General features: G+C 41.9%; 8 protein-coding genes across 15 annotated transcripts in view; 6 read left to right on the top strand and 2 right to left on the bottom strand.

Moving 5' to 3' along the window:
- The window catches only part of LOC143121139 (transmembrane 4 L6 family member 1), a 3668-nt gene extending 412 nt beyond the window's left edge, over positions 1-3256 (top strand). Inside the window, exons 2-6 of one of the 2 annotated variants that reach the window (XM_076281529.1) lie at positions 17-178; positions 694-762; positions 1022-1176; positions 2277-2481; positions 2731-3256. In XM_076281529.1, coding sequence (XP_076137644.1) covers positions 65-178; positions 694-762; positions 1022-1176; positions 2277-2481; positions 2731-2745 — 558 coding nt within the window. In that variant the 5' untranslated portion in view covers positions 17-64 and the 3' untranslated portion in view covers positions 2746-3256. Of the gene's footprint in view, positions 179-693; positions 763-1021; positions 1177-2276; positions 2482-2730 lie in introns of both variants that reach the window. The other variant, XM_076281528.1, reaches the window with a different exon arrangement.
- A 3618-nt stretch (positions 3257-6874) lies between these two features.
- LOC143121325 (P2Y purinoceptor 14) lies at positions 6875-9377 on the top strand. The gene is made up of 2 exons (XM_076281682.1): positions 6875-7147; positions 8308-9377. Exon 2 carries the CDS (start codon positions 8310-8312, stop codon positions 9375-9377), a length of 1068 nt encoding a protein of 355 aa, XP_076137797.1. The 5' UTR covers positions 6875-7147; positions 8308-8309.
- Positions 9378-15488: 6111 nt separating this feature from the next.
- LOC143121713 (P2Y purinoceptor 14-like) lies at positions 15489-24170 on the top strand. Of its 2 annotated transcripts, none has more exons than XM_076282267.1 (3): positions 15489-15621; positions 17068-17474; positions 23450-24170. In XM_076282267.1, the coding sequence occupies exons 2-3, from the start codon at positions 17068-17070 to the stop codon at positions 24150-24152; spliced, it is 1110 nt and encodes a 369-aa protein (XP_076138382.1). In that variant the 5' UTR covers positions 15489-15621; the 3' UTR covers positions 24153-24170. The 2 variants fall into 2 exon arrangements, with proteins under 2 accessions (XP_076138382.1, XP_076138381.1); XM_076282266.1 differs by having other exon boundaries at positions 15489-15630.
- Positions 24171-24193: 23 nt separating this feature from the next.
- gpr171 (G protein-coupled receptor 171) lies at positions 24194-28428 on the top strand. 3 transcript variants are annotated; one of them, XM_076282263.1, is made up of 3 exons: positions 24194-25265; positions 25772-25908; positions 26262-28428. In XM_076282263.1, the coding sequence occupies exons 2-3, from the start codon at positions 25800-25802 to the stop codon at positions 27284-27286; spliced, it is 1134 nt and encodes a 377-aa protein (XP_076138378.1). In that variant the 5' UTR covers positions 24194-25265; positions 25772-25799; the 3' UTR covers positions 27287-28428. The 3 variants fall into 3 exon arrangements, with proteins under 3 accessions (XP_076138378.1, XP_076138377.1, XP_076138379.1); XM_076282262.1 differs by having other exon boundaries at positions 25767-25908; XM_076282264.1 differs by lacking the exon at positions 24194-25265 and having other exon boundaries at positions 25770-25904.
- An 802-nt stretch (positions 28429-29230) lies between these two features.
- clrn1 (clarin 1) lies at positions 29231-35943 on the top strand. Its single transcript, XM_076282261.1, has 3 exons — positions 29231-29753; positions 33571-33750; positions 35012-35943. The coding sequence occupies exons 1-3, from the start codon at positions 29501-29503 to the stop codon at positions 35275-35277; spliced, it is 699 nt and encodes a 232-aa protein (XP_076138376.1). The 5' UTR covers positions 29231-29500; the 3' UTR covers positions 35278-35943.
- Positions 35944-40251: 4308 nt separating this feature from the next.
- On the bottom strand, positions 40252-51356 carry pak4 (p21 protein (Cdc42/Rac)-activated kinase 4). 4 transcript variants are annotated; one of them, XM_076282256.1, is made up of 10 exons: positions 51119-51356; positions 48907-49133; positions 47909-48129; positions 46733-47162; positions 45949-46413; positions 43675-43808; positions 43318-43444; positions 42914-43039; positions 42061-42195; positions 40252-41873 (listed from the first exon to the last, which is right to left on the bottom strand). In XM_076282256.1, the coding sequence occupies exons 2-10, from the start codon at positions 49105-49107 to the stop codon at positions 41718-41720; spliced, it is 1995 nt and encodes a 664-aa protein (XP_076138371.1). In that variant the 5' UTR covers positions 49108-49133; positions 51119-51356; the 3' UTR covers positions 40252-41717. The 4 variants fall into 4 exon arrangements, with proteins under 4 accessions (XP_076138371.1, XP_076138374.1, XP_076138372.1 ...); XM_076282259.1 differs by having other exon boundaries at positions 46745-47162; XM_076282257.1 differs by having other exon boundaries at positions 48907-49128.
- Positions 51357-53331: 1975 nt separating this feature from the next.
- Positions 53332-60850, bottom strand: sae1 (SUMO1 activating enzyme subunit 1). The gene is made up of 9 exons (XM_076281527.1): positions 60607-60850; positions 59330-59441; positions 58884-59057; positions 58474-58619; positions 58108-58207; positions 57890-57995; positions 55260-55404; positions 54969-55038; positions 53332-53802 (listed from the first exon to the last, which is right to left on the bottom strand). The coding sequence occupies exons 1-9, from the start codon at positions 60705-60707 to the stop codon at positions 53710-53712; spliced, it is 1047 nt and encodes a 348-aa protein (XP_076137642.1). The 5' UTR covers positions 60708-60850; the 3' UTR covers positions 53332-53709.
- Positions 60851-63098: 2248 nt separating this feature from the next.
- On the top strand, positions 63099-65993 carry socs9 (suppressor of cytokine signaling 9). Its single transcript, XM_076281526.1, has 2 exons — positions 63099-63357; positions 63786-65993. Exon 2 carries the CDS (start codon positions 64073-64075, stop codon positions 65933-65935), a length of 1863 nt encoding a protein of 620 aa, XP_076137641.1. The 5' UTR covers positions 63099-63357; positions 63786-64072; the 3' UTR covers positions 65936-65993.
- Positions 65994-69743: the final 3750 nt, after the last annotated feature.

Below are 69743 nucleotides of genomic sequence, written 5' to 3'. Positions count from 1 at the left end.
AATGTGTGTTTCACAGTGCTCACGGTGTGTGGGCTTTACTCTGGTCCCCTTGGCAATCATCTGCATGCTGGCCAACGCACTGCTGCTCTTCCCTGACCTCCAGACAAAATACCTGCTAGAGGGTCATGTAACCTCAGAGGCCCGGTGGTCAACGGGGATATGGGCTTCAGGAGTCCTGGTGAGGATGCTTTTTGTTTTATGGGAGAGAGAGAGAGAGAGGATGAGAATGAGAATGAGAGTGGGTATTTCTGTATGTATATGTGTGTGAGTGTGCATGTTTGGGATGGGGCAAAAACTACTGGACATTACTTCAAATATCAACATCAATATCAAGGTGTGACTACGACTCCACCCAAAGTGCGCATCTGTGACGGACTTTATCCTCTTTCGGCAATCCCCTTTGTGTCTCATCGCATTTCCCCTCAGTCCCACAGTGACCATACATGGGGAACTGTGCGCTGATTGGCTGTGTACAGGACCACTTGATGTGTTTTTGCAGAAAACTGAGGAGGAGTAAGAGCATCATGATGTTTGATGTGGTCTTGAAGTTAGGATTGGATCTCTGTCTGGCACGTTGTAAAGGCAGTGTATTCCTCAAGCTACTTGGCTATTTGTTTATAAATGTCATGATGCCTGTGTGGAGACTGCGCTGTGTGTGGCGGACAGTACTGAATTCTCTCCTCTTCTCTGCAGGTGCTTGTGGCTGCTCGAGTGTTTGTTTCCAGTGCAAGCAAGAAGGGCTTTTGTGGGTTCAGAACAGCGGTGAGACATCATTTGCTGTTGCTCAGTTTTGGCATTGCTCATGCTTTGGCATTTGCTTATGACAAAAACATTTATTTATTTATTTATTTATTTATTTATTTATTTATTTATTTATTATAGCGCATACTATACTATCCACAAACAGTATAGTTTTTTTCAATATCCCCAATCCTCTTACTTTAATTCCTCAGGTTTTATTGAGGTTTTATTAATAATGACAGGCCTGTCACTCATCTTCCTCCACTCACCTCTCTTGCAGATGGTATGTCAGGTGGGTTACACCTGTGTGGCCCTCGCTGCTGCTGGTTTCTGTTTCCTGACCAGTGGGAAGGGCCTGTACAAAGGGCCCCAATGCCTGTACAACAGCACCCAGGGGCCTGTGTGGGGAACGCCCCACTGGCAGATGAGCAGCAGGTGAGATGGCAAAACCCCCACACTGTCCGTAGATCTTAAAAGAAAGTCCAGTAATTTTCTACCGGGTCCCTGTCTCAATTCTCATCACTGTGGTCACTACTGAAAGTATATATCTAAAAACATCTAAAATAAAATAGGGCCCAGGTTGACAATTCCCTGATTTTCTCTTTAATAGTCCAACTGTAAGGGACCCATTGGGCTGTATGCTGTGGGGTGCTTTCATTCTTTAATGTGCCAACTTGAGCTGTGATAAGCTAATGAGATGCTGTATCGAGTGTCCTTACCTTAATTAAGAAGGAATCAGAGCATTAAATTCTAGCTTGACATGCTGTTTGTTATGCTGCTCGGTTGCATCCATGTGTAGTTGTTTATTTCAGATATACAAGAGAGGTGTTATGTTCCTTGTACTGTAGGTAGGGGATCTCCCATAGTGGCCAATCAACAACCCAGCCTATTTGTCATTACACAACATGATGCAGGATACAACGTCAATGCACAGTTTGCTGACGGCAGACACAAACATGCCACATGTTGTACCCAGGATCCGTAAAGGTCCACCTTCACAGTGTGCTGCCTGGAAAACAAAATCTCCAACAGTGCAGCCTTCGTGAGCATTTCACGGGCAACAATGAATACCAGCAAATTCTTAGTCCTCTTAGTTTTTGTGGCTTTTTATCAACCAATCAGCAACCACACATAATGCAAGTCCCCTCTGCGTGCAGCAGCTAATCCTTTAGTCATTCCTCTTTATTGCTGTACCATTTACAGTATGATCTGATCAGCAACTAGTCAAAAACACAAGCCCTTGATGCAGGTACAGTACCAACAACTACCACTCCAGAAACAACAAGATCTCAGAGTCAGTTCAGGTTATAAGTAGTCTAGAATCCAACAGCAGTGCTGTGGCTGACTGTTTAGCAGATGGGCAGCTACATCTGGCTTTATTTCAGTCGTGTGACTGTTACATCACCCCTTTGGAATGGCCAGTTCCTTTTTACAGTGGTTTGAAGTCCATGTGAGTGTCTGTCTCTGACAGTGTCTATGTTTGTGTGTGTGCGCGTGTGTGTGTGTGTGTGTGTGTGTGTGTGTGTGTGTCACAGTGCCCCACGCAGTGAAAGACTGTACATCTACGAGCCGGAACACTGGGCCTCCACCTGCATAGAGCCGCGCAGAGTGGTGCTGTGGAATGTGTCCCTCTTCACCATTCTCATGGTGGCCAGCGGAATCCAGGCGGTCCTGTGCGCCGTCAACATCATCAACTCTCTACTGGGCGTGCTCTGTGGGCCCAGCTTCGGCATAAACAAGGTAGCGTAAGCAAACACATTTTTGTGGCATTGTTTGTTTTGTCTGGGGGTGGGGGGGGGGGGGGGGGGGGGCAGAGATTGTGCAGCTGGTGTGCGAATTTGTAAACATAAGAATGCATAAGTATACCAATAATAGAATGTGATAATCATTTCAAACCACATTTTTACAATTATTCTGTTATTCTGTGTTTCATGGACTGGCAAATAATAATTGAATGGTGAATAAACATCCATGTTCCTTTCTTGTTAGGTTACACCAGCCTGAAGAGATCACGTGAGCTTTGAGAGGATCCATTCCCATAGAGTGATGTCATCCTCCCACTCAAGAGAATATTGGGTATCATCTCATGACTGTGATTCACTTTATTCGGAACTCCAGACTCCAGACTCAGTATAACACAATTGTGTCTTGACATCTGGAATCTTCCTTAGATAAGCTTTTGGAGTGTATGAAATAGTATGAGGAGAGAATGGGTTAGTGTTTGCTAAAACATCAACTTTTTATTAATATTTAATCAGCAGTGTTTTTGGTGGTCACTGCCATGAATGTATTCTAAAGTTGTATATATGCCATTTCTTACTGTAGTACTGTAATATGTGAAAATGTGATATCTTAATCAGGTTGGTCTTTTGCACTTTGCACTTTATTTATGTTTTCATATTGTATTTAATGTATTTTTGTCGTATTTACAATTTGTATATTTGTGCCTGTAGAAAGCATGAGTGAACTTGTACTTGTGAGCTATCTATGAAATAATAAATGCATCTTCAATTCATCACTGATATGTAATCTTTATGTAATTCTAGTATTTTAACTATACAGAAGATTGTGCTTTTTAAGTGAAAAAACAAACAAACAAACCATAGTGGGTGGGCAGAGCTCAGTATCGCCCCCTCCTGGTGAGCACTTAGTGCACTCAGTAAGTCAGGCCCCTAGTTTGACTTACTGTTTCAATACAACGCCTTTATTTTGTCTATAGAAATATAGAACTAAGAGCCATGCATTCCAAACGGCCTGTATTCCCACTCCATCCAATTGCCTCAAAATACACTGAAATGAATTAGCAACAGATATACAAAAAAACTTTTAAATAATTAAGTATGGCTGCAACCATGATGGCTGTGATGGTGATGGAGCTCGAATGGCAAAATGCAGCTTAAAAATGTGCTTATACCATTATCCAGACTCCTTTGGGCTCAATATAATTTGCACTCCCATTATCAGAGTGGCTCTAATAAACGCAAAACTTCCGTCACTGACCCTACAGTATAAGCTACCCCTTGCTGTTTTCAGAATATACCTATTGTGTTCATTTCGGGTTTATTAGTTTTGTGTTCCCGGTCAAAAGTTGAGGTTTTGAACTTCCATTTGTTATTTATGGTCTGCCGGCCTCATTCACCTTAGCTCATAGGAGAGATTCTATTGGGGAGAGGTTCCCGTGGGGGCTGGCGTAGAAGCAAAAAGAGGTGCGTGTGTGTGTGCGTGTGTGCACAAGCACACATGCAGTCCATCTGATCAATAGGTATGTGCCTCGACTCAATTATGGTCACTGTCCATGGTCTCACCCATTCATTTAAAAAAAAAAAAAAACACCCATGATCAAAATCTGTTTTGTGTGTTCAGATGCCTTATGTGAAAGATAGTCAAGGAGCCTCATGATAGAATAAATTAACAATATTTTTGAGAATTTTGAGGGTTAATGATGAAATGGTAGGGCTGGCAGCTATTGTTATGTATCATGTATTATTTATGATACTTTATATTTGTACATTATTGATTCTGACTCTAAGTGGTGCAACACTAAAGTCCTTGGCTGAATAAAAATTGCACCCCACATAAGCTCTCATTGCACTTAAAAGAAAACCACTGTAGGCTTCCTTCCATCCTTCCTGGACTTTATACTGTTTTATTATGAATGCAAAGCTTCTGTGAAATGATCTGGTTGTTAAAAGGTATGGCTGATATAGAAGTATGGTTAATTGTTTGCTGGTGACAAGTTTGCCATTTCTCCACACGCATGATTTTCCATCCTCTTTTGGGCCCTTGTTTTGTCTTGTTTCTTTCCCCTTCACTCAGTCTCTTCCCTACCCCCCTCATATCTCCTTCCTGTCACTCTTCAGATTCTTCTTCCCTCCTGTCCTCATCTCTCCCCCCGCATCTCTGTTCCCTCGCTCCAGATCTGATTGGGGTTTCAACCAAACAAGGCCTTGAGCATTGTCTGCATTGAATGCTATTTTTGGGTCCTCTGTACTGTCCCTTTTGGGTTTCGTGTCCTAGTCTCAGACTGTCCTGTTGTATGTGTCCTTTTGTTGTATCCTCTCCACTCATCAAATTAAACCTGTCATTGCTGAATTTGGAGAAATTGTGCTCTTTAACAAGTGCACATTTCTAGACTGTATACCTCAGGAGCTTTCAGATCCTCCAGTGTTGCTGTAAGCTGTGGTATTTTATTACATACAAAAATATACAATTATATATTTTTTTGTAGTTTAATTCTGTTCAATCATGTCAATATTTAATCTCCAACCCTGTCATAACAAGTGAACAATGGAAGATAAACAATAAACAATATTAACCTGTTGCCTTCGCAGACATTTTGGTTCCCTCCCCATTAAAAACTGTCTGACAATGGTGGTTTTACAAGCCTTCTGTAGTGAAGAGACTAGGTTTTGCCAATTGTTCACAAAGCTCACAATGATTATGGCATGGACATTGCATCATCACAGTTTTCTGATGCTGTTGTTAATCAGATACCACAAAACTGAATAAATCGAGGATCATTTTAAGATATTCTTCATCATTCTGTATTTGGCCAGTCACAACTACCAAACATTACTGAGGTCACCTAAAAATAATTGCTCAAATTCAACATGCTGAATATAGCCAAACTTAAAATTCTACACACTGTTGTTTTTGTTGGGTTTTTTTGTGTGTTAATCATTGTTTATTGTGTAATGTTTAATGTTAATTATGAACAAATAGCAGCATTGCTTGAGCTCTGTCCTATTCCATTCGTCATGTCTGGTTTCAGATCCTCCTTACAGGGAAAGAGTGCACCTGTGAAATCCTCTCTGGTTTTTGCTATCGGACGGTAAACCATGTATGGCCACACCACCAAGCATGAATGAGCTTCCTCCGGTCTCATTCAGACAGATTTGAGACATTTGTATTCTTTTCCACGTGACTTCCTCACTGTTATCAGATACACAAGTATAATGTTTCTTTAAATTGTTTTAATTTTGTTATATTGTAGATTGATTCATTTCCGAAAAGCTCAAAAGGGTAGTGTTACCAGTTGTGTTGGTTGTGAGGTCGCGTGTGTACATCCAGTACGTGTCTACTTGAAAGGAGTTGATGAAATGTATTCAAAGCTGGAAGATGTAGATTTTCTTAATCTGAAATTGTCAGAGAGGGTCAAACTCAGCAAACCAAAAAAGAAGACTATTTTCACAATAAATTGGAAATCAGTCAAATGTGTAGTGTATTTACAAGTCTAAAGTCTATTTCTATTTGATAAACAGTTCTGTTTAGTCTGCAGTGTGTGCGGTTTGTGGTGCATGAGAATTTGTGTGACTCTCATGCGCTAGTCACACTCCACTGCAGTCTGTGGAGCCAGGGCTTCCAATCAGCTGTACTGTAACTCTTTTTTGTGAAATGATAGTGAGCAGCTCCTCCTGTGATGGTAAAGATGACAGGGCAATATGAAAGGATCATGGAAAAGCAGAAAGGGGAAGTGAGAAGTTAAGAAGTCAAAGCTAGAAAGTGAAAGGCAGAGAAGAAAGACAGTAAATGAAAAAGGGAGGGAGGAAAGGTGTGAAGAAATATTTGTGTGTGTGCGTGCGTGCGTCCATGCGTGTGTGTGTGTCTGTGTGTCTGTGTGTCAGTGTGTGGGTGTCTGTGTGTGTGTGTGTGGGTGGGTGGGTGTGTGTGTGTGGGTGGGTGGGTGTGTGGCACCCCCTATCAGTTGCCACTTTAGGTTTTAATGGGAGAAGACCCATATTGTATCGCCTAGCCAGGGCCTTTTTTTAACATCAATGGAGAGAAGTGCATAGCACATAGCAGAAGTACAATGATGCATTTCCTACACTTACTATACCTTCACCATTACACAGGAGATGAGTGTGGTGGGGAGAGTTAAACACCTCAGGGAGTTAAAAAAAAATGTGTTAAACGTGAAACGGAAGAGTGGGAGGAAAGAGCATACATTTCACTTCCTGTCCGAGAGAGAGAGAGAGAGAGAGAGAGAGAGAGAGAGAGAGAGAGAGAGAGAGAGAGAGAGAGAGAGAGAGAGAGAGAGAGAGAGAGAGAGAGAGCGAGAGAGAGAGAGAGACCAGATATAAATCAGCAGGGCAGAAGATCAGGGCTCTTGTAGAGCAGCTGGACTGAACAGAGAGAGGAAGTACGAGTTTGCAGTGCTGGTAGAGTCTGCAAAGAGCTGTGGAGATATTATGAAATTAAAGGTTAGTGGTAAATCTGTGATGTTAGTGAATTTTGACATATTGGTCAAATCGTTGGCTTTTGAGTGATCATCTACTAAACGTTTCTGCTGGGACATTGATCGGAAGACCGCACAGAGCTTTGGGTACTCAGGGGAGAGTCGGAGAGATATTCGACATTCTGGGCCAACCAAACATCCCTGCTCATCATTCACCAGTCTGCTCATAAGGTCTGTACTAACACCTTACAGGCTTTTCCATGTCTCAATTCTCACAGCATGTTTTTTTAGGAAAATATCAGTTCACCATAACACATAGCAGTTAAATATGTTCTTAGGGTAAGGGTTTTGTTTAGATTGAGGTTATGATTGTTAATGTAAGTATATGAGATGCACATAGAAATATATTTATTTTCTGCTTATTGTAGATGGGAAGTTAGAGTCCTTGGCTCCTCCGTCAAAAACAAAAATGTGAAACAAACCACTACCACAACAACAACACTACAACAATAAAAATTAATTCCCACCTCTAAAAAGACACTTCTCACCATGGTCCTTTGGGGGCTCTATAATCTATTGTTGTTTTTGGTATTCTATTTTTGAAAATCTCTTTGGACAGAACCATTATGCAACAATCTTAACAATCTTAAATGACCGTCTTATCAAGAGAGATTAAGAAACAGGAAAGCAATATTTGATGGTGAGAAAATATGGTCACAATCTTCACACACATCTCAATCTTTATAGCCAAAGCCAGCTATAGAGGCTCTAACATAACACCAAGATAGTAGCCTACACAAGTCTCTCCAGACATTTTTCTTGTAGCATCCAAAAAACATTTGCATGAAAATGATGTACATAATTGAAATGGGTGTACTATATAAATAAGATTCTCCATTGAACCACTTCAGTTTTTACAATGTTGTAACTATTTTTGGTAACACTTGACAGTATTGACATAAGAGTGACATGACACTGTAATGACATGAACCCTAACCCTAACCTCTAACCCTAATCTTAACCCTAACCCTAAACTTAACCCTAATCCTAACCCTAAACCGAATGTCACTTAATAACAGCGTTATGTCATAAACATTTATGACTTGTTTATGACACGTTCATGACAGTGCCATGTCACTCTTATGTCGATACTGTCAAGTGTAACCCAATTTTTAAAGTGTAACCCAATTTCTATATATAAAATGATTTAATAGAGAATATTTTGATATGGATTTATACTGTTGTTATTGTTCTGTTGTTTAATAACCTCTCAGAAGTTTTAATTCATTTGAACTTCAGCATAACTGAAAGTTCTTTTTGGGGAGACTAACACTGGTGTCCATGCATCCGACTAACTAACTGCTCCTTCTTGACATTTCCATGGTCTTTAGGCATGGACATCACCAACAACACCAGTCTCCATGGTAACCAGACGGATCTCAGCAGTGTGTTCACACGTCAGGTGCTGCCCGTGCTCTACCTGGTGATCTGTGTGGTGGGCCTGGTTCTCAACGGCCTGGCCGCCTGGATCTTCTTCCGCATGTCCAGCTCGTCGGCGCTCATCGTGTACCTGAAGAACATGGTGGTGGCCGACCTGCTCATGCTGCTCACCTTCCCTTGGCGCATCGCTGGCGAGGCGGGCCTGGGCGGGCGGCTCCTTAAAGAGCTGACGTGCCGCTACACGGCGGTCATCTTCTACCTGAGCATGTACGCCGGCATCGTCTTCATGGGCCTCATCAGCCTGGAGCGCTACGTCAAGATCGTCCACTCCTCTTCATCCACCTCCTGCTCCTCGTCCTCCTCCCTGCCCTCCGCTGGCTCCCTCTGCTCCTCGTCGATGTCCTGCTCGTCGTTGCTGCGGCACGTGCGATGCGCCCGAGCGCTCTCCTTTCTGGCCTGGCTGCTGCTGCTGCTCTGCATGCTGCCCAACTCGTTCCTCAGCAACCAGCAGCTGCCGGCCAGCAGCCAGTGGAGCTGCATGAAGCTCAAGAGCGAGCTGGGCAAGGAGTGGCACCGCGTGTCCATCATGCTGAGCATGGGCATTTTCTGGGCGATGCTGCTGCTTCTGGCCTTCTGCTACGCGTCCATCGCGCTGCGCGTCTACCGCTCCTACCGGCGCCTGGGCCGCGGTGGCAACCAGCAGGTGCGACGCAAGTCCAACCGCAGCATCCTCAGCATCCTGGCCGTGTTCTTCATCTGCTTCGTGCCGTACCACGTGTGCCGCGTGCCCTACACGCTGAGCCAGAACCGCGACGCCAGCCCATACGTCCTCTTCCAGGCCAAGGAGGCCATGCTGTTCCTGGCGTCGTTCAACGTGTGCCTGGACCCAGTCATCTACTTCCTCATGTGCCGCACCTTCCGCGAGTCGCTGCTGCAGAGGCTGCCCTCCTGCACGCGCCCCACTCACGAGCCCGCGAGGCGGGGCTCCTTCTCCAACGGCATCAGCATCAGCAACCTGTGAATGGGGTGGTGGGGGGGGGGAGGGAGGGGGGTTGGGGCGCAGACAATGAGAATCACCAATGGAGAAAACAAGACATATAGTAAAGGGGATGTGTAACTTGTCAGAGGGTTTTCTAAAACAGACAAGAAAATGGAGAGAACAAGAGGCGTAAGAGGAAGAAGAGAGGAAGAAAGATGGAGTGATACAGAGAGGAAGGAAATGAAATGCTGGCAGTGTGACATGTTCTGGCCTAGAAAGGGCACTGAGAGAGATGGGGGCATGACTCCAGTGCTGCGTCTGCCAGTTTCAGTTGCTAGTCAGCTGAAAGGTAAAGCAGTCAGTCAGTGATACTCCTCTTCTTGTATGTCCAGACAGACAGAAAACTGACAGAAAAAGCACTACTGTTTTTTAAGGTGCTTTTAAGACACTTTAAAGCCTGTTGGATGTATCAGCTGAAAGGAAATTCTGGGTTAATATATTATAATTTGGTGGATCATTTTTAGAGCATTTGAGTGACTTACTCTGTGCTATCACTCTCAAAAGGAAGTGGTAAAAGTTTTTTTTTAGGATCCACCTCAATAAAATCCTTGAAAGAGTACAATGTTAATTCAAGCCTTACTAATCAATTTGTGATTGTTGTTTGTTTATCATAAGACACATTTCAGTCCTGTAAAAGAAATCCTACCTCTCAAAAAAACCAAGTATAAACAAGATGACATTTAACCTACAGTAAAACAGTCTTTAATAGAGTCGAACATCTGCCGGTCAGATCGTTGCTCTACAGTATATCGCATCTGTTAGCATTGCTGCATAGCAGTGTCAGTGTTTGGTGCAGATGGGTGTTATGTAAGAAGCAGCAGCACCAGCAGCTCTAGGCTGAAGGTTAAGGAGGAAGAGGAGGAGGAGATAAACACAAGTCTGTGGCGGGGTGCGTTTCCCTCAGAAAACATGCCACAGGAGGATTCTCTGCAGGGTCCGCACGGACACTGCCGGACTCGCACGCACATGTTTACACATACACACGTGTACACCTATGCACACACGCGCACACACACACACACACACACACACACACACACACACACACACACACACACACACACACACACAGGATGCACTGGTCACTGATTTATTTAGAGAGCTTACAAATTTCCAGATTTTACACACACACACACACACACACACACGCACACACACACACACACACACACACACATACAGACACTGTATGAAGAACCTTCAGAGATAGTGCTCTGGAACACCGGAAATGTGAAAAAAAAAACTGTTGGCTGGAAATATGTGTACTGCCATAGAGCACTGGAGGATCTTAAGCCATGTTAAATAGTGAAAGCCAATTTGTCCAATTTTTATGTGATTATTGTTTGTAAATAATTGTAAATTAAACATGCTCTGTTCAATATTAACTGTTACTGTATGTGTGTGTTATTGTGTATCTGAGTACTTGTGGGCTGCCATCACAGAACTGAGCATTTCAGACACTAAGACGGTCAGTTCCTGGTTTCTGGTGGCCTTCAAAACATGAACCAAGGGACTACAGGAAGTAGGGGGCCCCAAGTGACACATGATATCATGAGGCCAAAGCGGAGCTGGTAATGCAATAATCCTCCAGTCCTGTCTACACTTTTTTTTTTTTAAATGTGCACCAAGATGATTGAAAAAAAAAGGATTGAATAATGTCCTTCCAAGTGGGACACCAGAGGTATGTTTGTTTGTTCCATTGTGTTCCTAAGCACTGAACCCTGAGATGCTAAGGAGTGTCCCAGTGGTTAGTTTATTATGAGTTGCACTGGACTTGTGCAAAATTCCGAATTTAAGAATGGGTCTCCATTCAATTCATGAGTTGGAATTGTAATTGAATTGACTCCGCCCCACAGGAATTTGAATTGGAATTGGAATGACAAGAAGTGGAATTAAATTAATGGCAATTCAGAGCAATTCCACAGTCACACAACAGAAAGAATGTGTTGAATCTCACATACATTCAGTTTTAAGAAGGTTACTTTGGAAATGTAATTTGTTACTTTTTTAAGTTATAAGTTGTGTGTTTGATCTAATCATATCTGTCATAAACTGTGAGTTTAGTAAACAGAGTTTACTAAAAAGAAAGGTTTTGAACAAACCTTTCTTTTTAGTAAACTCTGTGAACACAAACAATGTTCTCAATTCTCGAGTTCATGTGTAAAGAACCTGGTGATACTTCGATCAACGTTTTATGTTGTGTTGAGCCTAAAAATAGCGATTTTGATGCGATCATGCATCAAAATAGTAGTGCCCCTAGCACTCCCATTCAAAAGGCCATTTGACCAGAAAACGACAATAAGGTCAGTCTTAAAAGTGCTTTTAAACGTATGCTAATTATGCTTTTAAACGAATGTTTGACTCTGGTATTCACAAAAAGACTCTAGGTTGCATTTTGGCGAGAGTAACGCTTTAAGCACTACAAAATCAGACTGACCCATTAAAAAATTACAGTTTATTTTTAAATCTACAGATGCTCAAAAAATAACACCAGCTTTAAAACAGCATTTCCTCTGAAAGCCAATGCCTCATGCAGCTTATCTTTGCTGTCTCATGGTTCTTATAATACAGTGTTGCAGCTTCCTTTCTGGCCAGCCCCTGTAACATTGCCTTAATCTTTACCTCATCTCTCACCTGTAATTTACCTGTGTGGATTTGACAGGCCAACCCATTTCATTTTTGTCAGGTCACAGTTAGGCCTGTTGGGCAGTAGGGGGCAGCAGTCTCTTTACTTACTGAACTTCACTGAACGTCTTTCTTCAATACACTATCCTAAATTGTTACAGCATGTTTTGTGATGGCATTGTAGTGCTTTGTAGTCAACTTACCACATAAACCAAGTGTTTGGTTGGTTCATCAGCATTAGCTTTTGATTTCGATTTTGCCCAATGTTGATGTGTTGGCTTGTTCATTTAATCTGCTATTGGGTTTATCTAAAATGGGCTTGTTTGTATGGGGGCTGTGTGTTGTGCTGGATGCTTTGTGTTGTGAGGGAGCCAGTCATTTGCATTTGATTCCCTCCTCTGACATTGTTTAATTATGTTTGTCATGTATACAACACATAAAGTAAGATAGCTTACATACAACAGTCACAGGAAAAAACATACTGATAAAAACAAGGGGCATGTGTCTATTCCACATAGCAAGCCTTTAAAAAACATTCCAAATGGACTTAACCCAACAACTAAACTATACTGGGATCTATATGAGTTGTTTTTGATGCTTAATGCCATTGATGTGTCCTACCGGATCCCCTGGTTAGCTACTGTAGTACCAGAATCATGTTTAGAGTTTAGAGGCTGTTTCAGTCTGGCAGGACAGTCGGCATCTCTAGCACCACCAGCTGAATTGTTATGGTGTGGTTTAGGCCTGGAATAGATCAATAGCTCCATCTACAGACAGGTTCTATTATTCCATTTACATAATAGCTGATGATATAGCTTACCTGGCTGCACTGAAGGACTGTCAATACTAGTTCAGTCCTCACTATGGGGATCCCCACCATTTAGGTCACTTTTCAGTCTGTTAATCCATACTATTATGATCTATGCTTTGACCTGAAATGTGTAACTGTATATTCATACCTGGTTGAATATTCTGTCACGTTTCTGTCAAGTATAAAAATCATCTGATAGAGGTGTTTAGAGGCTTAAATCGTTCTGTGCATACTGTTTTTATGATCAGAAACAATTACAAAGTGTGCATGAATGGCTTGTCAGGTGCCAGACAAGTGGTACAAGTTAAAATATAGTTGCAAGCGGCAATGGCAGGCCCGAGCACCTGTGGTCCGTGACCCATGACATTTCGGAATCCAACAATGCACTCACATGTGGTGCATGTGTCAAATGCACATATCTGATGTGTGTGCTTTTTGTTTTTGCAAGTTTTATTCATTGGAATCACTTACTCTCTTCCTGTTGGATGTGATGTTTTAGACCGATGATATTCACCCCTCCCCTTATATTCATCTTAGGGAGGTCCATATCCCTACCAACTCTTGTGTGTGGGTGAAACTATTTACTGACCACAAGAATAAGATTCCATAACCTGGGCCACACTTGGGGCCAAATCTCTGTCCCAGAGTAGGGGAGATATGAGGGCTGATATGGTTGCTAGGTTTCTGATTGGTTTCTAATTTTGTTATGGTTCTGATAAACCACCTAGGAGAAGCAATTAATAACCTGTGAGGTTTGAGCCATGTCAAATTTATCACACATTTTCTGTTCATGTGAGGTATGCAAATTCATCATATCGCTAGTTCAGCACATTACTGCATATAAAGAAAAACTTCTCAATCACCAACATATCAACATGTATACCAACTTTGACATGAATCGGATCAATAGAGAAGTATTTCAAAATTGATCATGTGTCACAAAATCCTTCCTGTTGGCCGTGGCTAATGCAGTGTACATATGAAAGTTGTTCGTCTTGAGGAGTTACACACACATTACCGTTCAAAAGTTCAAAGTTCAAGAGTCACTTAGAAATGTTCTTGTTTTCATCATTAATGTTGTAAATGACTGTTGTAGAAAGAAATGGCTGATCTTTAATGCAATATCTACATTGCTCATTATCAGAAACCATTCATTCAATGTTCCAAAGGCACATTCTGTTTAGTAATCTGATATCATTTTAAAAGGCAAACTAAGAAAACATTGGAGAACCTCAATTATGTAAGCACATAATGTAATCTGAAAACTGCTGCCTGATTTAAAAAAAAAACAATGCAACTGATCTCAGCTACCAAGTTTTGTGCATGTTGGTGAAACTATATGGCAACCACAGTACGTCAAAATGGTTCATGCGCACAACACACAAAATCCCAAATATCTCATTTACTGTTGGGTGTGGCTAAGGCAATGTTCATATGAAAGTTCTTCGTCTTGGGGAGTTTAAAGTATATGCCAACCACAAGACTAAGTGACATAAGGGGTCGCTATGGAGTCCATAGGCCACACTCGGTCCATGACAGCTTTATCAGACACCTGTTGAGCTTTCACCCATGGAAACCACTTCAATAAAGGCAAAGCGCAGCGGGGATATTACCAACTTTAATGCTAATCCTTACAGAAACAGGGCTTTCACACCATCCGGTGCTCGGGCCCTAAAAACAAAAGGTCTGCACACTGACAGGGCAATGTTTCCATCCCCCAGGATTTTTTTCAGGCCTTAAGAAGACCCTAAGAAAATTAAATGTTGCCCTTTTATGAAACTAAAAAGACATATTTTGTGGAGTCACAATGTGTAGATATAATTTTCTTTCTTTTTTTAGGCTATGATATAAGAAAAAAAAAAAATTTGAATGAAGAAACTTTGGATCCTTTTCTAAAACATAAATATGCACGTCACCATGTAAATCAGGTCTACTCTGACTGATTTGATCTCAACTATGTTTGTTTGTGTTTGTGTTTGTGTTTCCCCTTCCCCTTCGGGTGTTCGGATATGAACAAACATATGCAGTACCGTCATAAAACCAGCAGAAGGAAGTGTATAGTAGCACTTTCACCACAGTCTAAACAATGGGGTTATTCAGAAGCCTAGAAGCCTACAGTTAGTTCTGCTATAGATTGTACGATGATATTTTTGCATAGACAAAAATGCACCGTGCAGGGGGAATTTCCTTACTCAGCATATCAGGAACTATAGCAAAATCACCTGGCCAGTTCAGCTACATTCCACTGCAGACTGTTCAGTCTCACTGTGCACTGCATTTCCATGCCATTTAAAAAGCCAAATAAACATAGCAATTGAATAAGTAAATAAGCTAATCAAAAACATAGACAGCATGTTTTGCACATCAGGTAAGGAGATTCTTGGAGGAAATGCATCAGAGAATCCTTTGGACTCTGTCTCATAATCATATTGCTTAATGTGCTCACGTTGCATGTCAGAACAGGGGCACAAAACCACTTGTAACTGAACTAAGCTTCTCAGACATTCTTTTTTTTATATTAACCGCTAAACCACTTTTCTGTCACAGCAGCTTTGCTCGCTCTCCCTCCGCCCCCCTTTCTCTTTCTTCCTCTGAGTCTGTGTGTCTCTCTCTCTTTTCCTCTCTCTCACTCTGTCTCTCTCCTCCCCACCCTGCACGTCTGTCACCTCCACAACTTACACCAAGACACCATAACTTGCTTATACCCACATGAGCTCCTCCTTGTACATCATATCTCTTGGTGGAAGTTCAGACAGTGGAATACTTTGAGGATTCTTTGGTTACTTTCAGGTAAGAAGGGTGAGTAATGAGCATACGTTTTCATTTAGTCCCTCAAGCAGACAATTGTGAAAAGAAATGTGTGTTCTAGAGTTTCTGTAGCCTTCAGCATAAAGTGTGATTGAAGGTGAATGGCAAGCATAATATTCTTCTTTTTTAGCAGTATATGTGCATGGCTACAAATACTATCATTGAAATACTGCATGCAAGAGAAACCTAATTGATTTGTTTGTACTGCTAAATACAAACACACTGTTATATAATTGGGTTGCAGTTTGGTTAAACTGAATTGCAGTCTACAGTTGCCATGAGTAAAAAAAAAAAAACCTTATCTGAGATCTGATCTGAGATCTGATATCTGAGAGAAATCTGAATTATATCTGAGCATTTCAGACATTATGATTGCAATTGCAAACTAAAACAAAAATATTTAGAAAGCATACTAAATATGCAATATTTTGGTCAGGGTAACATATAATTATATTTAAATGCCATGAATTCCATAAACGCGTCAGTAAATATTTGTTTTTATAAAACGTCGGGTCTGTCTAAAGCACATACTACTACTCATATTCACATATTCAAATCAGATGGTTTAGTTGTTTCCTGCTCTGTTATTCTGCTATTAATGTTTGGGGTAAGTTCATCAACTTTTTAAATAACAGCAATGGCCTAGGATACATCCCTGCGGAACGCCCGCACAGAATCTAAAATGTATTATTTCAGATTTGCTTTATTCATCATTTTGATTGGCTTCTGCAAATGGTTTATTGACCCACACAACGCAAAACAACATGACAACTGTTTACTGGGCAAAATTGCTTGGGAAAGGATGTGGTGAACTCAAAGAGAGGAAATCATTTCACTAGGGAGTGCTATTAAAGGTCCTCATTGTTACACCACTGGGGAAAAGGACCTTTTTACATATGACCCGTGGACATGGGTGACATGAAACTGTGGTTACATAATTGTGTTGACTTTCTGTTCCAAGAACTTGTCAGGTTGGATTTTGCATGTCACTTTTTTACTTACAAATGTTGAAGCATGCAATATATTCCCCAAAGAGCATCTTTATGTTTAGCCTATGTTTATATTCATAGAATTTAACAGATGCTTTTGTCAAAGCGACTTACCAAAAATAACAATACATATTAAAATGAACAGTAAACAGGTTTTAAAAGTTGGTAAATATCAACGATCAATAATGAAAATAAACAAATAGTATAAAATTACAAATCATAACTCATAAAAACTATAAGAATTAATTAATTAAAAATAAGCTGAACAGATAAGTCTTTAGACCCTCTTGAAAGACCCAAAACTATCGTAGTTGAACATTCCAGACACCAAACAAAAAATAATGTTACATTAGAATGCATGTTTTCAAAGAGGGTGGTGGATGATGTTACTACTGTTAAATGTTTTCCTCATGCTTGCATCACTTCTGACCCTCTGCAGATGACCAGCTCAGAACTTACAGCAATGACTACTCCTGCGTTTTACTTCAACTCAAGCAATTATACAACCAATGGGTCGTCGTGTGACAACAAAAGTGGACAAGTACTGGCCTATCCCTTCTTCATCTTTGGCTATGCACTGGTGTTTCTGATAAGCCTGGTGCTGAACGGATTCACCCTGAAAGTCTACTTCTGCCGCTCTCAACGCAACAACACAACCGTCACCATTTACCTCCAGAATCTGGTCATATCCGACCTGTTCCTCAGCCTGTGTTTGCCTCTGCGTATTGCCAACTATGTTGTTGAGACGCCTGCCATGCGCCAAATCTACTGCAGTTTTGGAGCCTCGGCTTTTTATCTTAACATGTATGCCAGCATCATCTTCATGGATTACATTGCTGCCAACAGGTAAGAACAGTAAGGCATTCTGGGTGAACCTCACTTTATCTGTTCAATCTTAAGGTAGAAATGATAAATGGGCCTTTAACACTTGGGCAAAAATGGGCATGCAAATTCAGGCAGACAATGTGAAAACCTGACCTGAATTGAATATGTTGTTTTAGGTAAGTTCAACATCCACTGTTCAACATGAAGCACAAGTAAAAATACATTCTAACTGAAGTCAGCTGTGGAAACAGTGTCAATGTTCTAATAAAGTCATTTGACGTATATGACACTTTGGGTTGGACATGAGTAAGCTGCTTGTGTAACCCTATAAATAGGCCATGTTAGCTTGATTTTCAATGATAAGAGCATGAAGGAGTACACTGTGTGCATTTTGCCTTAGATGTGGTTCCCTCGCTGTGGCCCCCGATGCAAATGCATCTAATGCAAAAGCATTTATTTTTTTACTTGTTCTTTTTTACCTCTCACTTTTTTCATATGGATCTTTTAAATATCTACAGTATGTAATATTAATCAATATTACCAATATTACACATTTTTTTACAGTTTCCTTTCCATCATTTTCATGTCACTGTAACTGAAGGTAAAAGAAGAAGTATAAAATGAGAGTGAAGACAGGGAAGTGGTAGCACTGGTATACATTGCGACTGGCATTTGCGTGACTGCTGTTTCCTTTTCTGTGTACTCTAATAATGCATGTTCCAATTGAAATGTTGGACAGGAAGTCCACTGTCAACATTCATCACTTCCTCTTACCTAGCCTGGGTAGCACGCAGACCTTAATTTGCCAGAGGTTCGTATGGGTATTTCCAGGTTACCTCTTACCCTTAGTGTACACCAATCTGTGTACATTGCATATGTAGTTTACAGTGTCAGTGTCAGGCATATGTGTTTGCATTTTTACTACTACTGTTCATTTTTTGTTCATACAATTGCGAGCATTTAAGTACAGCACACCACAGCATAATTGGTAATAGATAGGCCTAATTGATAGCGGTCATAAAGGGATTGTCAAATTTTTTTTTTCGTCATCTGCTTCCTGAATTTTTGGTCAACGATACCCGGGACACCGAAACACCGGGCCACATGAAACTTGGTGATGTAGCCCCACTACACTTTTACGGGAAAACTGAAAATGCAATATTATACTGCTTCAATCGCCCCTATCTTCAGTTCAGATGTTCTGAACTGCACGCAAGATCTGTGTTGGATAAAATAGGCTAGTTTAGTATGCATCGGATTAGCGTTTTTTCCCGCTCCCCAACAAATGTTTGAACTCGTTATCATGCTAAGCATATCCAAATTCCATTTTACAACAGATTTCCCCTTTCCCCTCACATAATGCCCCACCTTGATTAGAACCTTGTCATGGAAAAATATGTTTACATTGGGTTTGTTAAAAATGACTATCGGTCAATATAACGGTTATCAGTTTCTTGAAAAACTCAAATACCAAAATTGGCTTTCAAAATCCCATATCGGTCAGGCTCTATAGGAGATGGAGACAAATTGACATACACACACGCATGCACACACACATGCATCCACACGCACAGACACACACGCATGCAAACACGCACATCCACACAACCAGACACGCACACACACACATACACACACACACACACACACACAGGTACGCACATGTAATACACAAAAGTTGCAGCAGTAGGGGATGGAGTAGGAGAAGGAGTTTATTTTCGTGGAGAGGATGACTGAACGGCGGTCATATTTTGTACTGCTATGCGGTAGGCTACATCTAGTTGATATAGGCTACACATGGTTTTCGGTAAGATTAACAGTTAGATAGCTAGTTGCTGAATAATAAACCAAACTGCTGACATGGCCATGTGAATTAAAAGGAGAAGCAGGACTTGATGACTTGATAATTTTATCAAATACATTTTTCAGGAAAAGAACGATGGCCGCATAGCTGGTTACTGAATAATGAACCCAACTGCTGACATGGCCATGTCATGTAAAAGCAGGACAGGTTGCTTTCTTGTCCAACATAAACTGTGTAGATCCAGTGCCGGTTCAGACCTCCATGGGGCCCTAGGCAAAATCCTGCTAAGGGGCCCTCCAACCTGAACTCTGAGGGACAAAATTACAAAACTAAAAAAACGGGACATGCAACTTTGCGAAGTAGGCTACCGTGACTGGGAAAGGCTGGCAAGCAAGCCTCAGACAGATCAGGGGATTCACTTCCCTGTAGGTAGGCCTAAGCTAGGCCAGCATCACGAGCTAGAGAGATGCGTGTAGACATCCAACCATGGAACGAACACAAGTTTATCCGACTGCTGTTCCCACTGTTCATTCTCGTGAAGTTTCTTCTGTTTTCATTTCATTTTCGGTTTCATGTTTATCTGCCTAATGTATCAGGCACTGTTGCTATAACTGTATACACGTACATGTCTGTCACTAGCTTGACTCAAGGGGAGACGGGGTAGGGGGCCTTCATTAGCTTGCGGGGCCCTACGCAACTTGCGTAGTGTGCATATAGGGAGAACCGGCCCATATCAAAAAAATTTAGCAAACAACTTTTTCAGGAAAGGAATGACAGTCAGACATTAGCCTGGCCACACCGACTTGATCACCTTTCAGGGAGATACTAGTCTGTAACACAATAGTTCACAAGTGTTTCCCCAAGTCGGCAGACTACCTGCCCAATCAGCAATGAGAGGGGATGGCACTATAGATTTGAAACAGAAAGGGGCTATGCTAAACGGTAGGAGCAACGCAAACAATTTATTTACAGCAAAGGTAGGCTCACATATTGTATAAATTGTTTCCTGGCTACCAATGCTGTTGTATAGATTGTTTCCTGGCTACCAATGCTGTCAGTTTAGGTAAAGTAGGAAGTAACATCAGGAATCCCTGTTAACACTATGTGTAGTCAACAGAGGTGGGCACAAAAAAATCAAAAACTATTTTGCTACAAGCTACAAATACTGGCTCATAAAATGTAACAAAATAAAATACAAAATATTGATGTGAAAAATGTATTTAATTAAAATACAAGTAATTAGTCATTTGAAAATACAAAAATACCAACTTCAAAAAACTACAAGGCATATTATTGAAAACGTATCTCCAAGAGACAAGAAATACTGTTTTCTGATAGGCGGCAGAGGACTATTAATTCTGTACATTGGGGCTACTATGAAGTAGCCTAGATCTGGTAAAAAAATGTAGGGCCTAATCAGCATCCCATATCAATGTAAACGATGATTGAACTGACAAGAAGCAGACTTCGCAACAGTGGAATCAAACTGAACATTTCCCTTTTTGTGCTATAAATGCATGCCTATTGCTACATGACTGGCAACATAGGGGACAAACAGAATAACATCCTGGTGACCCAATATACAGAATTAATAAACTTGGTGGAGAAAACTCTAAGTACTCAAGGTCATGGGGTCCATGTCCTAATGTTCTCCCACAGTATCTTATATTGTTTTCTAATTTTAGCACTTGACACACCTGACAATTCAAGCTCCTAAGGTTAGTTTTTTTTTTCAACTTTCAATTTTCTAAGGGGATGATGAAACAGAAAAGACAGATAATGCTTTTAAGTTGTCTACAGGGTGACATAAAATTGGCAGCACAAACAAAGAAATTGGGTTTACAACCCATGTTGACCATCTTGGCTCCCTCAGTTTACTTTATGCTCCTATCGATCAATGGAACCCAGGAGGTGTCACTGCAATATTTTTTTTAAAAAGGTGTATGCAATTAGCCAAAGAGCCATTGCATTCTGTGTAATAGTTTATTTTTAAGATTTTTTTTAACAAAGATACTCTAGTTTGTAGTTTGTAATTTCTTTCAAAATATACAGTATATTTTGGAGACAGATGGAGTCGTACCACAGGTCTATGTCCAGGGATGGATTACTATTATTAAAATTCAGTTTGGGGGTCCCCCAGACCCCACCACAGATTTGGTCCCCCTAGACCCCACCACAGATTTGGGCGCCCCCCCCCCCCCCCCCCCCCCAAAAAAAAAAAAAAGAAATATCTAATGGATTGAAAAGAGGTAATAATAAACCAGACATGATTAAATAAAGACCACATAAGAAAATGGACAGCATATCCACAGTCCCTATCAACATTTGTGTTTTTCATAGGTCAGGATTATTAGGCTTAAACAGACCGTCAACATTATAGAGCTACTGCAAAAGATTCAGTTTGCACAAGTCATTCAGGAACACATTGGATGCAATTTAGATAGATATCTGACATTAAAGATGGGTCACTGTCCAAAATGTGGATTTTTGGATGCATGCATGAAGGCCGACGTGAGGATTTTTTTTCTCGTCTCAAAGTGCTACTCAAAAACTTTCTTCAAGGTTGGCAGGTCTGGAAGTGTTGCAACCTCAACATGAAAGACGCTTCCAAATCAGCACAGCTCCGGTGCTTTATTGAATCCGTGGTTGAACCAGATGGAGAGCTAAAAGTATGATGCTTGTCTATCTTTGGTTGAAACTTTGGGTCAAAAGTTTACTGTTGCCAGGCAACCCCCACGAACAACTCTCTTTTTCTCTCTCTCTCTCTCTCTCTCTCTCTCTCTATCACACACACACACACACACACACACACACAGGCATGATAGGCTAGGGCACGTTCTGGGAATGTCAGTTTAAGGATAAAAAAAAGGGTAAGGCTATTTGCACCCCTAGTACAATTAGCAGTGTATGCTATTCGTACCCTGGTGCAATTAGAAGTGCATTCTATTTGTACCCCGGGGCACACAGCAATGTGTTCTATTAGTACCCTGTGTGGTACAAATATCGATGTATGGTATTCGTACCCCGGTGCACACAGCAATGTGTTCTATTAATACCCCGTCTGGTACAAATATCAGTGTATGCTATTTTCACCCCTGTGCATATTGATCACACAATGTAATAATAAAAAAAAACATGTAACATGTTTTTGTTGTTATGTAACAGGGTGTGAATAGCTCAGCTTTGTAATAGACACTCTGAATAAGGTATGCTGTTTGCATCAATGTATAGTTAGAAGTGGATGCTATTCGTACCCTGGTGTATATAGTAATGTATGCTATTTACACCCTGGTGCGCAAGCTAGTTAATTGTTGCAATTTAAAACTTCCATTTTAAGAACAGATTTCTTGTTCAAATTGCACGCCTTCTCTCCAGAGACGTTGGTACAACGTCTTTTTGTTGTTATGTCACAGGGTGTGAATAGCTCACCTGTGTGGTCAAGGGCTGTAAATAGACACTCCGTAAAAAAAAAATGTACCCTTAATATAACCATCAGGGAACGTTAAGGTTCCCTAACAGTTGCACAAAAACAGCTGTAAGGAGACGTTCTGGGAACATTATCTGAAGGCTACTGATAAATACATTTGGACCGAAACATGCTGCCTAGAGACTTTGGAAACCAAATTGAAATGAGATTTGTATACCAAACCTTGTGTGAATAAAATGTGAGAAAGACACCCAAGCACAAGGAATGGTCAAGGAGTTTTTGCCAGTGATATAACTTTGAAGTATATGAAATTGCTATGTTTGAAATGTAATCATATTTTGAAGTGTAAAGCTGTGCAAAGTTAATTCATGTTTTGAAATGGATTTTGTTGTATGATGTATAATCATATCGCGATGGCATAGGTGACTGTGTAAGGACCAGTTGCAGAACACAATGCTCATGTAACCACACAAGGGTGTTTGCAACGCCTACACTAGACAAACCACAAAAGAACACAGGGTGCTCAGAGAGAACAATACCCAGAAAAGCAAGCATAAATGTTGCAGACATTAGTATCCTGTTTGGGGGTCACGGTAAATCACCGGACTATCAGAAAACCTGCTCGAACCAGAATTGGGTGAAATGTTCAACGTACCATAGTCAGACCACAGAGTGTCCTAAGACATCCTGACTAGTATATTTGTGTGCTATATTTTAACTATCAGGGTAATTTAACCATTGCCCATACTCTCCCTCTTCGAACAGGTACCTGAAGATTGTCCGGCCACTGGAGACCAACATCTTACAAACACCACGTGCTGCACGGATCATCTCCATAGTAACCTGGACCTTCCTGGGTGGAGCAGCCCTCTTGTACATGGTGATCTCCCTCATCTCCTCCAGGGACAACGTCAAGTTCGCTCGCTACAGCGTAGGCTGTGAGTCTCTGCATAGCCAGAGGGTCAGCCAGCTCTACAAGGCCGTGCACACCGCATCGGCAGCCATTTTCTTTTTCGTGCTTGTCTCCCTGGTGTTCCTGTACCACGGCACCACGCGACGGCTCCGGCAGGCCCAGAAATCCCAGCAGTCCGAGAGCGGCTGTCGGAAGCTGGCCAAGTCCAAGCGGAACATGCTTATCTTGGTGAGCATGTTCTGCGTGTGCTTCGTGCCGTACCACCTGGTGCGACTGCCCTACGCCTTCCTGAAGCAGAAGCTGACGTGCTTCACCTGGGCCCATGCCTTCTTCACGCTCAAAGAGGCCACGGTGTTGCTGTCCGTCTGCAACGCCTGTCTGGACCCCTTCATCTACTTCATCTTCTGCAAGGCCTTCAGAGCCCAGCTGGGCCTGAGGAAAGAGCCCCAGGGGCCGCCGTCAAGCGTCACCGAGGTCCGCCGACTCTTCATGAAAAGAGAGAGCCTGAAGCCGCTAAATGCGGCGACCATCATTCAGGCCATGCAGCCCAAGTGAACTTCCTCACACACCCCTCCTCAGTTGTTCTTTTGAAACCTCACCTGCCCACATACACATGTAAATATAGACATGGAGCTGCTTTGTACAGTCAGGGTTGATTGCAATCAAACTTCAAAACTCACCCAAAAGCAGTAAACTAATATAGTTATATCATGTAAGTTATGACAACTGTTACTATCAAAGAACTGAAAGTACAGCTATTGCCATGAACATTTTGGGGCGGGAGTTATACAATACTGTAAGAAAAAAATACTGAAAAACAGATATTAATCTTGCTTCCTCTTCTGTATGTTTAGACACAGCAATCATACGGTACATGTCTGTCTTTAGACATCCTTGATGGAACTAACACACACACACACACACACACACAGATCCTGTGATGATATTTAAGCTCTCAGAACATGGGGAATTTAGATATAGTGTCATCTATTACTGGAAGTGCCCACACATTTAGAAATGAGATGAGTTGCAGTCAACACAGTGTTATCAGTGAGGCCAACAGACTAAACTTTGCACTCATGTAAGGGGAGAGCAAACCACAAAGGCTGAAGTTGGTTGAAGTGTATCATCCCAAACACCCACAAAACAGGGGAAGTACTGAGCACAACAGCTGGGGGAGAGTGGATTACACAAGGTTGGGGTTTTATTTTTATTTACTATATGTTCTGCAAATGAGGAGGTGGACAGAGGAGGAAGGACTGATGTAAAACTCTTCAGCTTCATCAACCTCCATGAAACAAGACTAGACAAAGGAAATGAGAAAGTGCTCCCCGAAAGCAGGAACTGATAAGGCGTTCGACCGACATACATTTCAAAGAGGAGGGCTGTTTTTTTTTTTTTTTTGTGGTTGCTAGTCTGACACAGAATCTGGAAACTTGGGTTTCCGTAACGTCACTTCACTGCTGTGCAGAGTAGAGGAGGGACTTGGTTCTCTCTAGCGCTCCTTGCTTTGCTTTTTCTCTTTTCGTTGCTTCTTCTAGTCATCACTCTGCCGCAGGAGAGTTGGCTGGGCTCTAGAGCTGATCTGGACTCCTAGTCCTGTGGTCAATGACTTGAGGATTTGCACGTCAGTTTGTGGCTGTCTTGCTCAGAAGAGCAGTACATGTGGTGAGTTCTCTCTCAAAACATGCCTTATCTCTTGTAGCACATGTGAACTCGAACCAGACCCGTTCCTTTTTTCAAACCTGGAACGTGTAATTCAATCTATATGTTGGTGATTTTGTGGTGTTAGCTAAATATTAGAGATAGCCAACTGGGCTTCCTAGACAAACTGAGTCTATTTTTTTTAACAGAGTAAAGTTTGACTCAACCACACTGGTGCTGCACTGATACCAAAGACAGATGCAGTTTGTTGCACCAGGCTCTATATTTGCATATGTTCCTGTTTGTTTTACCAGTGCCATATAAGGGGTTTATAGTGTGATCAGGAACAAAATCGTACATTGAGTAATTCATGGATGGTAGATAAGACATTTCATTTTCAAATGTTTTCAAGTCTTCCAACATCAAAGGAGGTGGAGAAAGTTTGTTGGAATTTATACTACATTGTATATGAAGTGTATTTAAAATCCCAGGTTAAAGTCCTATTTTAAAACGTTTTTTTTCAAGGGCAGAGAGTGATTCATCTTCAAATGGACTGCAATGCATGAGGGGGAAACAAGAGATTTGCACGAAACAGTTCACCACTTCCTGACATGCTCCTGTGATGTGTCTGCGGAGAGACCCAGTGACGTGTTAGACGCCAACGTATGTCAGTGTCGACATCAGCTTAGTCATCCCAACTTTCAGGAGATTTTGGAGATTTTGGGTCATTGGTGTTGATGTGGGGATTTCTAAAGAATCTAGAATTTCTAAAGACAGTATAAGTTTCAGTCAGTGTTGTTAAGAGTACATTTAAGGGCAGTGGATATTGAATTAAAGGGGGATTTGAATAAGCCAATAATTCTTAAACAAATGAATTTAATGAGATGCTTCAGTTTGACCATCACTTACAGTATACTATCTGCCTTTGTGTAAGATATTGGATGCTATACAATTGCGAAAAATACAAAAATCCTCAGGTTCTTGTGCCACTGATATGAACTCATGTTCTTGCTTCTATAGGTTTGAGCTACTCGTCTTCACCTCACCAATCAGCAATGGCGTCCTCCTCCAACTCCAGCTGCGTGGTCAATGACAACATGGAGCCCTTTGCTGCCATGTACATTGTGATCTTCCTGGTAGGGATGGCTGGGAGTCTGGTGTCCCTCTGGGCCTTCATCCGCGGCCGAGCCACCAAAAAGTGCATGAGCGTCTATCTCATCAACCTGCTGACCTCCGACTTCCTGCTCATGCTCGCCCTTCCGTTCAAGATCGCCAAGGACCTGGGCGTGGACTCGGTGCCGTTCAGCGTCTTCCAGTGCCAGTGCAGTAGTGTGCTCATCTACATCAACATGTACGCCTCCATCACCTTCCTGGCCTTCGTGAGCATGAACCGCTACCTGCAGATCACCCAGAGCTCCCGTCTGCTCCACCTGCAGGAGCCGTGTTTCGCTGGCGTCATGTCTGCCGTGGTCTGGCTCCTGGTGCTCTTCATCAACGTGCCCAACATGGCCATCCCGATCGAGGAGAAGCTCCCCGAAGCGCCCTTCGGCTGCGCCGACCTGAAGACCCAGTTTGGGAAGCACTGGCACCTCCTGTCCGTCTTCCTGGGCATGGCCATCTTCCTCAACGCCTCGGCCGCGCTGTTCCTCTCCAACGGCCTGGTGCTGAAGCAGCTCTGGGGCCGGCGTCACGCCGAGCCGGCCGAGCGCGCCAGCGTGCGCCAGGCCACCGTCAGCATCGCCACGGTCACCGGGGCCTACGTCCTCTGCTTCGTGCCGTACCACGCCGTGCGCATGCCCTACACCTTCACCCAGACCAACTTCATCGAGGACTGCGAGCTCCACCGCTCTCTCTTCCTTGCCAAGGAGTCCACGCTCTTGCTGGCCATACTGCACCTGTGCTTCGACCCCGTCCTCTACTTCTACCTGTCCAGCTCGGTCAGGTTAAAAGTCACCGGGGTGCTCTCGAGCATGAGGAGCCGTGCCGGGGACAAAGAGATGGCACCTGCCCCTGAACTAGAGCAGAAGCTAGAGCTGGAGCCATGAGAGAGAGAGAGAGAGAGAGAGAGAGAGAGAGAGAGAGAGAGAGAGAGGAAGATGTGATGATAGCATATGTCTGTAAGAAAGGGTTTGTGGTTTGTGCTGGATTTTACATAACTTAACCCTAACCTTAACCCTAACCCTAACCATCAAGATGGCCATAACGAATGTCTGACGAGAGGGGAAAAAAGAGAAATGACAAAAGTGTGTGTGTGTGTGCGATAGAGAGAGATAGCAAAAGAAGGAGTGTATGCGCATGTGTACATGTGAGAGATAAGGTATGATGGAGACAACAGGAAAGAAGACAAGTGGACAGAAAGAGACAAAATCAGTGCAACGTGACTATGAGACATCATGAAACCAGTAGAAACCTGTCAGACACGGTGGAAAGACCATGTACAGTAAAGGTCAATAATAGAGTCTGACTGACCACAGACAGGACTGGGATTAGTATCTAGAGAAAAAAAATACTTCCTGTTTTCACACACAACCAGTGCTATTGTGCAGAGATTGCCTTCACAGGCACCTGCAAGCTTACTTCAAAATCATCGGTGCAGACTGACTTAGTCTTTTTCATCTTTGTGTGCTAGCAGTGCGCTTTTGAGTGTTCTATTGTCACTTTAGAGTATTTTTATACTTTTTGATGTATTACTCAGAAATATTGTAATTTATTTTATAAGAGTATCATATTGTAAATAGAAGTACGAATAAATACAAATATAATAAAATGCTGCAGCAGTATTATAATTATTTTGATTACCGGTAACCTTGTGTACTGTGATACTGCATTGTAGGTCTAGACTACTTTTGATACATTTTAGTCATACATTTGATGCAGTTAGGTTTTTTGTTGATGGAGTTATAACAGTCTACTTCTCCATATGTGAATTTTTTTGAGTAAAGACTATAATGACTATAATAATAAATAAATGCATTTTAGGCTACTTTATGTATAGGCTACTTTGTTTTGAATTTAATTGCATATTAATCAAATAAGTAGAATCATATCACAAATGGATCAAATGGATCCATACATTTGCAGTCATCTGCCAGATGATCTTTGGTAGACTAAAAAGTAAACAAATCAGCAAATAAAAGAAAAAACATGCATGACAAATGAAGAAATCAAATAAACCAAATATGCTAAACATGTATGCATATTGGCTGCTTAATTTGCATTATTAGGCTACATGTGAATCTTAAGTGAGATAAGTTTAATTAAACTTAAAAGCTTGAACAAAATGTGCAATATTTGGTAGTTCAGGTATGTCAGAAGGGGACTTCATAACTTGGCTTCATTTACATATGAGCTCTTAATTTTTTTTATCTCATATCCAGTGCAAAAACTGTCTAGTGCACTCAATTTTCAAAGAATGTGACACATTGATGAGTCAGGTTTACCGTGTTTCATTAGCCTGACGTAGCCATATTTCATTATGTTACTATAAGTTATGCAGATCTGACTCCAGAAAGGATGGAGGGACCGTGGTCTTGGAATGCTTTTCAGATTTCTGAAGACTTTTTTTTTAAAGGCACCACAATTACTTGTTCCATGTGAACACGCATGTGAATAGGCTTAAGGCAAATTTTAAAAAAACTATGTCTTTCCAACCAAGAGATACATTACGCTGCTGTATCTTACACACTTGCTGTGCTATATATTTTTCATTTATTTAATACGTGTCCTTCAATTAAGCTACACATGCGAATTTAGGTTGCTGAACAGTTTAGCGTTGGCCCTCTCGCATTGCAATTAGGCCTACATGTAATTTATGGGCTATTTAAACCAAATGAACGTGGCATTTAAGGCTTCCCCCTATCAGGATTTGGTTTTGGTGAGGCAGCTGAATGAAATGTATAATTGCGCGTGCACTCTGTGACATAACCAATCAGTCTTTAAGGTCACTGCATCGGCTGGCTCCAGAAACTCCATCAGTCAACTGATGCTCTCAGAAATTTAAACCGGCGGTTACTTGGAGACGGAGAAAGGGCGAAAACGAGGCGAGCACGGTAACCTTATACACTGGACATCTAATACAACGCACATATCGAGGGGTTGCTTACCTTTTGATTATGCAATTTCGCAAATCTTTAACTGATACACAAATGGAAATTACAGGGCATCGCTTTTAGGTAAAACCAAATGAGAGCATCTGCGCGTGAGAATGCGTTGTGATCACCTGGGTCTCACCTGAACTTTTACCGGGCTTGGAGTGCGCAATGGCGAATCGTCAAAAGAAAATAATATTTTCAGTAGGCGGTTTTCTATGTTTCGCCTGCGTTCTGATAGTCGTCGCAGCGATGGGTACACACTTTTGGATCAAGGGAACCGTTCTTTGTAAAACAGGCGCGCAGTTGGTGAACGCCTCCGGCCCAGAGCTGGATAAATTTATTGGGAAGGTGAGCTACGGACTTTTTCACGGGCAACGTGTGAAGCAGTGTGGCCTGGGTGGAAGACCTTTCCGATTTTCATGTGAGTAAACTACAGTAAGCATACTTTGTTTCTGTACAATTATTTTACATGCATGCATGCATGCATCCATCACAAATTGCTTGAAAGGCTATTCAATTGTATACGGTCCCATCGTGTTGTGTTACATTTACATGTATTATTTAAAGTTTTATAACGCAAGATGTTGTCTAACAAAGCCTGAATAATTGACTCGCGAGGGGAAAACAATATTGAAGCATTTGTCTCGGAGCCTATTTAATTTGGTGGCTGTATACATTGTTCTGCTTTTGGACCATGGTTGACAGCCCTCACATAGCGCTAGTCACGCTAACAACCATGCCTGGGATTGTAGCCTAGATCTACTCATGCCAATTTACAGCCTCGGTAGGCAAAGACTACTACGCATTTACGCAATTATCAGAGACGGAAATGAGAGTGGACTGACGAAGAAGACAGCTGAATGTTCCTTATCCTGAGATGCATGTGCGAAGTATCTTATTAAACTACTGAATGCATTTAACGTTCCTTGTATTTGTTGAATCAGTGGTGACTTGTGGGAGACAGTTTTTTGATAGATGACACCACCGAACACAGTCCATTCACACATTCGCCCTGCGATGATGCAATGACAGTAGCTGACAGCAGCAACAGTTCCTAAACGAATTCACTTAATGAGTTCTGGAATGGCGAACAAATTGAAAGGCTGTTATTTCTGGTCGAGTGGGCTCTATTACGACATTGGAGAACAAGATACAGATTGTTTTAGTGAGCTTCTCTCAGTGGGCATGACAGTGTAGACTAGGGCCAGGCTACAGCCTAAGTTGAAGCCCCTATGCTGACTTGCCCTGTGCGAAATAAAAGGGCTGATAGCAGGGGCGCAACTACCCATTTTTGAGGGGTATGCAACAACAATATTTGCGCCCCCCCCCCCTCCCCCAAAAAAAAAACAAAAAAAAAACCACACAAACTAAAGCAAAACAAAATACCAATAATTTACACTATACACACTATTACTGTGTATTAGTGTCTATTGAATATGTTTTTAAAGAAATGCTGCCAATTTGATGTTTAACTTGATGTTATACTTGATAAGTATTGATAAATGGTGCATTGCCACTTTAAGAGAGTCTAAACGGTTCTCATAACGTCCTTTTGCCAGCTAATGCTCACAATGGATAAGGCTGATAGGCACTCTAGCCTTGTTTGTTTGCACCACATTGACAACACAATATTGAGTTATTACAAGGAGCCTTCATTGTTAGGATATGGAAAAATGTAATGAGTTACTGCTAGCATGACATTTCTGTTTGCAGTTGGCCATTAAAAGTGCAGTATGAGCATGGTAGCCACCTAGCTATCTGAATGGAATAGGCTATGTTTCAATCGGCATTATGCTTAACAAACGCTAGTTAGTCTGTTAACATTCATATTTGCAAGCCTCCAAGTACAGACGTCATCACTTTAAATCCTACCTGTTGCCTTTCATCGTCCACTTATTTAACTGCTGTTGAATCCCTTGACATGCCATCTCCTTTTCCCTCTTTCTTTTTCTATTTTTAGTCGTCAACAGCTTTTTTTTTTTTGCTGTATCCATCTTTTTTCCATAGACGACAACTCACTAGGCCTATCTGCTCGCCCAGCACTCACGGCGCCCCCACTCCCTCTTCTATGTCAAAATTCTATAATGGAATCTTATGAGATAGGGCGCCTACTCTAGCCTGTTAGTCCTCTAAAATGTTATAGAACATTGAGAAAAAGTTGAAATGATTTAGAAACGGACAGCAGTAGCTACATATAGAAAATACCAAATATATTACCATCGCTTTGGCGCCCCCACGGAGCTGCGCCCCTATGCGCCGCATATAGCGCATACCCACTTTTTGCGCCACTGGCTGATAGGCCTAGGCCTACTGTCTGTCTAGTCCTACCAAATGTAGATACTTTATTGTGCCATGAAGCAATGGCGCTGTACAGTCCACAGTTTGAACATGAACCTTGATACCGAATTTCGTATTTTACATTTTCTGTAACAAACCCTAAAAGTTCTTGATAGAATAACCTACACATCATCATCACTGTCTGATTTTGGCAAAATATGAGTTGCTTAGTTGGGAAAGCCTAATAAATACACCAATTCCTGTCTAATGTATAATATTTTTAATGACTAGCTCCCCCAGTTCTAAAACAATTTGTGAAAACAGGTTCAACTGAATATCACTGTACCCATAGGTAGTGCATCTAGAGGATACTGCACAATTACATTCAGAGAAAAAATAGTTTCAGTCAATCATTTTTTTTTTTCAATTCGAGCTGCCCATGAATGGATCTCAATAATACCAACCAGAGGTGGGCACAAATAGGCCTACATCAAAAACTATTTTGTTACAAACTACAAATACTGGCTCATACAAAATAAAATACAAATACTGATGTGAAAAATTTATTTAATTAAAATACAAGTAATTAGTAATTTGAAAATACAAAAATATCCACACAATAATCATGGTATACCAACTTTTTTAAAAGAAACTACAAGGCATTATTGAAAACGTATCCCCAAGAAAAAAGAAATACTATTTTCTGATTGGCTGGCAGAGGGCTTTATTCTGTACATTGGGGCTCCTATGAAGTAGATCTGGTAAAAAAGATGTAAACAGCATTCCATATCGATGATTGAACTAACAAGCAAACTTCGCAACAGTGAAATGAACTGTAACATAGCACAGTGTTTCTTAACTGGTGGGTCAGGACCCAAAAGTGGCCACATGCCACATGGAAACAAGGCACCCCTGTCAAAGTCATACCTGTCGAGTACTTTGAAAGGTGGCATCAAGAGTTGAAGACTTCACAAATGTAGGCTAATGCCAAACATCCGCATGTTCCAAACAAGTAGGCCTACAGGCACTTTGCTTGTCTTACCATGTAGCTCACCATATCCATTGGCTTGAATGCTAAAAAAAAAAATATATGGGTCACGACTTTATGAACATGGGAAATTGTGGGACCCAAAGTCAGACCAGTTGATAACCACTGACATGGCATTACTACCCACCATCATTTTCATAACCAAGGTCGGCCTCTTTTTAAACTGAACTGCATTTCCCTTTTTTGTGCTATAAATGCATGACTGGCAACATGGGGGACAAACAGAATAACATCCTGTAAGGTGTCCCGATATACAGAATTAATTAACTTGGTGGAGAAAACTCTTTCTGCATCGGGGAGGTCTTTGCGTCCGTCTCCTCCATTATTTCTGCATAGCTCGGCGGATATATCTCTGCCATAAATCCTCATGTCAAATCCATTAAGTGGTTTTAATACTGTCCTGTAGTGAGAATGAACATCAGCTATTAGGTACTCAAGGTCATGGGGTCAAAGGTCATCACATGGGGTCCATATCCTAATGTTCTCCCTCAGTATCTTATCTGTATCGTTTTCACATTTTAGTCTTGACTTGACACACCTGACACACCTTTCATTTATTTTTTTTACTTTCAATGTTCTAAGCGGGGATGATGAAACAGAAAAGACAGATATAATGCTTTTAATTTGTCTATAGGGTGACATTAAATTGGTGGCGCAAACAAAAAAATTGGGTTTACGACCATTTTGGCTCCCTCAATTGACTTTTCTATTCATTTTTTCCAACTTCAGACATGTCCAGAGGGGATCGTAAAAGAGAAACGTTGTATCTAACACTTACGCTGGTCAAAATGTGGCAATACTTGAAGAAAAAGGAAAAATGGGTTTACATTTTAAGCTGTCCTCCAAAAGGGTAATGAAATTAGTATTTGTATGGACAATAGCCTACCTGATGATGAAACTTACTTCCTTGTAGTCTTTCCTGACCTGTTGGATGCCATCCCAGCCAATCTCCACATCAGTGTGATCTTCTTCTGTGGTGTGCTCATACTCTTCTCCTGCATCTCCACGGCCTTCTTTGTGTACAATGCCTTTGGCAGCCCCTATGAGACACTACAAGGCCCACTTGGACTGTACCTGTGGAACTTCATCAGCTGTAAGTGCCAAATGAAATGAAAATTGTAGAAAATTGTAACTTCATAAGCCATATAAGATATACTGTAGGCCTACTTTAGATTATGTGTGTGGCTAAAGTGGCCTAAGCCCTGATAGCGTATTTTTTACTACCATATTTCTCTGGAGACTCAGTCAGGACGATGGAAAATCAGGATTCAGGCTTTTATTCTTTTCAATGAGCGGCCAGTGCCCCTTAAAGGAGAGGTACATGTTTGTGTCACCCAAGCAAAGGTTTCACTACTGAACAGGTGAATATCCTTAACTTAAATGTGTTACAGGCAAAAAGGGGAGGTGGCCTCCATCAGGTAACAACATCATAACCCCCCCCCCCCCCTCCCCTTTGCTTGGGATGCTCCTCAGAGGCCTGGCCCCATACCGTTTCTACCAAAGTTGATGTTTTCACACCTGAAAATACACAAAAGGTCTCGAGATAGGCTCACATTGAATTCAAAGAGACAGAAGAGATACACATGGATACAAAAATCACAAATGATCATAAGAAATACACAGTATGTACATTTACAGAAAATAATTCTGATTCACAACATTTTCAGCCCCGACACGTAGCCCTGTCAAGACAAGAAAAAGACAAATTACAACCCTATGAGTGAAACTAGTTACCTGTATGGGAGCTGTTCTGATGTACAGATGAAACTTAAATCTGTAGTATGAAGTTTTTGTTGTAAAAAACTGAAATGCCTATGGGCTTCTAATGAACTCCAAGGAAATGCTAAATAAATTGTATTTCTCAAAATTACTGTCAGTTTACATGTTTCTTGTTTTTGCCCCTTTTTATGTAGTTGTCTCATTCATTGCCCTTATGTATCTGCCCTTGCAGTAGATTCAGATTATTTTTTGTCCACCTGTAGGCATTTGAGTATCTACGGAGCCCCCAAAGGACCATGGTGGGAATTATCTTTTTAGAGGTGGGATAATTATTATTATTTTTAGAGCCCCTTTTGCGTTTTCTCGCAATACTTTTGCTTTTGCCTCACAAATATTTGTGTGCCTTCCCTGGCAAAGTCAAAAGTATTGCGAAGGAATGGAAAACAAATTGCAAAGGAACGCAAAAGGGGTTCTAAAAATAAATTCACACCTAAAAAGATAATTTCCTCCATGGTCCTTCGGGAGCTCCGTAAGTATATCTGACCATGACTGATCTTATACTGACAATTAACACTCTTGCAGTTACCTGGGTCAATGGGACCTTTCTCTCTGACCTGTCCTCTTTCTTCATATAGGTTTCTGCAGCTGTCTGGTCATGATCCTATTTGCTGCTGAGGTGAAGCTCCATCGCCTCTCTGAACGCATCGCTAACTTCAACGAGGGCAACTTCCTTTACAAGACCTACACGGAGCAGTATGACCGCTCTTTCTGGCTTATCTTCCTCTCCTTCCTCATACACGGCCTCAACATCCTACTGATACGCCTCGCTGGATTTCAATTTCCTTTCCAGGAGGCCAAAGAGCCTGACCTAAGCACTGGGGCATCCGATCTCATGTACTAATTGGCCTGCTTTTTATTAATGGCTCCTAGGATGGCATCGGAGCAACTGGGCCATACATTTTCTTCAGTGGGAGCCCTGGTGGTATTAAATGTTCCACGCACAAGAAGGAATATCTGACCTCCCTCTAAGCTGTATCATTTGAATGGCAGAGCAAAAACTGGAGCTGTATTATCTTTTGAAATGTGACATTTTCAGATGGAGGGGGCCCATATTGGGAAAGGAGATGAGTTGGTGTTATTAGTACTATGTTGTCATGACAACACATTGTGGGGAAGGTGAAAATTAGTCTCTAGATTCTCTTTCTGTTCATAAACTGCTAACATAGCTGAAGGTATCAAACCGATTTCACTGTGGCCTCAAGTGTTTAAATGGAGAACAGGAAGTAGAGAAAAGCACATCTTATTTCATTCTTTGTTTCTGTTAGGGTTGTGTGTGATTGTCAGTCTCATTCTTAGTTTGTCCTTAAAATAGCCTACATCATGTTGTGCCAATGACTAATTGTTAAAATTGTGTTAAAATTGTAGTCATTTTTTTATAGTAGGCCTAGGACTATTTTTAGTTTTTAGCTTTTTTTTAGAAAGCATATTGAATTAACATGCTAATGGAGTTTGTATAATTCTATCTGTGCAGCATGTAGGAAGTATTTTGGACAAAAAATAAATAAATCGTGAATTTTTATGGACCATTGTTAACTGCAAAAAATCTCCATGTTCTGTGGTTGCATCTGGATGATCAATGTAAACCTGTATTAACATTTCTTCAAACTTCAAACAAGCACATGCCAAGCAAGTGTGGCACATTGGCCACTAGATGGCAATACAGGCCCATCTCTAATGTGCCCAAATTAGAAAATGGTCCGATCCAACTCAGAATCAGACCCAGCATTGCAACTATTCTCACAGATGAGGGAGTGGTGGTAGTGTGATGGCTAAGGAACTTGGCTAGCATGTAGTAGTCACATAAAGGCATGGGTTCGATTGCCCTTGAGCAAGGCATAACCAAGTTGGTCTAGGGAGACTGGCCCCTGCAATTGGTATCTGTAAAACACTTTCGAACAGCGATAGCTAAATGCATAAGTAAGAAAACAAGCCTTGGTAACAGACACTCACACCTTTAGGCCAGCTACAGGGATCTACAACACATCCCTCACCCTATAAGGTATCACTTCACACCTTTAGGCCAGTTGTAGAGCTCTATAACACATCCCTCACCTTATATGGTCTCACTTCTGAGCAGCAATACATTTCGCACAGGACTAGATCACAGCACATTTGATTGCACTGCCATGGTTGCAGAATGAAGCTCTGAAGATGGCAATAACTTAAATCTTCTCAAGACTAGTAGTCTATATCAAGCACAAATTACTCAAAATTTTATTCTGCATTAATTTCCTCTGTATACTCAAAACGAATGTGTTGAAAACCACACAACTTGCATTGTTTTTTATTACATCTCTGTGTACAGATAGGGACAACACATTCGTTTTAAGAGTGTAGCTGTACCTTTACTTTAAATCACTCTTTTTAAAATTATATAATGTTGTAGTCATTTGCCACACACTTACACACATTAGCTGTACTTTACTGGCTGGAGATCGTGCTGGAGAACTGTAGCGGAGTGGAGTGTTGGTGTGTCAAGGTGATGCTGCATTAAAGTTGCCCTCATTCTCAATGCCGTAGCAGCATAAAGTTAAGAACAAAATTATTCATACCCCGATATTGATTTAATGTTGATTTTCTCTTGACCAATATGTTTGTTCTGACTAAAAATGACACTGCCACATGCCAAAAGGTTGTAACACAATGTGGTAGAAACATGGAATCAAATAAGAAGCATTTAATCTTTTTTTTTTTTTACATTTTTATGAAAAAAGGTGTGTCCAAAATTATTAACACCCTTGTTAAACAATCTCTGGAAACATCTTTATTTGCCATCACAGCTCTCAACATGGTTCTTATAATAACTACCAAGCCTCTTCTTCATGTCTCCACAATGATTCTAGGCCGCACCTTTTTAGCAGCAATCCGGGTTTTGAGACAGGAACGATTATTTGCCATCACTCTGGCCTTGTGCTCACTTTTTTGACGGATTTAGGCTGGGCCACTCTAAAATGTTGATATTGTTCTCTGTTAACCATGTCTTTCCTCATTTGGCTGTATGTTTTGGATCATTTGGGTTTAATGGTCAAATGCGCCTATTGAGGCAGGTCTCTCAGCACACTGCCTGATATTTTCCTTCATAATCTCCCCCTCTTGTTTTCTGACTTCGGTTTCTTTACAGTGAATCTTCCAATTTTGAGACCTGAGGTGAAAATATTTGGCACTGGGAACCGCATGAATCTGATAACGCATGTTTCCCTTTTTTTGGCAAATACACAGGCTCCCATTCCAATCTCCCATTCAAACAGATTTCCACCTGGGCTGAAAATCAACCAAGTCCATCACTGCTAATCTATTAGAGGGTGGGCTTTATACAGTGACAGACAGGGGAGTACTGTTGAGCCACATTTTGTTAACAACCAGAGACTTGCTGATGACATCAATAATAAATGACAAGAAATATGTGTTTGCTATACTTCTGATTATGTAAGTGAGTCATGTAGAGGTGTCGCCCACATGATTTGACCCCAGATTAAGGTGGACGTACTACAAACACATTTGGTAACGCATCTAGACACTGATGCTTTAAAAATAAAATGCCAACACCATATTTCATGAACTAAATTAACGATTGAATCATTTCCCCATGTTTACAAAAAGCGCATATCTCCCAATTATGTGACTGATTCCAATGTTGTCATTTTTCCTTTTGGCCTACAATTGAATCTCAGATATGAATGCAATATTTCTTTTAATTTTCTGGATTTGGCATTGTACTCACAAGGTAAGTTATTTATTTCTATGAGTTAATTTAATTTAAGTTTAATTTAAGATAGCTATACCAACAAAACTTACCTTTTCATATAACATTTTATATTCAGATGATATCACAAAGGTACAATATGTACTGTTTTATAAGTATACTCTTTTGATCTCGTGAGGGAAATTTGGTCACGCATTTAACCCAATCCGTGAATTAGTGAAACACACACAGCACACAGTGGGTGAAGCACACACTAACCCGGAGCAGTGAGCTGCCTGCTACAGCGGCGCTCGGGGAGTTAGGTGCCTTGCTCAAGGGCACTTCAGCCATGGATGTGGGCATGGGAGAGCAGTGCTCAACCACTTCCCCCGCCCACATTTCTGGTGTTTCATCATCTGTTTACCAACTTACCATCATAATGTCACACTGGAAGAGCAGTGATCATAGATCCATAGTGTCCTGGAGTCTCTCTTGTGAATCCTGATCTTTAGTTAACTTCCAGAACTGTTCAATTGGATTTAAGTTAGGGCCTTGATTTCCTTTCTCTGAAACCAATTGAGAATTTCCTTTGCTGTATGCTTTGGATCATTGTCCTGCTGGAAGGTCTAGCCATGTATCATCCTCATCATCCTGGTGGATGGCAAGATTCTCCCAGAAATAAATGACTCTATTCATCATTCCTTCAACTGTATGAAGTCTGCCAAGTACCATGAAATGAAAAACAGCCTCACACCATGATGCCTCCACCTCCAAACCTCACTGCTGGTATGGTATTTTTAGGGTGATGCACAGTGCCATTTCTCCTCCAAACATGGTGTGTAGTATGACATCCAAAGTTTGATTTTGCTCTCGCCTGACCAGACTACATTCTCTCAGTATTTCATAGGCTTGTCCAAATGTTGTGTAGCAAACTTTAAACGAGTTTCGACACGTTTTTCTTCAGTGATGTCATGCGGGGTGAGTGTGCATAGGGGCCATGGCGGTATCTGCTGCCTCTAAGACTTTCTGGAGCTTTCTCCAAGTGGTCCTTAACTCTTGGACTACTCTTCGAGGAGATCCTGTGCATGGCTGATTGATGAAGTGATGTTCCTTCCACTTGCAGATAATGGCCCCAATGCTGCTTACAGGAAGATTCTGAAGTTTTGAAATGCATCTGTAACCAGTTCTATTGATATGATTTGCAACCGTCTTGGGAGGGTTGCAAAGGGTGCAAAGGTCTTTGCTTTTACCCATCATGAAATGTTTCTTATGACACTTTGGTGACGTAAAACCTTTTAATAGCCCATCAATGTACTAATCCATCTTATATTCATTTGAACAGATAGGAGAGTTATTATCTAACTACTTATGGATTTCAGCTCGTTCCTTGCCTTGGTGTACTACTGGGTCCAGCCTTCTTATTGGTGAACTTGGGAACCAAAACTACTGGAAAGGAGCACATTGATGTACGTTTCCGAATGACCAAAAACAAGCGTGTATTTTCTTTGGAACTGAGTTAAGAAATGCATTTAAAACCTTAATTTCCAAGAAAGATATATGTTTGTTGCGTTAAAGGAGAAATCTGGTGATTTTACACAGACCTCAGTTTCTCAAGCTCACCGAGTAGGCTACTGTTGGTACGAGAAAAAAAACCCTAAAACAATCTGTTTTACCTAGCTCTAGTTGATGCAGTCAACAGCTAGAGCTTTCAGGCAGCTACGGTGCTACACTGGGGGCATGTTCATGAGCTCCGATGTTCATGCCCCCAAAGTGTAGCGCTCTAGCTGTACACTGCTTAGTGTACTTAGTGTACACTGCTTTTTTCTTAATTTGTACTAATAACTTAACTAATCACATTATAGGAGGCATATAAAGGGGTATATAATATTGGCATTGCAATTCTGATCATAAAGAAATGGTATGGCAAAAATGTGTTCTTGTCGGTCTAGTTGATAAGTTAAGACATACATTCGGTTATTGTTGATTGATATTAGCTAAGAAATGCAACAAAAGATAAGAAATGAAATCTTAAATGCCCGAACAAATCTACATGTCAATATCATGACGCAAATTCCTGAAATGCTGCTTATTGCTTATCATTTGGAAACAGCTTTATAAAATAAGACAAAAGCATATTTGTAGTAAAATGTATTGACATTTCAATATCATTTACAAATCAAAGTGGCATTATATTGTCAGCTGAACAACTTCTAACTTTCAATACAATTTTTCCTATATACTGAGACTGGAGTGGAGCTTAATCAACAAAAAAGTGATTCCAGGCACTACAGTTTTCAGATATGCTATATACTTTTGCTCTGTTTATACATAACCGTATATCAGAATGATGAGACCTGACTAGATGCTCCATGTCAGAATTAGCCACATAAATAGTGCAGAACTAAAGAATTTTGTCTTCAGCTTTAACTGATTGCCAAAATCACATATTTCTTTTTTTTTTTTTCATAGTGTAAGCAGACCAGGCATCAGACAGTATTAAAAAAATGGGTATGTTAGTGTTCGTACATGTGCATGTTAAAAATCACACGTGCTGGAGCATTTAACCAAGGGCTGTTTACTTGTACCAGCAGCCGACCCTTACTGGCTAAATTAGCACAACTCAATGTATAAAAGCCCTTAGAAAACTAAAACTAGCCTGCTCACCTGCTATACTTCATGTAGTCCGGTAACTTACTCTCCCATTCCGATTTAGCAACTATTTGCCCATACAACCATTTTCGGCATAATTACCTATGTGGTCTCAAAATAGATATCAATCAATAATATAGCCATCTCCTACCAACGTAACATGCTTCTAAAAGCTGTCATTGACTGAAGAAATAGGGTAAAAGAAAGAAAATAGGGCTCATCAGAACTAAGAAAAAAAAAAAAGTTGCTGTTTCAAACATACAGGTAGGAATGCAGCTTCTATTCCTCAGCAGTGCCTCAATAATCTCATTCACACTCATTAATAGACATCTGTACAAGTTAAAATGTATAATAGAAAAGAAACAATCTGAATCATAAACATCTCCAGTGTTTAACCTTTCTTAGTGTTCATAACAGGTGTTATAAACAGGAGTAGTTACTTTCTTTTTTGTTTAGTGTACGCAAGGAATCTAGGGAAAAAAAGAATAATCATAATTCTTCAGTAGGAATGGCTAGAAATGAGATCAACAACCTTGCATATCTTCATGTCAGTTCCAGTCCAAAGCTTCATAGCATTTTTCACTAGAGATGATTTTCCGCATTGCAGTATTTAAAAGTTTGCTGGAGAACACTACAGAGTTGGCCCCTAAGCAATCCCCAGCTGATCTAGTATGTTAACCCCAAGCGGTTTAAGCAGGGAAACATTAAAAAAACAAACAAAAAAACTAAAAACTGTGCTCAATTTGAAAACCTGTAACAGTCGCTTCTGTTCGCATTAGTGTCCAGTCAAGGTCGACTCATTCATTCAGTTACTCTTCTGTTCTGTTGCCTTCAAAGACGAGTCGGTAGTATTTAATGACACTGCTTTGGACCGATGAGCCGGCCGGGGGTGTTTTTGTGGGAGAGGAGTGCAGTCCCACCCGGCGCTGGCGCTGACGGGCCTTTGCTCCTCATCTCATGCGGTTCTGCCGCATGAGCGGAACGATGCAGGAAGGCGGACCTGCTTTGCTCAGGAAGGGGTGCTTGAGGAGCTCGTTGGCTGTAGCTCTCTGACCGGGGTCCCTCACCAGCATGCGATCCAAGAAGCCCTTCAGCAGTGGTGACACCTAGTGGTGGGGAGAGCACAGGACATGGAGAGATTACAAACACAAACTAGACACAGTTAAAAGTTAGTTGAGGGGGGAAAGTTAGTCATTATGATTGTGACTTAAATATGTTGTTTTAAAATTAGAAGAAATAAAATAAAATAAAAATAGACATATGTAAACAGGTGCTGGCTGAGAGGTAGCTTGCCTTATGGAGGTTCTTCAGCTTGGGTGGAAGGTTGTCACGGATCATCTTCATGGCTTTGAGAGGGGGCTCGTTAAAATATGGGGGCTCTCCATCCACCATCTCAATTACCATCACTCCCAGAGACCAGATGTCCACCTGCACAAAGAGTCGGCCATTACATTAATATACCATCACACCATACTCTGATTATATACAATATCAAAACCAAAATGAAGTGCACTAGTTGTTTTAACAAGGCGATCTTGTCAAGTAGAGCCATGGAATCTGCCATTAACCATGATGAAATCATGTCCGTCATGGTAACTTAAAATGGTGTTGGCCGTGGTAATAATACTAATATTAATACTACTAACCATCATCATCATCATCATCATCAGGGCTCTGGAATCTACCCATTACCATGGCAAAATTACATTCACACTCACTCACGAACACTCATGGCTTGCACCTTAAGTCTGTCATTGTGACTTCAACTAATGTTGGATATGGTAGTAACAACATACTACACTTCTCCATAATAAAGGGTATTAATGTGTGATTAACTTCATAATGGGACTATAAAGGACTAACAAATGCCATAACCACTCTAAACTCACACATGCACTGAATTCACAGTATATGTATATAGCGTCTCAGAACTGTGCACCTTACCCCCCCCCGCACTACTTATTTTATTTCATGAATGCATGCATTGATCTCATTTCATATTTTTTTTTTTTTGCTTACGTACATGTTGGTACTGGAATAAGGAGTTGCTCTTAATCTCATTGTGCATGTGTATAGTGACAATAAAAGGTATTCTATTCAATTCTAAAGGCGATACTGTTTTTAAAAAGGCAAAAGGTAGGTGAACCTCAGGTCCATAGGGAAGTCTGGAGATTAGTTCCGGTGCCATCCAGTATGGAGTACCGACTAGAGACTTGCGATGCTGAACCTCTTTTGACACCTGGGCACAGAAGCCAAAGTCTGACAACTTTATCTGCAAGAGGGGAAAAAAAAAAAACAAGTGAGTGACTTGACAGATAACACAATGCAGCTGAGCAAGCCCACTCTGCAAGCAGGGAGCTAGACATAGGGCCATGTATGCAAGCAAGTGAGCTACACAAGAAACGGTAAACCTTCATATTGCAGATGTAGTAAACTGAGACAGTAGGTTAAATGAGGCAAAGGCCAAGTCCACGACCACATATCTACAACACAGGCAGGGCTGCATCAGGTTAACTTTGTACAGGAAAGAAAGTGTTGGTGGGACCATACCCTTCCGTCTTGAGTGAGTAGGATGGAGTCACTCTTGATATCTCTGTGAATGACGCCCTGGCTGTGAAGAACAGCAAGTGCTTTTAGCACAGACAGGCACACTGTGGCTATCTGCTCCTCGTTCATCCTGTGACAGGAAGAAGAAATTGAGTCAAAAGTCATTAGGCTTATCTGGTGAACACTTTTTTTCTTTTTTCTTGACAAGTTGTGATCTTGCACACCCCAGCAGCTGCTGAGTTGCAGACAGTTTTTTTTTTTTGCATGACGGTGGTACATTATTATTACTAAGGTAATATCGATTATCTATAACAAACACACTGCACGCCTATAATGTGTGCCATGTTTACCAAGACTCACCTTGTATGGGTGACAATGTCTGTTAACGCTCCACCTTCGAGGAATTCCATGACCACCCAGAGTTCATCCCCGACCAAATAACTGTTGTACATCTCCACCACATTCTCATGGTGATAATCCCGCATGATCACCACCTGTGAGAGAAAGAGAGTGTGAATGCCTGTTACTTGACATTTTTACAGTTTCTTAAAGGTACCGCCAGTCATTCTAAGCCAGAACACATTTTGTCACATTCAGTGCAGTGTTTCCCACAAGGTGATACTTTAAATATTGTTTAATATCACACTCACAACAGAAATAAAATATTACATTAAGTAGTAAAACAGAAAAAGAAAAATACTGCATTTCTAATTATTTATCCGACAGCACATTATGCATATATTACTGTTACTATTACAGTAGACCTACTACACACTGTAGTGATGTGTGCTTATGCCTTTATGCTTGCTGATGCCCTGATTCAAATGAGACCCGTTTTCTGAAAACGGTTCTTTTGTCATCTGTCCTAATTCCACATATCTCTATGTTTGCTGTCCATATCGGCTGTTCCCTCTGCACTAACTGCTCTCCCACAGCAAGTCAGTTGCGGTCCTCCTCCTCTCCAACAGCTCTACCTCTTTCCATCTCTTGCTGCTTCAGCTCTCAGCAGCACTAGTTGAAGCCTGGAGATATTGGAAACAAAGTAGCCTAACTGAATAGCGTGTGTTTAGTAGGGGTGTGACGAGATCTCGCCATACTCCAATGTCACAATATTTCTTGTCAAGGTAAAAATCTGTCTCGTTGAGTAGTATTCAGCTGTAGCCAGCATGACCGACGAGTCAAAGACAAAGAGGAGACAAAGTTAGCATAGAAGATGCCCCAGCCACTTTTACATTTCTTGTGTAGTAGCATTTTGGGTATCTGCTGGAAACAATAATACACATCAAATACACTCAATTACACATTTTCCCCTAAAACACTGTAGCATAACCGCTACTTTAAGAACGCCCATGCTTCCATGCGCTGCCACTGCGTTTATTTCAGTCTTGCACAGATGACTTCAAAAACATAAAGTTAGCAAGATGTATGGATCTGTGTTGAATCTACTCAGCCGAATACCATCGCACAAATGGTTCTCTATTGAAACTATAGCTTACTTAACCTGTGCAAGTGGCACACACTTGGTGGCTAGCGTTACTTTAGGTCTTCACCAGGAGTTGAGAGAAAAGTAAACAAAATTCTGTGGAGGGAGTGATGTCAATCTTAAAGGAGCCACACCACTTTTAAAGGGTCTAGAGTGGTAGAAATATCAGTATTGGCAAGTAAACAAATGTAATTTCATACTCGGTTTGAAATAAATATCACTAGTTTAAACATTTCAAAATAGAGTACACCTGGATTGTTTAACATTCTGTGACTTTCAGTCTATAAAAGGTATTTCCAGTAATATTTAATTATTGAAGATTTCTTTAAAATAGTCTTCAAATATCGTCTTGTCTCGTTCTCGTGAACCCAATATCGTATATCGTCTCGCCTTGTGTGCTGAATGTATAGTCACACCCCTAGTGTTTAGGTTTTAAACAAATACTTTTTCTCCTTGGCACAAGCCCTTCTGAGTCTTGGAAAACATCAGGATTGTGTAAACATTCATGGTCAGAATCATAAATTAATAGTATCCTATAGTCACACTCGCCCTGCATGAGTAGTCGATATTGACAAGTAGCTGTTAACGTTGTAGCGACCTCAAACACTGAATGCAACAGTTTTGAACAAGTTTGTGCAATGTGGTGATGATGCTAACTGGATTTAATTGTGATTTAGCAAGTCCATTTCTAGACAACAACATTTATGTCACAATTGTCATGTTTTGATTTATGTGCATGCAGAGGAGGGGTGGGTCCATTGCGAGCGAGAGAGGGGGAGAGAGAGAGAGAGGGGAGAGAGAGAGAGAGAGAGACTGTGTAAAGGTGTACATAGCTGTACAATTAAAGGGTTTTATCAAATTGAAATAGTACAACATAGAAAATCATTCTGTGGTGGTCAACGTTGATATTGCGGTGGGCCGCCATAGATAAATCAATGCAGGGGAGACGCTGCAGTAAACATCTCATTGTGCGGTGCTGAATAAAAATATTCCCACCCACTGCTCACCTCTTTACATTACTATAACTTAACAAGACTGCATTTCTCCTTTTGAGGAATGATCATAATGTTAGCCTATTGGCTATCTCATGGCAGTACACCACCATAACAAGTTTATAATGTAGTAGTAATGTAGTTTGACAAAACACGTACCTCGTTGAAGAGCAGCTCACGCCGTTGCTGTTTGCGCAGGTCCATCTTTTTGACGGCGACCAGTTTCCCAGTGCTTTTGACAGTAGCGATGCAGACGATGCCGGTGGAGCCTTCCCCAATCTTAATGTAGTGGTCCAGGTAGGTGCGCGGGTCTCCGGGGTCCACCACCATCTGCAGTGCCGCGCGGAACTGCTCGTGCGTCACCCGCTGGGGCTCCCGTTGCGGGGAGCGGCCCTGTGCAGGGGGGGCGGCGGGGGCAGGCTGCTGCGGCGCGGGGGGCATGGGCTGACCGCTGGGATGGTCAGGGCCCAGGGCTGGATGTGAGGCGTGGTGGTGGTGCTGCTGGGGCTCTCCTCGCGGCCGGCCCTGCACAGCCGGCTTCCCCCCGCTGTTCACAGGTCTGCTGCTGGGATTGGAGGGGCCGTTGTGAGGGGCGGCCTCCTTTGTTCTACCCGGTTTTAGATCCTGCAGCGGACAGTATGCAAAAGAGAATTGTAAAATCAGGCTGCTCTATGTACAGGTCTCTGTAAATCAAAAAGCATGTTGCAACCACTAAAGCTATATGGCTAATGTAGCTCATATTTGGCTACCAAAAATGATTACTTAATGACAGAAATATTGTTGATTACAATTGCACTGAAATGTGGTGTTCATGTCATTGTTATGCCTTAAACTAGCGTTAGATATTGTCTTGTTTTGATAGTGACACTGAAGTTTGATGTTGACAAACTATGGCACTGGTTAATTAATAAGGACTCCATTTTTGCTCTAGTATTACAATTACCTGCGAGTGTACCTGGTTACTGGGGACTTTCCAAGCATTGTTGTCCGTGCAGGGGTACGTATTGAAGGGCCGGCCTGTTGGCTGTGCAGACTTTATCACCCCATCGCTGACAGGCAGGTTGGGGGTACGAATGTTTGGCCCCGAGTGTGGCCGCTTGTCCTTGGAGGACTGGGGGCCCGGGTCCCGATCCGTGTAGCTGGATTTGGGCCGCCTGTCGCTGCCGCCCTCCCTCATAACCACCTGGTCCTCTGGGTCACGTTCGCTTTGCCTCTCCTTGGTCCGTGCTTTGTCTCTGTGCTGTGGATGCTGGCCCGGGGGTCGCTCCTTGCTTGGCTCCTGACCCCGAGGTTGTGGGTGGGAGCGGCTTTCCTCGTGTGGGCTGCGCGAATGACGACTGTTTGGAGCTGGTTGCTTTTGTGGAGGTCTCGTCCTTAACACAAAAGTAAATAAATAAATACATAAATAAAATCAAAGGGAACAAAGAGCAGCAATATTTGGTTGTTGAATGCGCCAAATTATTCCAGTTAGGATTCTACAGAGGCTTCTGCAGCGCTGGTATGAAAATGCTTCTTAGCTCAGTGTGGCAATTAACTTTTGGGTATTAGTCTTTGGGCATTTGGGTATTACTTTTTACTGCAAATGACTACCCTCTAATTGACTTTGAAATGTTCACCAACCTAGCTTATCACTGGGTAGCATTCTTTAGATAAATGACCATCAGGCGAAATACTATGTTTACCTACACACTTGACCTACTTCATAAAATACTGCTCTCAAGTAGACTGCCAAACAGTTTTCTGCTCCGTTACAAAACAAGAGCAGAAGTATTTTAGGCATTGGAACATTTCAGACAAGCCGTAATAGCTGCGGCAATGTGGTCTCTACCCAGCAGTGTGAGTAAGGCCTAAAGTATGGAAATTAGCTAGTGTTCCACTGAATGAGTTGCAGCGAAAGGAAAAAAAAAACATCATGGGTAGTCTGTCAAGTGTGACCCCCAGATAGCAGCCATCTTTTAAGTAATGGGTAATGGGTCAACTTATCCGATACAAAGAATATCCACTCTGCTTTTATTGCATCCATATTTCAGGAGTGGAATGACTCCAGTTCAGGACAGTTCCTTCATCACACTCGCCAACACATTCATCCACTCCATGGTTTTCCAGTGGGTATTCTTACCTTTCAGAACCCTCCGTGTGGCCATCGCCATGTGCGTAGTATCGAGGTGGCTGCTCTCCATTCTCCTGATGGCCATGGATTGGGCCTAAGTCCTGGCCAGACTGCATGGCGGGGTTGCTGTACCTCAAGGAGTTGGACCGTATGACTGACATGGTCTCAAACTCGTCCAGCAGCCAGGTGAGGGAGCCGTCCACTCCCATGTTTGTGCCACGCACAATGGTCTGGATGACGGGCAGAAATTGGGTGAGATTTCCCCTTCCTCTAGGAATCAGTAGTCTCCGAGCAGAGAAAAATCAACCCGTTCTGTTCTGCTTCTTGACTGCTGATAGTGTTTCAGTTGACTAGAAAAAGCATGCCAACTATTCCTAGTTTCTTAGACAACACTAGCTGCTTCAAGACATGTTATTAAATAAATAATGCTGGTACCATTACAGCTGTTGCCATATAGGCTTATATGCTATATGTCATGGGTGTTCGTTTAATTGGGCCTAACAGCAGAGCTACACCAGATGCACAATTGGTCTAACCAATGGCCTAACTTTTACGAATGTACATGCCACTATTCACGTCTGGTAATTACAGTGGAAGCTAATTGTTGCAGCATATGCTCCATGAATCGAATGCTTCGGTTACGTGCCTGGTGTATCCTGCTTGTTGTTTAAACAAATAGCCTAATCATCCTACTGGTTACCATATCAAATCATGATATCCAACTTCCTGTCTCTGTATCCATTCCACCACAAATACACACAATTAATCAGGTGCTTCAAGAGAACGGGAAGGACCCAGCAGAGTCTGCATGCAACGCTGAGTAAACATTAAACAAGGCTTCAATACAGTAATAACAACCTAAAAGACTACAGAATACAAACCAAAAGCAAAATGTTCTCTACAAAAGGAAACATGACATAAACATGACCTTACATCAATGAACAACAAAAGGGAAGACAGACAGCGGAAGAGACGGAGGACATCAGAGTCACAAAATTCCCCCTAACCTTGCGCGGCTCGACTGTAGTGATGACCGTGGCATCGATGAAGGGTTTGGGCCGCTTAGCCGTGTCCTCGATCAGACTCTGCCACTGACGTGGGAGCCCCACAAACTTCTGCTCGTGCTCATCGAAGTCAGTGTGCACGCGGTGCTCAAAGTTGGAAGGGGCAGAGATTTGGATTCGCTGTTTCTTTTTCTTGGTAAACATGGTGGCATCAGGGCATCACACCTGCACTGGATGGAAGAAATCATGTGTTCCATTAAATAACATAAATGATGTAACACTGCACCATGTTTAATGCTGTTTTAATTAAATTATTGCCAGTATAATCTAAATTATACTGAACTGAAATTATACTGTTTCAATCATAAAGTCTCATTGGATGCATTTGAAAAGATGAAGCAGGAGAAAAAGAGAAGTGCAAAGACAGACAAAGAACAAAAGAGCGCACAGGGAAGAGATAGATGAAGGTGCTTTAGACAATTGGACCAATACTTGATAAATCACAGCAATTAAGAGTGACATTTTGGGCATTTTTGTATATACCATTTTTGTGTAATTATGTCTCAGTGTGTGTGTGTGTTTTCCCTGGTCAAAAACACAGTGTATATATAGCCATGTCTATGTCTGTTGTGCTTCCAAGAAAATTATCTCAATCTCAACAAGATATATCCAGACAGTGAACTCTCACCCTGCAAGTCCCAAAGTCCTATTTGGCCCTGGGAGACAATTTCAATTCAATTTAATTGCACTTATAGAGTGCCAAAACATTACATGTCTCATGGCACTTTACAGAGTGTTAGACAATCAGAGAAAAGAAAAGAAGGCTCATGGGTAACAGGGGCGAGGAAAAACTCCCTAGAATTGGAGATACATATAGGAAGAAACCTCGAGCAGATCCATGACTACCAAACTATCAACCAGTTAACTTGAACCAACACAACGTTCTTGAAATGTTGGATGGACATGGACTCTGAAGCAAGAATCGCCATACTGAAAGTGTTAAATATTTATGCAACGTGTGTTAATGGTTATTGTTATTATTCTGTTACATTTATTTAGTCTATTTCTAGTATTTTATTATTATTATTATTTATGGTATATGACTGGTTATTGCTGTACTGTTTATTGATGTCATTGTAAGTCGTTTTGGACAAAAGCATAAACAGCAGATTTCTTTGACACAGCCTTGCGTTATAAACATCTGAAGTCACAGGATAAACAAGATGGGTAGTCGCTGACAATTAATTAGTTATGCATAGTTAACTAGCAAGCTGTTTTGACAAGTCTGACGCAGTTATGATTAGTTAACGTGACGCAGTTATGATAAGTTAACGTTAACTTACGTTACTTGAATGAAACTAATTTTTGCTAGCTAGTTGCCTGTCAGGTTAAACATCAACTCAGAAACGAAGTTATGTTGGATATCAAACGTTGCTGGAAAACAACACCAAATACATTACTGTAAATATGTGTCAACCGACGGATTACGTTAAATATTACACCGATAATATTAATATAACATGTATAACGTTAGTTGCTTTTCATTTCCCTTACGTTAATGTTAGCAAGCCTGCTAACCACGTCCAACCACAAAGACCTTGTTAGCACCTAACTATGCTAACTGGACCTCAACTTTTGACTGAGGTAGGTAGGTAGAGCTAGCTAGCTGATATTAGCAAACCAGATTAACTTATTCCTAGGCACAGAGCTCTAATTTACCACGGCATGACAACTTGTGAAATAGCTAAGAGATTAGTACATTAACATCCCAACAACAACAACAACTAGTTCTTGAGGGATTGACACTGGCCGTGCCCTCTGCTACATGTTAACGTTATGTTACGTTACAACAATTTAAAACTTAGCTGGCTAGCTACTTAGCTAAGTGCTTAACTTCTTTCAGACTACTTTAATGCGACATCTAGCTGAAAACTCAGCACAAGTTGTTAAAATAGACTGATAGCATGGAGTTCGCTAAAACACCATACATTTGTGTCTGCTGAGTAGACATTAACAGTTGGTTAATTTGCCGAACGTCAACAAGATAGATGACTTAGCCAGCTATGTTAGCTAGCTGTGCCAGTTAAGTTGGTCGTTGCTATGCTAGCTAAGTTTCAATCCACCTCAGTCCACACAAATAACGTAACGTTAAGATACTGAATGAGTTGTTGTCCTACTCGTGCCATCACTTTAGCCATCACTTTACTGGTCCTACCTTTAAATTTTATTTGGTCATTCGCCGATATGTCTGTTTTCCCGAACTCTTGTAAGTTTCTTCCTTACAGAGAGAATGATAAAAGCCTGGTTACCGTAACTTCATTTACATTAGCTAGCCACCTCTCATCCGTATGTTTTTTCACTTTTCACCGCCATATTAAAGGAGACTGTCGGAGTTGTGGGAGCAGTTTCAGACATCCGGGAAACTTTTTGAACTCCAAAAAACACCCCTGTCCACTCTCGTGACCCCCATGAGCGCGTGCACGCTCTGTGAACTTGTGAAGTCGAGGGTTCAACTACTAGACAAATCACAATCAATTAAAAATCATGTTTAGTCTCTGATGACTATGGAAATATTTGACAAAACAATAGAATATTTATAACAAATGACTTGTGGTTTACAGGGTAAAACAAAAAATAACAATGGTAATAATAATGTTGATGATTTAATTGAGTATAGTGCAAAGACAACATATTGTTGAAACAGAAAAAAAAAAAATTGTCTTTTGGAAAATATATGTTCATTTCGAATGTAGGCCTGCAACACCTCAGAAAAGCCAGTTGCATATTTACCACTATGTTGCTTCACATCTTTTGATAAGTCTGTAAATGTTTGGGAACTGAGACCAGTTGCGGGAGTTTTGTGAGTGAAATACCCTGATTTAGGATTTAAGCTGCTCAACAGTCTGGGGTCTTCTTAATCGTGTTTTTCATTCTGATGGACTCAATGTGACAATGCTGGACTGCAGGCAGCCCATTATAACACCTCTTCTCCTGTGGAGCCATACTGGTGAAATGTGTGCAGAATGCATATTGGCATTGTTTACCTTATATTCAAGGTCTTCCCTTGATGTCTGGATGGTAGTATATGATTATCATTACCTGTATAATATATATTATTCAGCATAAATTGTGCCTTTCCTAATGTGCAAGCTGCCCATGCCATAGGCCAGTGGTTCTTATACTTTTTGTCTGGCGACCCCCAAGAAACATGGGCCAAGTCTTGCAACCCCCTTCTCTATAACAAGTGGAATTGAAATGCAAATAATTTTGCAACCCCTCCAATAATTTTGGCGACCCCCAGTTTAAGAACCACTGCCATAGGGCACTAAGGCACTCCTGTACCATCACAATTGGGTGCTCCCTCTCCTCTTTAGCCTGGAGGATGCAGTCCATAATTTCCAAAAATAATTACACATCTTGATGAGTCTAACGACAGGACAATTTTCCACTTTACCTCAGTCAATCTCAAATGAGCTTTGGCCCAGATAAGACATTTCTGACTTATGTCTAAAACATATTGACATTTCTGTATTAAGTTTCTTTTTGCATGGTAGATGTCTTGATCAGCATTTGAAGCCCTGCAGATCCCAGTCACCCAATATTGTTTTGCAGCCCTTTCCCTTGTTTATTCAAAGATTTCTCTGGATTCTATAAACATTTTGATGATACTATAAACTATAGATGATGAAATCCCCAAATACGTCACAATTTCCTATTTCCGGAGCATTATTAATATATTGTCACACTATTTGCCCACACAGGTTTTCCTAGAGTGATGAATACCTGAGATGAATACCATCTCTACTTCTGAGAGACTCTGCCTCTCTGGGATGCTCTTTTTATACACAAACATGGTGCCAGTTAACCTAATGAGTTGTGAAATGTTCCTCCTTGTTTCTTCTTTAGGAATACAATGTAAACTGTATGAATAAAGAATAGCACAGTTCTTTTTTGAAGATTTTTAATTGCCCCATGGACGTCATAATCACGCTGAAGAAGAGGGTCTTGCCCAAAACATCCATGGGGCGATTAAAAAAATTAAAAAAGAACTGTGAGTGCTATCCTTTATTTGTAAAGTTTACATTGATGCTCAGGAGGATTCAGCACCCAGTTGAACTTACACTAAGGTAAGGCGCTTTGTCCGTTTTTTTTCTTTAGGATTACACCCATTTTCCTGCCTTTTGTTGCTCCCGACTCAACTTTAAGACGTGACCCAACTCAACCCAAACCACACTAATACTTTACATGGTGTTGGCTCAACCCATAGCTCAAATAGCTCAACATGAGGTCAACATTAGGGAACAGACAGGTCAGGTAATTTCTACATCATTAGACATTAATGTGCATATACAGTATATGCATCACTTCTTGCTAACATTACATTTTACAGTATGGACATTCCGTATGGTTAAAAAAAGGAGACGTAGGTTTACATTTTTGTAACCAAATCCTGTATTTCTAGAATGGCAAAAAGCACATGTTCAAAATGTTTAACTGAGCAGAGGAAAATGGAAAATACATAAAAAACTTGTAGAAATGGAAAAGTCATACAGTATGGCTTACTTTGTATACATGAGAGCATCATCAAACATGGACAAGTACATTACATTGTTTTGTATTGGTGTTGTTTAACTAAATGTACAGTAGGATTTCTCTTTATCAAAGTGAAGACTTACGAGGGAAAGTGTTACACAGAAAAGATGTCAAAAGACAATATCACTGATTCTGGCCTGCTGAGAGTACAATAGGTTTCGCGAGGGCCCCTTGGGAAAGCATGCCACCTTCCAAACAGTCTCATGGGTTACGTCACTCCCTACCAAAATAGTCCACCACACCACTTCCATTGACACCATCAAAGAAAAAGAAGTTCCGATGTGGAGCGTCTCTTTGGGACAGGGCCTGTAGATATACACAACACATACTTGTAAGCGTTGATTAACATTGAAAGACTCTGTCTATTTGTCTTTACATCAGTATTATTGGTCAACTACCTGTAAACATGAATAAACAACTGAATAAAAGTCATGTGGGAAAAATTACAGCGGCAGACATGAAATGTGATTACTTTATATCACTAAAAATAAAAAAATATGTATATTCTGCCAGACTCTGCAATCTAGGTTAAATTGTCATACTATATTGTAATTAGCCTAGAAATCTAGATGCACCCTAGCGGCTGCTAGGGCTAGTCTAGCAACTCTCTGTTGGCTTGTGAGCTCGAAAAATTAAACTTCTATCAGGCTAATCAAATCGTGTATAGAGTCGTAAGGCGGGCTTAACATAATGATTGATGGCAGAGTTGCAACTGTTTGGCTTGAATTCCCTGCTACTTAAAACAAAAAGGATGGATGTTGCTGTTGGCGAACAGTGTGACACGAGTTAAGCTTTTTTTAAGTTGGCAAAAGTTTGAACTAGCCAACTAGCTCCGCTGGTGGGAAAACGCATGGGACTCATAGCGCTGTCCTATTGCGTGCAGAGGGAATTTGAAAGACAACCTATTATCCCGCCCCTCGGACTGAGTACTGCGAACGGTGAGTGCCCAGACCCTACATTTTAATGTGGGTCTGGCTCGTCAGGCTATATTGTAATCATATTATAGTCATATTTAGATTGTCATAAAATGCCTTGGGATTTAACATAATGAGGTAACTAATGATATAACTTACCATGCTAAATAAACAGCGCACTGCAATATAACTATATATGTCTTCTTTTTTTGCTTCAGCACTTTTATCAGATGTCAAAATCATGTCTTTAACTCAAAAAGACAATTCAACTGAAATAAAAAAGACTAAGGCCACAAAGAGCCTAGTTTTATGTCAATAGATAAACATATCACTGTTGTGGAGGCTCTCATATTGCTCGAGTGGGGGGCAACAGAAAGTTCAGTTTCATCCATCCACTCATATTAGTTAAGAATTTCACATATCTTCCATAAGTAGCTCTCTACGGAGTATGTCACAGTGGGCCACCCTCACCATCTTAGAGAAGTGCGTATTTGTTGATAATGGTGGTCTGCCAATAAAAGGCACCCAAGAAAAACCAAACATCAAACAATAAATCACCTTAACAACTTCTTGGCTGAGCACTCCACCAACCACAGCACATACCGGCGCCATCTCGGAGAAGCAGTAGCTGTGCCAAAAAACATGAACATGAGCTGAAAGAAGAACACGCCATCCAAAATGCATTGCAACACCTGCATTGGTCGGGTATTATTCCTGCTTGTTACTCATCAACCAAGCCAATAAAATTCAACACCCACAGTTCTAGAAATCATCCCCTGTTCTCTCAGATTTATCTTTCATTATAACTAAAAGAGACCCATCGAAATCTGAGAGTAGTATGATGTTCACCTGGTGAAGTCCTGTGGTAGGAGGTCACCCTGGAGACCCTTGGACTGTAGCACGTCCTCACACAGCTGCAATAGCCGCTCAGAGTCCTCTGTGAACTTATCAGGCTGGGGGTCGCGGCCCTTATCCGAACGAAACTTCAACAGCACTGTGAACAGCGTAGAGAGAGAGGATGAGGACATATTTTCAGAGACAAAGAGCAGAGAACTTTTTCTAGAGCAATTTCTTATTTACTGTCTGAAACTATGGATGCATGATATAATCAGATAACACTTAAGAACTGTATGATCAGCACCTATTTCTGCAGATATTCCTGGCAGATACAGATAGAGCAGTAGATTACAATATGCACAACTTAGTTATTAGGCTTTCAGAGGAATCATATATGTTCGAACAGGATGAGACCAACTCTTGTATTTAAAAATGTATGTCTTTACACCTACATTAAGCTGAAATGATTTTCTTATTTTTCATGAGTGAATGTCTAAATTTCTTTAATTATACATTTAGAGTACCATGAAAGGAAGTGTGTTAAGTATCTGCAACAACTAGGCCATCACAATAATACCAATAGTCTAATTATAGTGTAGGAGGGACACTTCAAAAAGATGTGTCAGGGGTCAGTTTCCCATAGCTGCTAGCTACGATGCATCTCTCGTGGTAGCTTCACTGCCAAATGTTAGACCATATTTGAGTCACACATAGACGATACAGAAATATGGTGTTGATATTCGGTCATATTTTGGTCACATTTAAGAGCTAACAAATATGCTCTTACTTTTTAATTTTTTAAAATTAAAAACGTGATATCAGGCAATACTGTATGAAGCTTACATGTTTGTGCATGTGTAACTCAAATTTACGGACTCACATTTGGCAGTGACACTACCAAGGTAGTTGCTATCATAGTAAGAAAATATTGCATATCGAATATCGGAAGAAATCCAATATTGTGCATCCCCATCTGAAACCATGGGATATTGAGATATGCCATCTCACAACTATTTTCGTAAGATCACAGAGCACTATATCTGAAAATAAATAATTATTTTACATTGTCTTGGTACAGATTTCAGTGGTAGTTAATAATTATGAATAGCTATAAAGATAGGAAAGACATTCATACACAAGCATTTCACTTTTACATGCAGCTTATTTAGCATCTCACTTTAACATGCAACTTTATAAAACCTTTCAAATAAGACAATTTAATTCTTGAGCATCTCCAATAATTAAATCTGAGGCATACCAGGTTTTAGGTAAATAATCTACAGTGCCTGGGAGGCCTACATATCATGTCCTTTTCAGTATTAATGGCATCAATGTATTTGTACACTTCATGCTCATAAAATGCAACAGAAATTCCTCCAAGCAGGAAATGCAGATAATTACAGGTGAGTGACTCTTCTTCTCAGTTCCAATGCTAAAGGGAAGGTAAACAAACCAGATAACCCAAGGCCAAAAACCCACATAGTTGTACTTCCTCTAAAGACTGCCATTGTGACAGAGCAGCAGGGAGTGGCTGACAGCCTTGGGGTGGCAAACAAGGCCTCACTATTAGGCCAGGCTAGTGCATGCGGGCAAGCTAGTACATGCCAAGGCCAGCTGCCTTTTCATTGTCAATTCTGGGGATTGATCGCGATCAACTGAGCATAACTGCAGAATCCACAGTTGCTGATCTTATTCGTGGCCAAATTTGCCAACACCCTTCCATACACACACGCAAACACCTACCCACACCCACACACAAAAGAAAATAACTCAAATTTCTTTCAAATAAGTTGAAACTGACTAAAGTAACTGGCAATCATTGTTTTTTCCATATAAAATGCAAATCAGATTTCGCTTTTGACTTTTCATTAAACAGAATAATACCATGGACAAAAATGATGGTATCCTTTACCTAATAGTGTTGCACAACCTTTAGAGGCAATCACTGGCACTGCCAACAAACGCTTAGCTTGGAATGAGACTTCTACAATCTGCTGTATTTCTAGCCACTTTGCCCACGCAAACTGCTCCAACTGACTTAAGTTTGCACAGACTGACAAATTTGAACTCTTTCCAGAGATGTTTCATAGGATACAGGTCTGAACTCATAGAGGGACACTAAAGTCCACCTTTCCTTAACCATTCTTGGGTACTTTTAGCTGTGTGTTTTGGTTATCCTGTTACAGGAATAGAGAGAGATGTCTGCACACTGTATGTGAGCTCCAAAAATATACTTTATTTATCTAAAAAGGCAACGTTTCGATCTCACATGATCAGGCAAATGAGACAGGAAAGAGGCGGCCAAGAGATATCCTGTTGGAGGACCCGTGACCTGCGACCAAGACTGAGATGTCTGACATGGAGCTATATGTTTTGCTCCCAGATGCCTTCTAGCCTTGATATTTCATTGTGCCCTGCAAAGATTCAAGGCATCCTGGGCCAGATGCACTAAAAAACATAACCAACACCTCCATTTTTTGTCTGTGAACATAGAGCTGATGTAATGGCAAAAAGCTCAAGTTTCATCTCATCAGCCCAAAAGAAATGTATTTTAGAGAGGGATTGTGACTGGATAATATGCATTTTAGCCAATACCAGTTTTGTTGTCTTACTGTGGCTTGGATTGGACTGCTTAGACTTACCTTGCAGGAGGAAGTAGTCCTTTGGCGTGCGCTTGATGCTCTTTTTAGCTTTATCACTTGTCCAATCAACTTCAAAAGCCTCTTTCAAGGAGCAGAAACTAGCCGTCTTGTTGAGAGTGGGACAGAAAACGAGGGACGTGAAAATGCGTTAAACATCGGAGTTCAGAAATACATTAAGGGAGTTCTATTCTGTTAGTTCAGCCTAAAGAGATGCCAACCTTTTTAACCATGGTGGTCTCGTTGGGGTCAACCTTCGCTTTCTTTGCTTCAGGTCCATCTGAGGCTTCTTCTGTGATTTTCCGCACTTTGGGCTTTTCTCTATGAGTCAACACAGAAAGGTGAAAACATAAGATGCCACAGAAGTATATAAAACCTTGAACTCAAGGTTTATAAAATAATACATATCAGAAGTAAGGCACTCAACCACAAAAAGAGAAATAACTAGGAGTGTCACTTAAGGAATATACAAGTAGCCATATGTATTTCACCAACATAACATAAATACATGTAATTAAATACATAAAAGCATAAATAACAATGAACAGAACCAGTGGATGTAATTATGACAGTTGACATATACTTACTCAACATAATGATGTTCTTTGCCCAAATTTGAAAACATATAGCCATGATAACCGAAGACATCTCCACAGAAAATCTTTATGTTCTTCTGGGAACAGAGTTGGTCCACCCGCATCATGAGCTTCCATGAGCATCGTGTTAAACAAACCTGTGTGTTCAACATAATTAGGCTTACATCAATGTGCATGTAATCTTTGGTTCTGACATGCTCAAGAACACAAGACCCCACCTCCAGAATTTACTTAACCAACTCATACTGTTGGCTTGTACACCTTTTCATTCAAACCTGCCAAACTGTGTCTTTGTAACATGAAAAACTAAATAAGATAGATAGATAGATAGATACTTTATTGATCCCCAAGGGGAAATTCAAAAAATAAGTGATGACATGTCAATGATGTAATTCACTCACTGCATCAAACTGCAGGAAGAACTCGTCGGGTTTGGACTCCACATTTTGTGTGTCTGCTTTGACTTCCACCATGGGGTTGAGCGCCTGGGCTCGCTCCAGAGACGCTTGAGCTCGGTTCTGGCCACGTGCGGACACTGGTATCAGGAACTGGGCCTGGCAACACTCCTCGTTCACCTGTGCAGAGGAGAGTACGGGTCAATTCTGTCAGATAATTCAAACCAAATAGTCAAAACAGTCAAAACATAACAATAAAGAACACAATAACTTTATGAAATACGTTATGTTTGACATTTCGAATGGAATCAGAATTGATATTATTTGCAGTATAATATGTCACTCAGTATTGAATAATGTATACTGGGTCAATAATCCAGAAAGCACAGCTTTCCTTTTTATCACCACAATCTGATTAAAGGGTTACTTGATTTATTTGACTCATAATGTACCTGTTCATGGTCCAGTAAGGTTAAACCTTTAACCCCAGCCAGAATTAGATTCTTTGCCACTTCAGCACCCAAACCCCCAAGTCCAACCAGGAGCACGTGGGATCCTCGCAGTCTAGGGAAAAAAATGGTGCCATGTGTCAAAACAAGCTATCTTCAGAATGGACTGAGCAAAATGCTACACTGTACAAAATGAATTCCTCTTGTGAACTCTACTCTCTGATCTCAGCACTGAGGAATCTGGGATGGATGGTAGGCCTACAAATGAAGTGCAACAATACTAAACCACAATCGGTGGGACACTGCTATGATGAGAGCATGTAGTAGTTTACATGCATCTTGTTTGTTTGTGTGAGGTGTTGTATACATTTGTTTACATGTTCCAGGGCCAATAGCGTTTTAAACTGCAATAAAAAAGCATGCAAGATACAAACATGTCTGCAATAAACGTAGAAGATAGATATTCTACTTCTGGCTTGCCGTCAGAAAGCAATCGCCATAAAACTAAGTAGGGTTTGCACCGACGTCACGTTCTGGCCGGTAACTATGGTAACCCAGCACGCGCGGCCATATTGGCGATACTCAGTGAATGGAGTACAATGGAGTATTATGCACTTTGGATATCTTTCGTGATTGTAGCCGTGTCTAAACAACAGTAAAGCTCATCAAAATGCGTCTAAGATGCAAAGGCATATAGGGCAGGATTTGGACCACAAGAAAAGGCGCGATATTTCGAGAAATTACGGATTATTGGCAGCGTAGATCCATATGAGTTGGGTGAGGGAGACGAAGTACCAAGTTCAACCACAAGCGCCCCCCTTCCTCTGATAACTTCTGGCATTATTGTCCCTTCTCCCTGGTTTTTTAATAACTTTTGGAAGTCGATACCTACACCAGATATTTTTCTCAGTCTGACCTATTGGTACAACCTAAAACACGGCAATAATTAACCATTTTCCTTGACGATGTTTACTTCAGTGCCTAATGCTTTCTAATGAGGAGTATCTCCAATAAGGCGATGTCCAGATCTGATGACACGCCGTGCAAACCCCTAATTAGAAAGTTACTGAGATACGCTATAATAAAAGATAGGCTCAGTCTGGCAAACTATAGTCTAACTAATGTACGCCTTCAAGCCCGCCTAAAACTGATGAACTGTCTATCTCGATTACTTTGAGTGATGCGTTGTGACTTTGGCGTAACAGGCCAACAATATAGAGAAGCATGTTGTTGTTCACTATCTTTTACTGTCAATGGTTGATCAGAGATTCAGCTCAGACCTCTTTTGTGCATCCAGTCCCCACAAACGGATCTGACGGTCATACTGAGCAGCCTCCTCTTCGCTGATAATGGTGTCTTCTTTCTCAATCATATCGATCATTTTAAATGAAGGAATATCAATGTAAAAAAAACCTACAAGTTGCAGAAAGAACACGTTTTTCTTTTGGATGAAAGTCCCGCTTTGTGCGATTCGAAAAGGCGCACAATGATGATCGCAGCTTCCTCTAATTCTTGTTCTATTGTTCTTTTTTCACACCGAAAATTAGCAGTGTGGCCCCATCATCGCCCCTCACTGGACTGGAGACTTGTTGAACCTGATGTCGGCCACTCGCAGTCAATCTAAATTCACCGCGTCAGTGTAGACAAATGATCAGAGAGAACTAATACAATTTGTCTGTATTGTTGCTTGTGTTAAGCATATATTGGCAAAGATAAATAGTATGTGAGCTCTGCTGCACCAGAACCATATGCCTTATCCTACAACCTCCTAGCCTATAGATGGCAGGATACAACATCGCTGCTGATCTCCAGAAGAAGAGGACGGAGTAGAAGAAGAATTCTCAAGTCTTTTTTGTCGCCATCTATCGGAGTGGGAAAATATTGCACGGCTCTTATTCATCCTAACCAACTTGAGTCATGTGTTTCTGTTTTCTTTTCCCATGAAAGGTGCGTAAATAAAACCTTCTCCACCTCTGTGTAGTCTACAGAGCTGGACACTTGGGGGCATTCTGATAAATATTGCTGCACTTGTAAGAATATTAGATACATACAATCATACAATGGAGTTGAGTTATTACAACGATTCTAAGTGTAATATATAGGCCAACCATTATCCCCTTAGGGCCTATAGGGTCACTGATAGAGTGCATGATCTATTACCACCATTCCACTAAAGCCGTGGTCTCATCTGAAAGTCCCTCCAAGCTCAGAACCTCACAGTTTACCCCCATAATGATTAATGTTCACTCACTGTATAGTTGCTCAGTGTTTAGCCCCTCCAAGCCCTGTTAACCACAATGCCAGCTATACCAGCATGTAATGTTTTCTCAAGGATAGTAAGAAAAAAATACTAGTACCTCTGGGTTATTTCAGTCATGTTACCTTCTTCACTGTCACACAAGCACAGTATTGAAGGGTAACAGAAAAATAGATGTACCACAGTGCAAAATATGACCGCAACAATAAATCACTCTTGTCAATTGTGTTTGTGTGTGGGTGTGTGTGTGTGTGTGGGGGGGGGGGGGGGGGGGCTGATGGTTTGTGTGTGTGTGAGTGTGTGTGTCTTTGTATGAGTGTGTGTGTGTGTGTGTGTGTGTGCGCGCGCACTTGTGTGCGTGTGCATGCCTTTGTGTGTTTGTGTGCATGTGTGGGTGTGTTTATGTGTGTGTGTGTGTGTCTCTGTGTGTGTGTGTGGTTATGTGTGTGTGTTTATGTGTATGTGCAACCCTTCGCTCAACTCCACCATCAACAGGCCGATTGGTGTATAGTCACTAAATGTACACATAAATGCACTTTTTGTATGGCTCCCCATGAACGGAATTCCAAGAGACTGTGCAGTTCTGGACAAGGAATTTGACTTGGTTAAATGGTGCAAGACTCATAACAAGAAGTATTTAAATACAATATAATATAATATAGGCCATATATATATGATATATCTGATATACACACAAATATGACAAAGTGCAGACGCAGGGACAAAACACTATGCAGAAAGGGGAGCTACGCTTTGTTGAGACCTATTGCAGAGGGGAAGAAACTGTTTTTGTGCTGCCTTGCGCATTGCACATTGGAAAATACTTACAGAGTAAACTGTCACATTGACAACAAGACCAAATAGTTTGACTATCTTGACATAAACAATGGCTTGATTGCACTGACCGTTTCATTGGCACAAATATTTGCTTTGGAGGCATAAACGCTTTTGCATTTTACTCTTTTTACTGTAAGCAGACTGATTGCATCGTGAAACAGGATTCCTGGCAAAGGCCTATCTTGTGATATATGGATTTACTTCAGAACAAAATGTCTAAGATAAATGAATCATAGCACCATTTGAAACAGTCACTCACAGATATGTGGTGAAAAAAAATCACGCCTAGGCTACTGAATCTGCTAGACAGGCCTGGGCGGGTAGATGCATTTTGCTGAATGATGTGAATTACCACGCACGAAGACATTGTGTGGCAATTGGGTAAAACTGTATTAGGTCTACATTTTCATTATTCTGCTATGAGTTTATATGTGACCATGCCAAAGATCACCCTTACAAGACAAGATAAGGGAAAGAACGCTAGTTTCGCGGCCTACAGTCTCATTATGGTCAGAGACGGGCTCTGGTATGGTAGATTCTCAAAAAACCTTTAATGGTAATGCGGCTCTCCGACCAATAGGGGGAAGACTGTTGCACCAGAGCTCTTGTGCTCTCCTGCCAATGTTTTTCTTCCTGTCACGAGAGGAGGAAAATACGTAGCTGCAGAGCTAGCTGACATGAAAGTCTGAATAACGTTACAAAGCCTCCCGGTCCTTTATGAACCAACATTTATGGGATTCCTCTCATAACGTTATATTTCCACTCGCTCGTCGTTTACTTAAGTCGCTCTTACAGATGTTTGCGGGATCACATCGCGGCACACGGAAGGATTAAAATGTTTTCCCTGATCTGTTAGCAAGCTTTATGTTAGCTAACCGGCTTCTGTTGCTCAGCTGGTAAAGACATTGTTTTGCGCATCATCCCATCATGTGACAAGGTGGGTAACATAATGTCGAATCGAACGCCTATAATTTTATTTCAAAACTAGTGTGTCAATGTTATTCGACAAAGTTATTCGAATCTGACATCTGAGTTTTAAAGGGCAGTAAGTTTGTAGATTTCAAGAAGGGTCAGACAGCTGACAATATCCTGTTATTATGATGGGCCTCTGACGGTTCTAGCAAGTCAATTTTCCTGCTGGTTTAGCAGAATTAAATCTATGTGATGATGTGATGAACGGAAATATGTTAGTTTTATTTCAGTAGTCTTGACTACAGTAAGTCTACGCAGTGAAGATGCTACTTTAGATAACATGTCCACAGCTGTGTAACTTAGCATGTAGGCTACACTAATAAACACACAGGCTGTGATGTAGTCATGACATTTTCAGAGCTTGATGATTCACCCCCCTCCCCTTTTCTCTAGATTTCTATGCCATGACTATCTGATATTCTGGACCACTATAGTTGCATAGGAAGGACTCGAATACTCATGGAGTTAATGTTTCTTAAAAGTTATTGCTCATATGTAAGCAACAGTGACAATAATGGACCAAGCAACAAACAGCCAGTGGTGATCTGAAGAGCTGTTGAATAACTGAGAACTCCTCACAAGCAGGACACCATCAACACCATTATCATCCTCATTCCTCTACTCGAGGTGCGTCTTGAGACAGTCAGCCATTTGGTTCCCCGGCATCTCACTCCTGCCTCATGATGTCTCTGCCCAAAGACATGGGAGAGCGAGGCAAGGACAGGGAGCGTGGTGCCCGACCCAAGGTCCGGCAGAGTCGCTCCGAAGAGAGGAGGGAAGCGGGCGGGGAACGAAAGGGCGGACGACGCAAGAAAAAGGGCTTGCCCTCGCAAGGCATGGTCATGGAGAGACCGGTCAGTGACGGATTCGAGTACGGTGACCAGCTTGGTGGCCTGATGAGAGAGGGTGGCTCCTCGTCGCCGGCACGGGAGCGGAGGAGGTGGCCGGGCTTAGGGGGCGAAAGGAGCACGGCGAGGCTGGCGCACGCCGGCGCGTACGGGGCGTCCCTCTCCGAGCTGCCCACCCAGGAGGCCGAGGGAAAGGCAGGAGCGGGCGGGGGCAGTGGCAGCGGCAGCAGCAACAGCAGTAACAGCGGCAGCCGCACCCTCCGGCAGAAGATCCAAGACGCGGTGGGCCAGTGCTTCCCGATCAAGAGCCACAGCACGGTGTCCTCCGCTCACATCTTCTCATCTTCACCTGTTGGCTCATCTTCCTCCTCATCCTCTTCGTCATCCGCCTCCTCCTCTTCGTCACTGTCTGCCTCTTCACGCCGCAAGATCCACCTGAGCGAGCTGATGCTGGACAGCTGCCCTTTCCCGGCCGGCTCGGAGCTGGCGCAGAAGTGGTACCTCATCAAGCAGCACACGGCACCCATCTCCCAGCCACCGCTCCTGGAGTCCTCGTCTCTGGGCGGCTCGGTGGAGCTGGCTGTGGGCTCGTGTGCCGCCGCCACGGCCTCCGGTTCGGCCGCCAGTGGCACGGTAGAGGACGAAGACGATCTCCTCCGTGAGCGCCGGCGGATCAGCATCGAGCAAGGCGTGGAGCCACCGCCAAACGCGCAGATCCACACTTTCGAGGTGACGGCCGAGATCAACCCGCTGTACAAGCTGGGGCCCAAGCTGGCCCACGGCATGAATGAGCTGGCTGGTGACGAGCGGGCCACCCTGCAGCAACAGCAACAACAACAACAGCAGCAACAACAACAACAGCAACAACAACAGCAGCAGCAGCAGCAACAGCAGCAACAGCTCCTGCTACAGAGGCAGCATCAGCAGCACCAGCTGCTCCTCCAAAGCTGCTTGGACACGCTGGACGAAGTGGCCGCCTCCTCTTCCTCTTCCGTGGCTGTGCCTGCCTCCTCCTGCTCCTCCGCTGCTGCTGCTGCTGCTGTCCTGGGAGCCTCGTCCACCGACCTCGGCTCGGTATCCGAGTCCTCCCCCTCCTCCCTGAGGGCCTGCGGCTCCCTGCTGACCTCCGCCAACGCTAACCCGGCTAAGCCCAAGGAGCGCTTCCGCGTCCACACGCAGATCGACTACATCCACTGCCTGGTGCCCGACCTGCTGCAGATCACCAACCTGCCGTGCTACTGGGGCGTGATGGACCGCTACCAGGCGGAGGCGCTGCTGGAGGGCAAGCCCGAGGGCACCTTTCTCCTCCGCGACTCGGCCCAGGAGGACTACCTGTTCTCGGTCAGCTTCCGCCGCTACGGCCGCTCGCTGCACGCGCGCATCGAGCAGTGGAACCACAACTTCAGCTTCGACGTGCACGACCCCAGCGTCTTCCACGCGCCCACCGTCACCGGCCTGCTCGAGCACTACAAGGACCCGAACTCGTGCATGTTCTTCGAGCCCCTGCTCTCCACTCCCGTGCACCGCACGCAGCCCTTCAGCCTGCAGCACATCTGCCGCGCCGTGGTCAGCAACCACACCACCTACGACGGCATCGGCGCGCTGCCCATTCCCAACGCGCTCAAGGAGCACCTCAAGGAGTACCACTACAAGCAGCGGGTGCGTGTGCGCAGGCTGGACACGTGGTGGGAGTAGAGGGTGGAGGGGGGTGCGACTCACAACCACGACCCCCCACCCCTCACGTTAACCCCTGACCCCCCCCCCCCCCCCCCCCCCCCCCACCCAAGACACCTTCTCACACTCCTCAAACTACCAATCCTCACCCTGATACCTTATTTCCCTCCTTAAGCACATCCTTGGGAAAACAAAATCACAGTGGCCATCTATCCATTGTAAGCCTTAAGTTGCCAAACTAATGTATTCTGCAGTGTTTTGGGGACGATGCTTCCATGTTTTTATTTTAACCACAGACTGCTCCTCCCTGTTAGTGTCTGTGCTGTGGTAATAACCATGAATGTACAAGTACCTGTGCTTTTGGACTTGGTGGTAGTAGTGCAGGTTTCCTCATATCCTTCTTTTACGTAAAGGCCGAATGTATCTCGCATTGCGGAGCGGACCCTGGAAGCTTTTGGATCCATTTGTGGAGACTGAAGCTTTTATGATCGTACGGCAGATAAGAGAGGCGTCCTCTCTGGCCTGCAGTAGAGAATAACACTAAATAGTAGAATGAATATTCTCCTTATGCCCTAGCCTGTGGTGTTTCAATGTGCCACATTTTAAACTGAAGACATTTCATTTGTGTAAACAAGTTGCTGCAGATCGTACCTCCCACCACGAGGTCTCCACTCCACTTCATGGACCAGAGATGATTGTCGCCTTGCGTGGCATGAGAATATATTCAGAGAGCAAAAATCAGTGGGGACATTTTAGACACTCCGCAGTCATGCCCTGGTGAGCAGGGGAGACATTTGTAGACATTACATTAAGTTTTTTTTTCTTTTTTTTTTCTTCTATTGATGTCCTCCAGTCCACATTCTGAATGCCCATGTTCACTTTCTCAGACAGGCATTCTGCTGTGGGTGTCCATGGGAAACCACTTAATGAAATGGGGCCAATCAATGATGGGACTGAGCCTCATCCTGTGAATGTATGACACTTAAAAGTGCCCCCCCCCCCCCCCCCCACCTCCCACACAGCTCCACACACCCTCACACCAGGCCCTCTCTCCCCGTCATACTCAATTAGCCCAGTGTAGAGTTGAATAACGACACAGCTCTTATACCAGTCTATAATGGTACCAAGAGTGCCGTAAATTGGAGTTATGACTTCTTCAGTGGTGTTACAGGGACGGAGGCTAGCTTACCACCTTCCTTTAAAAACAGAAATGATGTAAGAATGGAGAGTCATTTCACAAGTGTTACATTTCTTTGTGTGACAGCTGTATTTATGGGGACTTGTCTCCATAGTGGGGAAGGGAGGGAGGGAGGGAGGGAGGGGGGTCACTTGAGGAATGCGGAGGGGCTGTCATGGGGAATATCAAAGAATGATACGGTCCAAGTATCCCCTCTCTGAATCTGGTGCACTGTTTGATCACAGGCCGTGAGCTCTGTGAAGTCAGGCCAAGGCTTAATGTGCACAGACATGTAAGTAATGCACAGCCTGTGCATGGCATAATGATTGGAGCCCTGGTTGGGCTGAGAAAAAATCTTAAACCATCCACTCCTACCACCGATATCAATGAGCATATGTTATGTTAGTCAGGACAACTGATACGTTTTTAAAGCACATTCCTCCCCACAACAAAAGTGAACTACCGTGATTGTTAATCTTCTGCTTTGCTGATATCTTCTTCTACATAGGCCAAACATTGAGAGGCAGAACAGCTTAAGAAACCTGGAAATGGCTGATGCAAAAAAAATGAATGCGATAACAGTGTTTTCTTCTGCTGTTTCCTTGCATTCCTACAAATCAAATGGGATCAGTTAGTGGTGTGTCTTGTGTTTTGAAACAGAAAAAAAAAATATGGCCCTTGGGTGCTTCCGTTATTTCCAGTATTTCTCAGTAGCTGGAGAACTTAAGGCAAAGTTTACGTTTTTTTTTGGCATGCTTCTGATGCTTCCATTTCTGTGAGCTATTGTGCCTGGCTACTGCCTCGTTATTGTAATCATTATGCTACACTGGGGTGGCTTCTTGCCGAATGCATACCCGATGCTGCGGACTGATGCCTGGGGTCGAGGCGGCGGTGTTTTAGTTGATGGTGTTGGTATTGTGTGCAGGCTGCGCCTCACCTCTTCAGTCCTGCTGTGTCATCTGCTCGGCACTCTTCCCACAATCCCCTCTGGCGGGGCCACTCTGGGGCAGGGCAGTCTGCTCTGCAGCCAAGTTCAGATGTCTCGGGAATAACGCCCCAGAAATAATAAAACACACACACACACTCTCTCTCTCCCTTATACACATTCTCTTTCTCTGTCTTTCTCTCTCTCTCGCTCTCTTACATACACACACCAACACACACATACACTGAATTGCTCTCTCAGACACTCATGCTTACACACTCTCTCTCTCTTCAGTGTCTCCCCCTCCCTCTCACATACACATACACACTCTCATGTTCACATACACATATTTATACACACACACACACATAAACATATAATGTATGTATAGGGCAGCATGTCTTATACATTTACATAACACATAAGTGTGTGTGTATGTGTAGAAAGAACCTATACTTATTCCCAAATGCTATGAAGGAAGGATGTGTATGTAGCTTCACTGACTGCGCTAAGCCTGTGAGGGAGCCTGCTGGCGATTGTGTAGAATTTGGAACTAGAAGTAATATCCAGCTTTCCTTCACAGTCATTAAGGAACTAGTCCAGCGCTTTGATAGTGCTTATGAATGTTGCTGATGAGCAGAAACAAAAAGATTTCTTTTGAATTCTTACTTTTAACATTACCTTTGGTTGATATCCTGTATTGACCCATTTTTACACTGGTATTTATTTGATTACTATTTAACTACTGTTGTTGATGATGCTGTTTTTCCCCTTTGTTTTGAATTTTTGATAACATCCTAGCTTTCAGCTCAGTGACCCTGCAAAGTGTTCTTTTCTGTTTAATCCTGTTCAGCATTGTAGGAGAGAAGTACATAGTTAGAATGTGTTTATATGGCAGCATGTCAGTTGTCAGCTAGTGCTGAGTGACTACAAGTGCTGTGGAAGAGCTTGATGACACTCTTGAAGCTTTTTATCCAAATATAAACTACTATCATAAAATGGACTTTGATGTTGTCTTTTCTCAGGTTCAAGAGAAAGGGACAAGAGCAATATTGGTTATAGCATGACTGCACTCTTAAAACAAATGTGTTGTCCCTATCTGGACACAGTTAAAAAATAAACAATGCAAGTTGTGTTGTTTTCAACACATATTGTTTAACAAATTAAAAAAAGGAAACAACACAAACTGTGTTGTCCCTATCTGGACACAGATGTGTTCCAACACATTCGATTTAAGAGTGTGAGAACATCAATGAATAAAACAGACTGTTTAATCCTATAAGGAATACACTGAATATTAAACATTTACTATTCAAGTACTCCTTATTTTACAATTCCAATTTATTGGTGGTGTGTCCTTCAAAACAGATTTCTAACACATGAACAGTGTTTACTGATATAGGATAGCAAGTAATAGTATTTGGTGGTTTTCCTCAACACCTGCATTATATAGAAGTTAAACAGACTTTATAATAACTTGTTTATAATAACTAATCATGGGGTGCACTCATTGGTGTCATAGCTTTAGTGTTAAACAGTTAATAGTAACAGGGAGGTTACACCGGACATGTAACAATGAGCTTACACTGTAATGAAGGGAATCGGATACACCAGACGTAATAGTGGCACGAACGTCCGAAAGTCATTAGACCAGTCTTCTAAACATGAAAGAAGATGTGTGGAATTGATTATCCCTATGGGACAATAAAGACTATCTATCTATCCAT

The sequence above is a fragment of the Alosa pseudoharengus genome, unplaced genomic scaffold, assembly GCF_046254945.1.
Source record: "Alosa pseudoharengus isolate Yale_2024_CS ecotype anadromous, Long Island Sound unplaced genomic scaffold, YU_APseudo_1.1 YU_APseudo_1.1_scf_13, whole genome shotgun sequence".
Classification (NCBI taxonomy): domain Eukaryota; kingdom Metazoa; phylum Chordata; class Actinopteri; order Clupeiformes; family Clupeidae; genus Alosa; species Alosa pseudoharengus.
This window is presented reverse-complemented; position numbering and strand designations above follow the sequence as displayed.

What these genes read in the sequence shown, in the direction of transcription:
- gpr171 (XM_076282263.1), top strand. Translation starts at nt 25,800, where the DNA reads ATGCATGAGGGGGAAACAAGAGATTTGCACGAAACAGTTCACCACTTC. An exon ending in CGTGTTAGACGCCAACGTAT is followed by an intron (nt 25,909 to 26,261) that starts GTCAGTGTCGAC and finishes TTGCTTCTATAG; the next exon opens with GTTTGAGCTACTCGTCTTCA.
- sae1 (XM_076281527.1), bottom strand. Translation starts at nt 60,707, where the DNA reads ATGATCGATATGATTGAGAAAGAAGACACCATTATCAGCGAAGAGGAG. An exon ending in GGACTGGATGCACAAAAGAG is followed by an intron (nt 59,442 to 60,606) that starts GTCTGAGCTGAA and finishes TTTTTTCCCTAG; the next exon opens with ACTGCGAGGATCCCACGTGC. An exon ending in AGACCACCATGGTTAAAAAG is followed by an intron (nt 57,996 to 58,107) that starts GTTGGCATCTCT and finishes ACTCTCAACAAG; the next exon opens with ACGGCTAGTTTCTGCTCCTT.
- pak4 (XM_076282256.1), bottom strand. Translation starts at nt 49,107, where the DNA reads ATGTTTACCAAGAAAAAGAAACAGCGAATCCAAATCTCTGCCCCTTCC. An exon ending in CACACGGAGGGTTCTGAAAG is followed by an intron (nt 47,163 to 47,908) that starts GTAAGAATACCC and finishes TTTTGTGTTAAG; the next exon opens with GACGAGACCTCCACAAAAGC. An exon ending in GACTTCCCTATGGACCTGAG is followed by an intron (nt 42,196 to 42,913) that starts GTTCACCTACCT and finishes CTCTTTGTGCAG; the next exon opens with GTGGACATCTGGTCTCTGGG.
- LOC143121325 (XM_076281682.1), top strand. Translation starts at nt 8,310, where the DNA reads ATGGACATCACCAACAACACCAGTCTCCATGGTAACCAGACGGATCTC.
- clrn1 (XM_076282261.1), top strand. Translation starts at nt 29,501, where the DNA reads ATGGCGAATCGTCAAAAGAAAATAATATTTTCAGTAGGCGGTTTTCTA. An exon ending in AAGACCTTTCCGATTTTCAT is followed by an intron (nt 29,754 to 33,570) that starts GTGAGTAAACTA and finishes ACTTCCTTGTAG; the next exon opens with TCTTTCCTGACCTGTTGGAT. An exon ending in CCTGTGGAACTTCATCAGCT is followed by an intron (nt 33,751 to 35,011) that starts GTAAGTGCCAAA and finishes TTCTTCATATAG; the next exon opens with GTTTCTGCAGCTGTCTGGTC.
- LOC143121713 (XM_076282267.1), top strand. Translation starts at nt 17,068, where the DNA reads ATGACCAGCTCAGAACTTACAGCAATGACTACTCCTGCGTTTTACTTC. An exon ending in GATTACATTGCTGCCAACAG is followed by an intron (nt 17,475 to 23,449) that starts GTAAGAACAGTA and finishes CTCTTCGAACAG; the next exon opens with GTACCTGAAGATTGTCCGGC.
- socs9 (XM_076281526.1), top strand. Translation starts at nt 64,073, where the DNA reads ATGATGTCTCTGCCCAAAGACATGGGAGAGCGAGGCAAGGACAGGGAG.